The following is a 55,512-nucleotide window of genomic DNA, read 5'->3' as shown; positions in this document are numbered from 1 at the left end:
TTGATAACACCAACTTTCTTTAAAAAAATCAGTGAATTATATGCATGAAACGTGCTTAAAAAAAGTTTCCCATAAGAAAAAGGTTTAATGAAGACAAACTAATAAATGCATTAAATATTTCTTTAATTTTTCAATTAAAAAAAAAATGTAACTTTACAGGTCATGTATGTGACAAGTAGTCATGTATGTGACATCGTTCAATTTCACATAACTGCATTTTGAAATATTACAGTATTGCGACCGTTAATTATAGGTGTTGGCAATACTCTAATTATGTCATCCCGCTGAATAACTCCTATATCATTCTCTTGATAAATGAAGTTGCATACGGATACCTGCTTTAGGAAAATAACATTGATTTCGGTGTTATCTAATGCAGACACCTGTGCTACATAAGGCTTCCAGGACTTTTTTCCAAACACTTTTACAAGTAAAAACTTGCCAAGTGAAATATATGCAGAAGTGTGATTTTGTGCAAGTAATGGAGTTCTTTTCAAACACTGTTCTGTATTTTTACAAAAGCATAGCTCTTGCACAGTTGTATCCAAATTTTGCTGACTTGTAAATAAACAAATGTGTTCATCCAAACATTTAATTATGTGGGCTTTTTTAATTCCTGGAACATCCTTAGCTAAATTCCAATCAATTTGAGTTTTATCTATATCCTTTTGCAGCATAGGAATGACAGTGATATTTTGTACTACTTTTGCAGCAACTGTAGCAAAATCAACTGCATTCTGTACTATAGCTATTCTTGCCTTTACTTCCGCATAGACTCGGGACTTTGCAGTACCTCCTATCCCATCAACAACTCCCTTTCCATGGGAAGTTGCTGAATATTTCCATTCGAAACTAGAAAAATGCTTTTGTGTTTTGAATAAAATAAAGAGGAAGTAACAAATAAATTTGTTTTTAAACTCGCTGGATGGTCCATCGCTCCAAATTATTAATTTTGGTTTATTTGCCTGAAATTTAATAATTTCCAAAAGCTTCAAAATGAAAGCAGACACAGATAGCTTAGATTTATCTTTAGTATCACTTACAATAAGATAACTCTGTGTTTTATGATTCTTTTCAAATAATGCAGCTGTAAACAAAGTTACGTTTTCCCGGCTCCATAGTGCAGACTGTATTTCACTTTGCCACTCACATGAATAACTCATAGCAAAATCTACTTGCAATACAACAGTATTGCTTTGCTTTATATCAGATTGAAAGGCAGCAGCTTGGATTCGTTTAATTTTTACATGCTGCTTAAAACTTTGAAAATTTTCTAAAACATTATCAGTTAATTCAGCTATGCAACCTTCATTGGTTTCTTTATAGAAGCGCTTATTTTCTGACTTAACCCATTGGTGCCATTGTACATTAGAAGCATTATTTAATCCTTTTTTGCCAATAAAATCTAAAAGCAATTTTCCAGCATTACATTTATCACATTTTGTTTCCCAACACTTTGATTCCAAGTCTGAATTGCACAGCACTTCTTTCCAAAAATCATTGTTATAATCAATATTTAATCCTTTTAACAAAAGAATGAAATTCTCATGACTCTTGCATTTACACTGATCACTAGGTGTGTCTTTAAGAAGAAGAACATTTTTAGGTCTTAAACTGCAAAATTTTGAATATCCAATATTAATGCTTGGATTTTCTTCCTTAAACAAAGCATGTGCTTCTTTCATATACATTGTAAGAAAATGTTTACGAACACGTTTTTTAATGCCATTTTCCCAAATTATCATTTCATCATGCATTCCTGGAGCAGTGTAGACTATGTCTGCTCGGCACAAGAAGTCTGCCACAAGTTCTTTGTTTTGATTATTATCACTGATATTGGACTCTCTTTCCTTTTGCAGTTTTAAACCTACCTTTTCCACTAAATTGCTGACTACAGCCATTCGTTTTCGAGGTGAGGTTGGTAAGGCTTTCAAAGTTTTTTTAACTGCTTTGCCAAGTGTCTGGGGAACTGTATAAGGAGAACATTCTGGGGTAGTCGCAATAGAAGAATTCAAACTTGAAATTTTTGTAGAATTACTTATCTTTTTGGCTGCTCTGCATTTCCTCTGCCTTTCTCTAGCTGCTTGCTTTTGTTTCTTTTTCTCCTTTTTTGTCATAGTTGCTGCTTTTAAATCTCTTATTTTTTTCTGCCTTAGCTTTTCTTTCTCTTTAAAATCAGGATCATTTCTTTTTTTCTCATAATATCTCTTTTGTTTAGTAGCATTTTTTATTCTTTGTTCATCATCCATATTTTAAGCTTAAAATAGCAAAATAAGACTAAGATGCTTAAAGATAGCAAAATCTGACTTGCAGCATACTTCAAACACAGTGTGCTGTGAACCTTTGCTTAAAAACAAACATTAGGTTATAGCTGGAGAAGTAAAGGAATGTACTGCCATCTGGTGAGATGAATTTAAAATAACTGCTTTGGATTTTATAATTCAATGTCACATACATAACTGCTTGAAGTCACATACCTGACCATTGAAAATTATAAATTAATTATAATATTTTTTAAATTTTTAAATGCAGTTTCATCAAATAGTATGATTATATTTAGAAAATAAAAATTTAGAACTTTCTATTAATTTAATGATGCAAAAAATAAAAAAAAAGTTTTAATGGTCATGTATGTGACACTCCACAATCTTCATTAGCTTTGATTGTTAAAACAAAGCCAAAATAGACATTAATTTGTAATTTTTTGATATAGTATTACTAAAAACATATTAACAATTGAAAATTAAAATTCTATAGGCACCTTATGAAAGGTGAAATAATTATAGAAACCTTTAAAAAATATAATAATGAAACAGGCCATTTACAAATTCTCAGCCAAGGTTTTAAAAAATGCAATTTTTGATGAGATCTAATATTTTTACACAAAAATCAAGTCAACAACAAGCAAAATCAGATATTTTTCATTAAAATTATGTGTTATAACCATGATAATAGATTAAAAAAAAATTTGCCCCTTGGTTTCAAAATCCATGGAATGGGCCTTTATAAGAAAAAGACAGTAACACTTTTGTAAAAGTAACTTATTTGGTGAATGAATTCATTTTAATAAAATATAAAGTATGAAAATATCAATAATCTTTTGATTTTATATCATGATTTGGTACAAAAACAAAACAAGCCAAGAATTTTGAATCTTATTGCTAACTGAGTAAATATAAATTATTTTCAATGGCATCTCAAGTAGACGCTGCACAGAAGGCTGCCAATAATGGCACCAGTAGTGAATGACATCAGGCATGTATTTATTCCTTTGGAAACTACATGAAAAAAATCCATGAAATTGAACAATTTTTATATCTTCCTGTGTCCTGTCAATTTGAATTGCTTTTTACTACAAGAAATTAACATTTACATATTTCATAATTATTTGTGTGTCCAATAAACAGAAACAAAAATTGATTCATGGTTATTCAAAATTTATCTACTGTATTCTGTTAGAAATAACGAAACAAGAAAAATATTTATGTATTAACCGTATTTACTTACAGTTAAAAAATAATACAAGGTATATCCGTTAAAGTGTGGGAATGAATAAACATATATTATTATTTCCAATTGTATTTAATTTGAATTTCCATTTTGAATTAGTCACCTTAGGCGACCAGCTGGTTCGCCTGGAGTATTGGTTATATTTGATTTCATATAAATAATTTAGATATAACTTCATGTCGATGTTTCTGCTCTGTTGTCTGCCATTAAAACAATGTTATTTTAATCGACTTAAGATTTATTTATTGTGTACATAGTCCTTTCTAATGGATGCAGTTCCATAACATTATAATGCTATTAAAACAATAAATGCACCTTCATCTGTCTTCTTTTTTTATGTGTTTTGTAAACTATGCAGATGTACTTTATTTGTTTTGTAAACTATGCAGATGTTAAACAAAGTCCTTTTTCTTTAGATTTCAATAACAGAAGAAAATCAAGGGGTTAAATATTTGACGAAACAATAAAAATGGTTTGAATTTCACAGCAACAATGTAATCTACTATTCACATTCCTACCCTCCAAAGTATACATGTGCCAAGTTTGGTAGTTCAGAGTCAAACAGAGGTACACTACAATGGAAGAAACAACATAGATACATAACAACATGGAAAATATTTTAATTGGGAATTAAGAAACAACGTATATCAAAAAGTGTTACATTATGAAGCAGAGATAAAGCATTTATCTCGGGGAAAGCCTGTCTAATATGGAGTGAGACCACCGTGCACTGCTATACAGGCTTCACAACGAGCTTCCATACTGTTTATGAGGGTGTCTATAAATGCTTGGGGTAACAAAACTCATTCTTCCAAAAGCGCGGCTTTTAACTCTTGGAGAGTATTAGGGGGGGGGGGGGTACGCTGTGCAAGGGCTCTTCCGAGACCATCCCAAACATGTTCAATAGGATTGTGATCCGGAGACCTCGAGGGCCGGTCCATACGTCGAATATCCGCTTCCTCAGGAAAATCATCAATGATCTGGGCTCTATGTGGACGCGAGTTATCGTCCATAAATATGAAGTCTCGGCTAAAAGCACTCCGGAACAAACTAACACAGGCTTCAAGGATCTCATCTCTACAGAGATGAGCATTGACAGTACCCGCATTGAAGACGTGCAGTGGTGTACGACTGCCCAACATTATGCCACCCCAGACAAGGATTCCTCTGCCATTAAATCTGTCGATTTCTTTTACGTAGGAGCAGTGATAGCGAGGTCCTCGCTCTCTCCAGATGAAGATTCGATGAGTATCACTCTGTGTGGTAAATCTCGACTAATCACTGAAAAGAATAAGCCCCCATTCTTGCTGTGCCCAATACTGCTGTGTTAGGCACCGCAAGAACCGGACTTTTCTGTTGGACGCAGTGAAAGGGACGCACTCAACTGGTCGCCGGGCATAAAGGCCCTCTCTGCTGGACGTCTGTATACTGTATGTCTGGAAATTCTTATTCCAGACGCAGCAGCAAGGTCAAGAGCAAGTTGAGGAGCTGTTGTTAGCCTATGCCGTCGTGCGCTTACTGCCAAATAGCGATCCTGTGTAGGCGTCTCTGTTCTGTGACGGCCTTGGCCGGCCTTCCTAGTTACAGTACCACTTGTTTGGAATTGATTCCACAACCTGGATACCACTTTCGGTACCACTTGTAATCACCGAGCCCCCTTTGCTTGAGACTGCCCAGCTTCAAGCCTGCCGACTACTCTCCATCTCAATGAATCGTCTAAACCATTATGAGAACTCACTCTCACTGGAAACAGGTAAATTTTTTTGTTTTAATGCAATATTTACAAAATTGCAGACAAAAATCTCAGATGCCTAAACGGTCTAATTTCAGTAGTTCCTTAAAAACTAATGCTAAACAACATTTTTTCCCACAACAAAGATTAATTTCGTGTTGCCGGTCCTTCATAATATATAAAATATAATTTGTTTAAATTTTACTGGTAGCCATATAGAATTACTTTGAAAAACATTTTTGTGACCTTAATTTTGGACATATATATATATATATACACGTACATATGAATAGCTGATTAAACTGGAGTTTTTCCTTCCTATAAGTTCTTACAATTTTACTTCCTAATGCAAAAGAATAAGAATTCAAATGAATGTTTCATAACAATTATACAGTTAATATTTTATGAAAACGTAGCATAAAAATATTTTCATCCTGATTAATATCTGATGTATGAACTAGTAAATAAATATAAAAATTAGTAACAATAAGATGAAGCTAATCTAACTATTTCTAAACTGAAAAATATGTTATACATATTACTAATTACTCCATGCACATACTACTAGTATGTATATTATTAAATTTACAAAAAACGTGCGAGCATAATTTTCATCTGCAATAAGTTCTTAGTAGTTGCTTAGCATAATATTATTTTGAGAATTTTTAATCAAATTCTCCATGCCATTAAATTTTCAAAGAATATTTTATGGCATGTGATGAAACCATCGTTTCAAAAGTAGAACGAAAAAAAAAAAAAAAAATACTTCACCTTTATTACAAAACTAACTTCAGCCCTTCCAAAGATGAAAGGGTTTCTTTTTCAAATAAATCCCTCTAAAGAACTACAGGCACATATCTTCAGACCACATACTAGCTCGAGACAAGATTTGTCCACGTCGTTGAAGTAATTTCAATGTCTTTCTGAAGCAAGTAATATTGGAAAAAAAAAAAAAAGATTTTTTTTCTTTTTGGTCTAGAAATGATGAGGGTTTTTAAAAAATTTACTTGAAAAGAAACAAATATGCTTTAAAATACTTAGTTTTTTTTCCAGTATGGAAGGCAGGGCCGCCGCGTGGGGATGGCAAAATTGTTCACAGCACAAGAGCGCCTGGGCCAGGGGGGCGCCACAATTTATAGTACTTATAGTTTTTTAATTTAATGTTACTTAAAATAAAGTTGTTAATTATACGCTTGCAATTTTGCATGTTTTATATTTTCTAAACAATAAAATGAGATTTTATTTTATATTTTAATATTATTTTACTTTTGTTTTCCTTTCTGCGGGTTGTTTCCTTTTGTGTAAAACAAAATTTGATTGCCGATACAAACAATAAAAACACGTTCCGTGTGGAGTTCGCGCTACCACACGGAACGTGTTAAAAATCTAAGAATTTGAAACATGTAACAACAGAAATTGGGAATGTTTTGTATCGGGATATATTTATATTTTACGTGCTGTGAAGCTGTTGCGGCTCAACGTCGCTGTTTAGTTTGCTTTTTTTTATGATGGTGGAGGCGCAACCATGCGTTGTGTGCTCTTCAATTAACAGGGAATACCTTTATTTTTAATCATATGCGTAGTCTCTGCTCATAAAGTGAGTACATTCTGTGAATTGCTTCGGATGCAAAGTACTGTTATTAATTGTTTTCAAATCGTTTTTTGTTTATATTTGCTCCAAAAAATAGGATTATTATTAAGAGGTAAATGAACAATCTAAATATATTATTAGTATTATTTTCATAGCAGTAAAAATTCATAAAAAGAAACAATTCATTAAGAAAAACTTTTATCTTTGAAATTAACAAAATAATTCGAGAAGCAACTTTTTATTTATCTCTATAAAACCCAGATAAATCTTATCCTTAATTGGGCAGAATTTGATTTATCTATTTCTGATATTCAATTACAATTTCCAAATAATCGGAAAAAAATCTAAAAAAATTACTAATAATTATAGCTTTTTTTCATTAAACGTTTATAATGTACCTGAGATGTTTTCAATATTTCAATTGCTTATAACAAATGCTTTTTAGTAATTTGTATTAATATTGGTTTAATTTACTTAAATATTTTGAATCAGCAGAAAGAAGAAAAAATTTCACATTCAATTTTCAAAAATAAATTTTCCGCAAAAAAAAAAAAAAAAAAATGCTTATAAAATTTTAGTTAAATTAGTTTCGTTATCTGAATCTTTATTTAGTAGCAAAGGACATAAATGGGCTTTCGACTTTCAAATAGTATGTTGAGAGAAAATCATATGATGCAGCACATATAATTTGCAGCAGTGCAACAGAACCCCATAAAGGAACGCCAAATTTCCATTTGAACAAGGGCGCCTAATACCCACGCGGTGGCCCTGATGGAAGGCATAGATTTGTTTATTTCCTGTCATTAATTTTTACCACAGAAGGAAGACCAACCAAAAGTCTTGTTGAAACAAATACTTTCGAGGAAGAATTGCATCGGTTTTTCAGTTAAAATTCTTACCAAAGAGACAAAACCAACCAATAATCTTTGAAGATTGCATTTCTCTATTTGAGATTTGTGAAGTTTGAAAGATCAGTTAGAAACAATTGAAGTTCTGATTGGTAATAACTATCGCCTAGGTAGATAAAAACCAATTTTGGCAAAATTTGAAAGTTATTAACCGATTCTGTGACAGACAAATTCTTGAAATATAGAAATTTGCAGTCTCCTTTGGAGAATTTTTTGAAAACTGCTTATTGAGTAAATAATTCAGTAGTCAAGATTTAAATTATTCTTACAGCGTTTCGTCTTCACTTAAATATATTAACCATAGATAAATTTCAGAAGACAAATTTTTGTTCAAGTTATTTTTGTCTTATCTATAGTTGTTCTTATATGACAGAGAAGTATTTCAAATATAACTGGAACTATTAACCAAATTAAATTTAACTAAAGACGAAGAGGATTTTTTTATCACTTATCGGGATAGTTAAATGTTTATTAATTATTTAGTGGTTTTCGTAATTGTAAGCCACATCTCTCAAGCAATTTCTGACGAATACGATGCTAAAATAATCATTTTAGATATACGAATAAGAGATTGGAATTTTTAATTCTTGGCCACATTTTGGGGCAATTTAATCAAAATGGCATGATAGCTTGTGCCCTTTCACTTTACTAAGAGGCATTTGAGACTTAGAAGACTTTGGACTCAAAAATTTATATATGACTTAACACAACTTTCAATTTGAAGGTAGTACTTTTTAATATTTATGTAGAGGATAGATTCAGTAAGAAGATTTTAATTTTGTTCTCGTTCATCAAGGTTCTGTTTGAAGAAATATTAATTTCAATTAGTTTATATTGGAAAACTTTTTAATAGGTGTAATGGTTTCATAACACCTATGCTATCGGGCAAGCTAATAATCTTGCCAGTCCGCCTTTGAGGTTCATGTGCACAATAAATAGAACATATATAAGATTAATAAAATGACTTTATACAGTTTGATGCCAAAAAAGCCATGTTGGAGCACTCATGAGCAACAACCTATGCATAGATTAAATTAAAGTTAAGCATAATGGATATTGTCAAAAATGGTAAACTATTTAAAGCATATTTTGAACTTACCAACAATAAATTTCAATAGCAGAAAGAAAGCTAGACCTAGATAGACAAGCTCTAAATAAATAAAAGGAGAGGAATTTAAAATTTAAATTTAATTGTGACATATTTGCATTATGGTTTTGTTTTTGTTTTCCGACTTTTGGTCTACTGTTTATGCAAATGATTTTGTGAAGATATGTCATATTTAGGGATGACGAATATTTTCAGAGCAGTTATTACGTAACCAATATCAAAAAGTCACAAATACAAGTGATCAATACTTTTCAAAGAGAGGTGTGATTCAAATCCTTGATACGATCTTACTGATGATATTTCGATTACAGGTTTTGGATCCCGATAGAAAGTAACAATTGATACGATATCACTGAAATTTAGCAATCGATACGATCTGTCCAATGGAAGCTCTCGAAAGAAATCTGTGATTGGATTGAAAAGTGAACGGACCGGTTATTGGAATTATCGTATCGTATCATTGAATTGCATATCACTGAAATTTATCGGAGCGGTGATTTCACCGGAAAGTGCGATGTCACCGCTCCACTTTACGGGAGTGACCGATATTCGTATTTGATAAAGCACTATTCCGTACAGATCATTTTTAATTGCTCGTGACATGATTGACTTTGATTACATGTACTCTGTTGACTGCTGGCGCCATCTATTGGTAGAATATAGGACTAAAGTAAACATTTTAAAGAAATGACATATATTTTTAACTCATCTTTTCCAGAAAAGGGAATAAATTAACAATCCTCTAATAAATAAATTAAATAAATCGTTTTGAGAAAAAAAAATTAAGAAGTAAGCTGAAACAGATAAATTAATTCAATCACACGTTAATTAAATTAGTAAATTAAGTATTAATTACAATTAATACATTTTATATTTAATATTAAGTAATAATTTTTAATTAATAATATGATTGAAATAACAGATATTTGGAACGCATATTTAAAAATAACTATAGCAATATTATTTGTTATTCAAAAAATCGTGGATTATGCATCGCTAGTCATATTTCATCATTCAACAAGAAAACTTCATTGGCTGCTCTGAATTTTCTCCTAAGAACAAATTTATTTAAACTATCTTTGTTCAAAGAACTATGGGGGTGATGTGTTGTGTATGGTTTACGGATCCATCTTGATGAGACGATTGCACTGGCAAAGCCTATTTTATTTTGCAGCATAAGATAATAAAAATCAATCTTCGACTTCAACTTTAACTACAAATGGTTTTGTTTTCATAATTGTAATTATTTATTCATGTCAAATGTGAATAAATAAATCTGGCTCTAGAAAAAATTCTGTTTAGAAATTTTAATTAATTTAGGGTTAAAATGGTTCACGTAAGTAGCATATTTGTGATTGGAATAATTCAATATGTTTCTATTGTAGGTTAGTGACTTTTTTTATGTTATTACAGAGCTCTGGTGATTCATCCTCATTTACTGAAATAAATTTGACAGAATTGCAAAGGAAGAAAGCTCCCAAGCGATTAGTTTATTTTAGTGACGGAATATTGGAAGAATACAGTACCGATGAAGATGAAGTTGATGATTCAGCTAAAGATACTCAACCTTTAATAGATCCTGTAAGACTCAAATATCATTTAATTGTAATGCGAAAGTATTCAATTTTGGGGTGCTTTCGATTGATTTTTTCCCATTCATGTTTTGTTTTTGATATGATTGCGAAAATTGATTTACAGTAACACAGATATCAATTCTCCCGAATGTGTTCCTTTGAACTTGCTAAGTGAATAAAATTAAATAAAATATTATATAAAAATAATAGGGGACAAGCGACATGTTTCATTAAATCATAGAATTTTGTATTCTGTGATTAGGAAGTACATTATATATGTATATAATCATTATTAGATAATATGATATTTCTTTGTTTGAGATCATAGAGTACCTGATAAAAGGAATTTGGATGAAATGCTGGTTTTCTTTAATGTCATTTGGCAAAATTTTGAAAAAATAGTAATCTGTAATAAAGTATTTAATTTTTTTCTTATATTATCATTAAATTGTATGATATTGATGATTTGAGAAAAAAAAAAAGCATCTTTTTAGGAACATCATAAAATGGTGCCAAATAAATAAATTGTTGTGCATGTTAAAATACTAAATACAATAAACATAGGCTTGCTAATACCATATGCTTATGTCATTTTTAAAAACTTGTAACTTTTATTATTTTTATTTTAATGATAATCATTTTATTTTCTGTATGAAGTTTTTTTTTTTTTTAAACTCATGCTTTTTTCTAAAATAAATATTTTTGTATGAAATTTGAATATTTAAAATAATATAGACATTGGATATAGTAAACAAATATCTTGAAATGTTAGGGCTCTTTTTAAAAGCAAGATATTTTGTTAATCAATGTCTTTATAAAATGCTGTATTTTATTTAAAATGTTTTAAGATAGGTGAAGAAATTGGTGATTTGTTAAAATTGTTTTTTTAAATTGTTGAATGGATATTAGGAAATATATTATGTCATTAACTGTTTAAAGATCGATTTTTCTGTAAACATACTGTTTTTTTTTTTTTAAATGAAGCATATTGTTAGAAATAACTGTAATTCTATTAATATATTATTCATTATATAAAATGGTTAGAAAAAATAATTCTGTATGGGAATTTTTGAAAAGAAATGCATTAAATGTCAACTAACATTGCTTGAAATAATTCAAAATACAGTAACAATTATTTTCTGTGTTAAATCATATTAAATATCTTTAATGTATATAACATATGTATGCTTTTGGCTTAAAAAAAATAGTATTTGGCATGTAATACAGGAAATCAAATGATACGAATTCCTTATATTTGGCATGTTATAGACCTTTGGACCATAGGAACTCTGATTTTCCAGGATTTCTATTGTATTTGAGCATTAAACATGAGCATGTTTCTAATATTTTATTAATTTCTTTTAGAAAACTTTACCATGGATTCCATATTTTGGTTACATGTTCTGGTGGATGGGCTCGCAAGCTCTTGCAGGTACAGTTTCAAATTGAAATAAATTTGGTTTCTGTATGAGAATTTTTAAAGAATTATAAAAATAAGAATTATTTTTTGAACTAATATTATAAAAGATTTAGAATTTGATATAATATGCTGGTAAACCTGTTAGTGTGTGTGTGTGTGTGTGCTTTAATATGATCTTTAATTATTTTATAAAAAATATCTGTAGTGTTTTAAGACTTCATTATATGTAATATACTTAACTTTTTATAAAGAATATAAGTTTTTTTTTCTTTTTATGTTTATTTTTTGATTACAAGTTTGTGAATTCTTTTTCAGTGTGTGATTTCTTAGGAGAAAATTTAGCATGGTTTCTTGGAATCACATCACCAAAGTTTCAATATGAAATAGACCAGTGTGAAAAGATTATAAAGGAGGTGAATGCATATTTAATGTATAAATAATTTTAATATAATGATTTAAATGTATATATATTCTCACGAGTAAATTATCATTTATTTAATGCATATTTGTAGTTTAACTGTTCAGAAATTTGTATAGATAAATTAATTTCATATATATTTTGATATCTTAAAAATTTAGATTTTTAAAAATTATATTCTAAAAAATATTTTTATGAAAAATATCCCAAATCCATCCAGTGGGTGTTTGTGAAATGTTCAACAGGCTTAGTAAGGGGTAATTACACTTTATTCTATATAAAAACACAATTAACTAAACAGAAACAAAGCATACACAAAGCTGTAGATAGCAGCATACTAGCTGTATCCCAAAAAACCATAACAGGGCTCAGAGAGAACTTGCTGGAGATTAATTCTCCAAGAGAGGCTTCACTTGACTATCATCTACTCCTTGAGCTCACTTCAATTGACTACTCTCATCTTCGTAACGTTGCTTTTATAGCCCCCAAGAGAGAACTTTCAAGTGTTCTAGAATAAATGTTGCAATACGAGTCCTTATGAGTGTATTGCCAAGATTTTTGAGTAATTTGGGTCTCAAATTTTTATCGCTAGGTTGCCAAGGCCAGGAATTATGGACAAGGTCTTTCTCAATATTCAAAGGTCCTGTTGCAGCTTTGGGCACAGATTTCTCCAGTTCCTTCAATTATATATTCAGACTTCATTATGATCCTTTAAATATTAAGAAGTCTCAAGGAGCCAAGTATCATTTTATGATTAAACTTTCTGGAGTAAATGCTTGCCAAGATGGTCAATCTGTCCAATTTATTTTCTCTAAAATTGGATTGATATCTGATTCCTGTTTTGGATTTTTCTTGAGTATTAAGGATACACTACTGTTCCATTATGGTTTCATGGAAATTACTTTGGCTATTCTGGGTTCTTTCTTCATATCCTCCAGGTATTTTTCATGTTTTTAAATTTGCTTACAGAATCAGTATGATCTTTCATAACTGGTTGATTAACCATAAGCCACTGGTCCTGGCAAATAAAAAAAGTTTAATAGCTTTTTCATTTTTATGTTCGTTAAAGTTTCTTTAACATTTATTTATAAGCAAGATACTGAAATCTTTTGAATTTGACCTGCTATCAAGTGTTTTGTTGCTTCAGTTTGTTTTAACATTTGTTATGTACAAATTTTATGTAAATATTAAATTAAAAATAATATATAGTTTAAGAAGCCTGGGAGAAGAGAACCGAGTCCAAAGCATACTGCATCTAAGAATCCCTACAAAATTTATTCCTCTGTATTTGAACTCATTAGCTGAGGCAATCAATTGCTTATTTTTGGAATAGGACAAATAGAATTTAAAACCAATTTTGTCATTTTTCTGAATTTTTGAGAAAGAATTTGAGCCCCTGTAATTGATGCAACTATTTACCTCTGATTTGGATTCAGAGGTAATTATATATTCTGATTATGTCAAGAATACCTGCATCTAGTAAGTTTCAGAAAATATTTTAAATTTTGAAATACTTTCAATATTTTATGTATAATGTTTTTTTTTGGCATGGAAATAACTAATTTGAAGTTATAAATCAATGAAGCTGTTTTTCTACTTAAATAGTAACAAGTCATTTCTATTTTAAGATGCTTAGTTATAAATTCAATTTCTCTTTCATTGAATTTTTAAAATCTTTACAGTTATAAAATGTTTACTCATTTCTAAAAATTGTATTAGAAAAAAAATATATATCTTGTTCTTTGAATCCATATTCAAGCAACAGTATGTTATTTATGACAAAAAATAATTTCACTATTTTAAAGTTTTACTTCAGCATTCTTAATTCAGGCAATAAATAAATATCTCTCTAATTTGTTTTATTAACTGTTTTGTTTGATTTATGTATTACTTGTCTCTCTAGAACCAATTTTTAATTGTATATATATTAATTTATGATGCATGAGGGACTTTTTTTTTTCAACTTCTGGTCAACCTACTAAACAAACAGAAAAATAGTAGAAAATGCAAATGCATGGTGGACAACTGTGCATATCTGTAAACATAGCATCTGCTATTGCCCATGTTAGTGCACCAGTTTGAACTGAGCTCTCGATAGAATGGTTGGTAGAATTGATGCTCTCCTATGTGTGAGTTATTTAGCATTATTTGTTTTCTTTAAGTACAAAAAATAATGCAGCAGAAATTCACTAAAGAATGAGTAAACACTGAACATTTTGAATCAAATCTCCCTAACTACAGGGGATCTTCAAAGCAACGTGAAAGCCCATGTCACATTACTGGTGGCAACATTTTTTAAAGAAGGGATTGTATATTTTTTCACTGATATGATAAGTACCTAAATCTTCACAACATTGTTGTAAAGTTATCATGTTTTCACATAACTTTTGGTAATAAATTAATTTTGCTCTTTTTTTTTATGGTTTATAAGAGTTTGAAAAAGCATGGCTCTTGTAATATAAAAATAAAAATACATGTCTTTTGAGAAACTTTTATTCTCTATTTTGATCATTTTTTTCTTTAGGAGGAAGAACTGCAGAAACACATCAAGGCTGAAAATGCTGGATGGAATACCAATGATGAAACTACAGAAACCTCTCCTAATGCAATAGCCATGCAACCTTTGGCAAAGTCTTCTGTTAAAGAACCAGTTTCGCTAGAAGTTGAAACACCTATTCAGGTTTAAAGTTGCTAACTGAAGGCTTGGTGAAAACTTTAATGAACATTTATCCATCTGCAGAACTCTGTAAAGCTTGCAGAAGTTTTCAGTATTCTAGTCATCCCAATCTCTCTCTCTCTTTCTCTCTCTCTTTTTTTTTTTTTTTTTTTTTTTTAGATTTTCTGCTTGCAGTTTTAAATTTTGTACAATCTCTAGACAGCATTTCAAGAAATTTTATAAAGCATTTTTGAAAATCTTGTTTTGAAATATACTTGCTGTTGTGAGATCCTGTGCACAGTATTATTCCTTCAGTTTTCTAAAAGAGTTATTCTAAGGAACTCAAAACATTGTCTTTGATTTTCTCGAAGTATTGCAGAATACTTTATCATTTACATATGTACTTAATCATTTATTGGATGCTTGGAACTGTAATAAGAATTTCTTTAGTGTAACTATGATTTTTGTTTAATTTCTTTTAAATATTGCATTTTACCATGCATTGATATTTGTTATTTTGTACTAAATATTTCATAAATTGCGCAGATATATTTTTTACATGGTTCTTATTTACAAAATCTAAATTACAATTTTTTTATTTCTAAGTAAACATTTTTCTCATTTTAGAAATTGACAGTTTACTATTTTTTGTTTTGTTTAAAGTTTGAAATATAAATAATAATTTTTTAAGACTATATATGAAATATCAAGAGGTTTTTGCTGTTTTTCATAATAAAAATACTGAATGGTTGTTAAATTTACAGTCATTTGCACAATTATATTTAAATAAATATTGTACATCTTTTAAACTGCCTTTGGAACAACAATCAGAATGTTTATAGTTTAAGGGATAGAATTATGTGTATGTAATTAGGTTGAACATAAATAGATAGCGAGAAAATAAATTTGAAATGAAACATTATATACAATTTCTTTTGTATAATTTTATATAATCCTATGTTTTTGAGAATATTTACATTGTGTTTCTTATCTTTATATTGTCTTTAAAAAGTGCAATATCTCTCTATGATATGTTTTTATAATAAATTTAGACAAATCAATTAAACAAATAATTTGTTTAAAAAGCGTATTTATTTAAAATAACTGAATTTGTAAATTCTCTTTGAATGTATTATGTCATAGTTCAAGTAGGAATTTTAAAAAGGAAAATTTATAATAGCTTCTGCTTATATGCATTTAATACTCTCAAATATTTAGCAAATAATACTTTGTCAAAAATATTTTGACTTTGAAAAATATTTTTCTATTTAATGCTATAAGTTGATATATAAACAGTAAACCAGTATTAAAAAGCAGAAACAGAATGTGAAATTTGCAAAACAGTGGATTAATTACTTATCAGGGGACGAAACAAATATGGATCATCATGGAATTATAGCATCATTATCTGCTATTTTTAAAATTTATTTTTATTGAATTTGTTCTTATTCATATAATATTTCTGTGAAAGAAGCTGATTTTGGAGATCTAAATTTTATTTATAATTCTCTCTCATGTAAATTTTTTTTTATTGAACTAAATATTATTATTTAATAAATTTAACAAACTATACTTAAAATGTTAACTTGTTAAAAAAATTGGAAAGTAATTTTTTCTCTTATAACAGGATGAAAACACTGAAGCATATAAATAATTTTCTTTTTGATTGGTTTATTTCAACTTTTAATTCTTTCAGTTCTCTCACTAAATATATTTCTCTCTCTAATTTTCTATAATGCAGTTATTTTATACTTTCACAGATAAACCATTAGATTATATAATTTTCAGTCTGAAATAACATTAAAAATTCCATTAAACTGTAAGAATTAAAGTGAGTGATTTTTTTTTATTATTATAATTGTCACTTTAAAAAACATTTTTTCAGCAGACAGATTACTTTTTTAAAGCTTGTTGTAAACGAAGTGCCTGGTCAGATCTTTCACTTTTTCAGAAAATATGTTGCTGTGTAATAATAAATTTTAAAAAATTGAGAATTTATTTTATAATAATAAAATAGCATTGTATGTTTTCTATTTATAAATGCTAATAAAATGTGTTCATTATTTCCACTATTTGGTTGTTTCCTCAAGTATTTAATTCTTTATATTTATCTAATTATGCTATTTTATATATAGTAATTATTTATAATTTTTTCAGTAAATGTATTATTTGATATCCAGCTGCACAACTGGATACAACAAGATGTATAATTGTGGATCAAGGATATTGTACAATATGTGCTGGAAACTCAGCTGCTTATTTGATACTTTCAACTATATAATACATTCATAGTTATTGTCACTAAACATGCTGCATCATCTATCTCATTTTTACAGGAAAAGTGAAATATATGTGAATTTTTTTTTAATTCCTTCTTATAATATATATATATATATATATATATATATATATATATTATTGACATCTTGTTTTATATATTTGAAATTCTGCAGAAAATCTTAAGAGCTGATGAATCTGTTTTGTCCTATCCAACTACCTCATGATAGGCTTTCATTTACTCTGATATACATAGTGAATTGGTTAAGTTTCTTCTTTACAGATTTGAAAACTGTGCTTACATTGCATAACCTCAGGTATTATAGGGATATCCGTGACTTTTACTTGATGGAGCTTTGTACAGTACCCATGGCCATGTGACTTTAGTAACACGGCAACGGGAATAGGACAACAATTTGAGACTTCATTTCGATTCTGAACTTTTATTTTTTCAATGTTTTGTACTTGAATTTATTTGCACTCGTTTCTTCTCTTCTGCCTTGGCAGCTGCCTTTTTGTCTCTTGACAGTTCTTTTCTCTTCTTTCTTTGGAGGAGGATGAAAGAAACAACTCGGATCGCTCCTTCTATAAATTCGCATAGGGCCAACAAAGAGATTCCGAGCCAGATACCTACGTAGCCACCTATGTGACTAAACATCTCAAGAGGCTATAAATGAAAATAAAAAAATGGTGGTTTAATATTAATGTGTAATATGCACATAGTTTATTTACTCTGTCCTTCTAAAATATTCAAGAATTATCAAAATGTTATGGCTAATGAAACCAAGTAAAACTTCTCTGGATGAATTTGAACTAAAGACAAACCATTTGTAATCCAAAATGAGCATATTTGGATTTACAAACATTTCACTGAATAAATACAAGTTGTGCAATGTGTAAATCCTAAATTAATGTTGCTCAAACACCTTTCAACATTGCACACTTATTATGTTTGTATCGGTCCTCTACGAGCTTCCACTGTCAAGCGATTGTTTGAGTAAATCACCTGATGGTGGAAGAAATGGTAGTGGCACTATTTTGTTTCAGTTTTCAATTCAATAAATGAAACGTAGACTCAAATGTTTGGTTAAAGTTCGACGCAGGATATGACGTTGGTTTTACTGGATTGTGATTTACTGCCATTGTTGGTGTTGTCGTAGGTTAAATGCATATTTTGTTTGTGTATTTTTTAAACACACTTTCCATTTTATTTCTCTTCTGTAATCAATACATGTTTGTAAACATAATTTAGAAGGATGCGTTGCCGAAAAAAAGAAACTATTGAAACTTTTGTTTATTTCACTACGGGAGGCATACTATGTATAAAGAAGCGATAATAAATAGACGTCTGTTTATATCGCGATCTAAGAGCAAAATGGCAAATTTTTCCCTCCAATTATTTTATTACTTTTTGCCATCGGATTCTAAAACCCATTGCGCTTTTGTGCATGCGTTTTGCGCATAATTCGGCAAAATAGGGCCGAGAGGAAAGAGAAAAAAAAGGAAGTTTTTACATTTAACAATAAAATAAATTCCGGAAATACCGCACATCCTTTCGTGTGTCACCCCTTAGTGAGATAGAATTGCCGAAAAGTGGTTGTCTAAGAATACTGAAACGAGCAGTATGCGATTTTGATAGGAATTTTTTTGACGCATATCGATTTTGGCAAGAGAATCTTCGGTATCTTAAAAAGAATGTTGTAAGCGTTAGGAATTTTTATCCCTTCGTTGAGAGCGTGAAAATGGATAGTTGTCAGTTTTCTGGAGCGTGTGTTATAAATAATTAAATAAAAATGATTGAAGTGGATCACGAACTAAAAGAACCTTTTAGAATGAAATTAACTTGGACTAATTTAAGGTAAAATCTAGGAAATTAATAAGAATTTAAATTAAGAAATATCACTACACATACATATTCACAATAATTGTTAAAAATTGTTCTTGTAATTTGTTGTTACATTAATTGTAAAAAATAAAAATAATCATCGAAGGGAACAAACAGTTCTTTCTAAAGAAATTTATTTTGCTTCTACGATGTAATTTACTACATTTTGAAAAAATAAAAAATAAATTGTATTATTTAAAACTAAAATTACTGCATCGTTAGTGTTAAAAATGAAAAGAAAAAAAATATTAATTTGGATTATAATCTCGAAATAACTTTTTTCACTTCCGCTTTTATTTCACAATATGCATGCTTTTCAATTTGCACGTTCAGTAATTTGAGAAAAAACTAATAAAATTAAATTCAAGATTTTGGATATTTCGGCATGATGAAATTTAAAAAAAAAAAAAAATGCACTCAATATAAATGATTTAACGGCTCCAAAAGTCAATATTCTGGAGGAACAAGTTGGTCCAAAAGGCGGCCAGTTTTACGAAAGTACGAAAGAAAAAAATTGGACATCATACCTGATATTTCGGTGAATGTTTCAGTGTTGTATCCTCCATGGTAATAAAGTAAGCCCTGACATGAGCCAGATTGTTCCTGGGAAGAATGGAATTGAGAATCAGCATATATATTTCAAAATGATATCTTTTGTTGAAAAAAATAAAGGTGTATGATGATTGGTAAAAATTGGCGCTTTTTACAATAAGATGTTGAATTTTGAGTGATTCTAAACTCTGCTAATTACGTTTATAATAATATCTAAAGGTACAGTTGTTTACATAGGCATAATAGTCTAGTCGAATTTTTAAGAAAAACAGCAAAATACGAATATATATATATATATATATATATATATATATACATATATACAGCAATTTTATCGACTGAAGTTGTTTAGCTGGCTATCCAAAACAGATCCCTAAAATTACACTCTAATAGAGATGCATAATCCACGATTTTTTGAATAACAAATAATATTGCTATTGTTATTTTTAAATATGCGTTCCAAATATCTGTTATTTCAATCATATTATTAATTTAAAATTATTACTTAATATTAAATATAAAATTTATTAATTGTAATTAATACTTAATTTACTAATTTAATTAACGTGTGATTGAATTAATTTATCTGTTTCAGCTTACTTCTTAAATTTTTTTTTCTCAAAACTATTTATTTAATTTATTTATTAGAGTGAACCATTTTCTGGAAAAGATGAGTTAAAAATATATGTCATTTCTTTAAAATGTTTACTTTAGTCCTATATTCTACCAATAGATGGCGCCAGCAGTAAACAGAGTACATGTAATCAAAGTCAATCATGTCACGAGCAATTAAAAATGATCTGTATGGAATAGTGCATCATCAAATACGAATATCGGGCACTCCCGTAAAGTGGAGCGGTGACTTCGCACTTTCCAGTGAAGCCTCGCACTTTCCAGTGAAATCACCGCTCCGATAAATTTCAGTGATATGCTATTCAATGATACGATACGATAATTCCAATAACCGGTCCGTTCACTTTTCAATCCAATCACAGATTTCTTTCGAGAGCTTCCATTGGACAGATTGTATCGATTGTAACTTTCCCGTGACTGGACTTTCGACTGGACTTTAAAAGCACGAAAATAACTTGAAAAAAAACATATTAATTTGATTTATCTCTGTATAAAGCGTTTCAATGGATGCAATATAAAGTCGAATTTGTTAATAATCATAATAAATAGCCCGAATTGTTTGCATACTTGCTTTAATACAAAATCTGCTCAAAGCTTCCCTCCTTTTTTTTTTGTAGTTGGATAGTACAAAAAAAAAGTTTAAATCGATCAGTTTTATAAATCGAAAATAAGAAGTTAAGGGAAATGAAAGTGCTGAATGAAATATAGGCACTTTTGTGTATGGAGCGAAGTTTTTGAGCGATTAATATCGCTACTTGGAAATAAAACTAAACCACTCAGAATGCTTTATCAATATTGTTCAAATAAGGTTAAAGATAATATAATAAAAATAATATGGTATCTTTTTTATGTTATTATATATTAAGCATTAATATAATATATCACGTTATATATTGTAATAATACTTTAAAAATATTCTTTTATATAGGTGTATATATATTTTAAGTAAGTTTTTATATCCTTGCCTTCTGAAAAAACTATTGTAGTGGGCTATTTATTTTTATTTTCGTTAACTTTATTTCACCAAATTATTAAATAATTTATTTCTGAAATATTATTGTGAATACAAAATTATATTGAAAAATGAAAAACAGAAACTTCAACTTTTACCTATTTAAATTTCGGCAAATTAAGATATTTTATTTTAGAATTCAAATTATTCAAATGCTAAATAACTCAAATTATTTTAAGGAATTCAATACAAAGTGTTCAATATTCTTGTAATAGAATTCATTCTGTGTTCTATACTATTCTTTAAAAATAATTTTACATTTTCATATCAGCTTAACTCTTTAAAATTTGCCATAAATTATCTTAATACCTTCTGACTTGATTTAAAATGTCAAACATTTCATGTTACACATTCTTTTTTTTCTTCAATTCATTAAAAGTTATAAAAGTCCCCAAATTAAAATATTTTGATTTAAATCGAGAATTGACTCATTGATCATTTATTTTTAACAGTTTTTTTTTTTACACTTTTTCAGAGAATGTTCTAATCACAAAAAATCAGTTGCGATTGGCGTAATTAAAAATTGAGGAATCCTATGTAACATAAACATTTTAAAATACAACTACTTTTTAAAAATACTACACGCACACAAAAAAGTGTATTTGGCGTTTCTCCAAAATTAACCTCATAATTTTAAATATCTTGTTGTGTAACAGATTGCATTTTGTTCAGCTTTACATGGGAAAGGACACACACACATCAGTTTAAAAGAATGAATTTGAAACCTATGAAATTTTGAATGACAGGATTCCAAAGCCATGTCCAATTAATAATTATAAAATGAACAGAATCTATATTTACGTTATTTCATAAAACGGTCTTCTTTTCCACTTTCCGAGTTCCTCCTCTTCGGACACCTGAAAGTAGGGAATGACAAGAAATTCTCCTTCATCGATCAAACAACATCATTACATATTTTACAATATTATACATCATTAAGAATATCGAACTGCGTTCTTGTCATAATAGGAAATCTTTATGCTTTAAATAACAATTCGAGTGCAGGTATAAATATTATGAAATGTAAATTGGTTAGATAATTGAATTGACGCTAAAAGCTTGTAGTGGTAACATCATAAGCCAGATAACAACTTCCGGAGAAGAGTGTACACTTTTGTCTAGTGGCTTTGTTACTCGGCTATGAACCCTAACTTTGCGAGTTCGAACCTCAACCTGCACATTGGTGACCCGGACGTGATCTGAACACGCAAGCTCTAAATGGATTTCAGCTGTTAGATTTAAGTTTCATCTATACTAATAGCAAATAAGAATGTGTCTGTCCAGACCATTGAGCTGATAGCTACAAAAATATCTTCGGGGATAGGAACGTACGAAGTTTTTAAAATTTTCATTAGAACTTTAATTAATTAAAAACAGAGATTGAAATTTGGAATTTTTCCTGCAATAGCTGACGAAAATATTGCATTGCTCAAAAGTAATTTTTATATTACTTTAAAAATTTTAAAAATATCTTTTCAATGATTTCAACTGAATTGAGAGCATTTTTTTAAAATATATTTTTCTGTATCATTTTTGATATTCTTGTGAGGAAATTTAAACATTGTTTCGTCTAATATTGAATTCCTTCCATTGTTACATGTAAAGAAAAGTTTTTATTTAATATATAGGTAATTTTCATGAAATGTAAAAAAGGTTTGTTACATTTTAAAACATTAAGACGTCATGGATTTGATCTCATTAGAATAATTTATGCATACAATATATAAAACATATCAAAGAATATCAAAACAACAGAGTTGTAGCGTCTTTCTCACAATTATAAATATTCCTTTGTGGGAATCATGAGCCTCAAATTATATTTAAATATATAATTGAAATTATGCGTGTCGAATCAGTTGGTTGCCAAAAGTGGCTAGTTTTGAATTAATATTAGAGTTATTAGGAATAGACCTTGCAAATATAAGCCAGCATCCGACTTCTCCAATAAGCTCGCTGTACCAAAGAGAATTTGGGGGATGTGCAGTATCAGTTTTTAAAGTGTACCAGATAGACATTAAAAAATGATATCCAATCCCCTAATCTCCAAGCTGATCACCAAGGTTTTCAAAGATAGCACTTTTGACAGCGAGTGATACCATTTTATAAGGAAGAACGTTTCCTAAATTTAACAGTCTAACCACAAATTTTCTGGCTCAGCATGATCAGTTTTAGTTCTTGCGCCATATAAATTCAAATTCAGTTCTAATTCACAACCACACATTTTAAAAATCAATAGAAAAAAAAATGGATTAACACAAATAGTTATGCAAGGCATTACCGTAACTCAAATATTCAAACAACAGACAGCGTTCCGCTTCGAGTAAAGCTCTATTGGCATGCGATCAAAGCTCTACTGGCTTATTATTAAAACAAATTATTCATTAAGGTACTTAATATAAAATTACAAAAAGGCATTATTTGAATAAAATACTCAACAATGATATAATGATTCTTGACAATATTCTACGGCCTCCAGAATATCGAACAATATCGTGTATTGTACTAAATCTTGCGTTAATAGGGGAGATTTTCTCAAGGCTATCTTTTCTCTGGGGTTACATGAAGCTTTTTGTCCATTTGTAGTTCCATGCATTCTGAGGATGATATTAATAACAAGATTTCTGTGGCCACAGCTATCATTCTGTATTGGACGATGTTTTTGCCAATGTAAAACAATTGCTTCATCCGTAGTCCACTTCAGTGTTGGCTGTCACGCTGTTCTGAAGCGTCTATAAGATTTTCCATGAAAGGTGTTTTTTAAAATCATCGGCTTTATTTCATTCCCACCATTCTCTCTTTGCCGTTTTTATATTTCATCATTTAAAGGTATAACAATTACTTTATCAGAACGCTTCACTGCTTGAATTACAATACATGGCTTGTTGACATGCTTGCTTGTGTGCATCACTCTTTAATGTTTTGAATAACATCTTTGGCGGTATGGGATGCGCGGGGATAGAACCTGGGACCTTGTGGTTAGCAGTCCAGTAACTTAACCAGGATACAAAAGGGTACGCTCGTGTAGCGTAGTTGTTAACTGGATTATATGCTATTCACCACACATCTTTCCAACGGTAAGCTATCATTTGGATAACATTTTTATTGTTTCAGATTTAATTTTTTCCCCCGTAAAATATGTGTTCTACAATAAAAAAATGATAGCTGTATTTTTGCCATCTTTTTCTAAGGCTTGCTTTCCGTAATAATTATCAAAAATAATTCGATTTCTAATTGAAATTAGAGTCATAAAAGTCGTTATAATAGAAAAGAAGATAACCGCAAATAGCATACTTTCGCTCTCCGTGGCCACGTCGAAGAATCCATGGTAGTTTCATAATTTGATTGCCTAGAAAATGAAAGCATAAACAATGCTGTAAAAATAAGAATAAATTGTTTAAACAAAAAATCTGTCCAAAGAAATCTAAACGTTTAAATAAGAAATGCAAATAACAAATTGCTAGTAAGGAATAAGATACTTTACTTTCTCCTTCATTACTTCAAAAATCTTAATTAATATACAAGTATTGTCACAAAAGCTATTGTAGTTAAAAAACAAAAGTATTTTTTTTTTTTTTTGATAATGAGCTACAAATAGGTACACAATTATTTCTCATATAAGCTAATATTTCTTTATTTCGAGTTAACTTAATGTTAAAATCTTCATCTAAGATTTTATCACCATTTTTAATCATATTTGTTTATTTTAAGAGGTGATGATAGGCAAATGCAATTTCTTCTTCCTAAATATTTGTTTCTGTAGACGAAAAAAGCGAATTCAAAATTTCCGTGCTATCTGTTAAAGTTGTTTTATTATCTATGATTATGCTACATTCTTCAGCTTCATAATTTGATTTCATAGAAAAAAACTCAGCGCTTCTTGTTACGAATTAGTTATTGCTCACAATTCAATCTCATATGAATCATTTATTACTGTGTACACATTGCGAATATGATGTGTTAAAATGACTTACAGCTGCTGTTTTAAGTGTTGTATTATTGCAGTTGTAATATTCATAAAATAACATTTACTGCTTCATTTTAATACATACTTGCAAGGGACTCTGCATAAAGATCTACAGAACTCTTTAGTTTCGTTGGACACCCTTTCTGCGCACTCTATTTTTTCTGAAATTAAAAAAAAATTATGTAATTAGTAGAAATGAATTGCAGATTACATTTTTTAACACAAATTTTGAGAGCCACTCAATTTTCATATGAAGACAATTGTCACATTCTGCATATTTACCTGATAATTCTAAACACCTACTATGGAGTAATATCCATATGGCCATCGAATTGAAATTTGTATCGGCGATTCATTATTTATGAGCCAGTATCAAAATTCTTCAAGAATAATAATTTCCCTTCCAATTCTCTATTTTCAATATTTATTACATTCTCTACAATATTTATTACAATTCTCTATTTTCAATATTTATTTATTACATTCTATCTAGAATTGGTTAAGAGAACTTCCAAAAGCATAAACTTTCGTGATGTCATTTCTGACTCAGATATTATTGCTTCTCTTTTTTAATATTCTCAAAATTAAAAATTTAAATTAAACCAATTATAAAAGCATTTTAACGTTACAGAAATACGATTAATCAGGCTTCAGAAACGGAACCTGAACTTTTTGGGAGCAACGTAGTTAAAAAAGCGTTTGCTATGCAGACTTTAATCTATCTTATAAGACAGAAAGCTAGACCTGACATTTGCATACATGGAAGTTTTTCTGAAACATCAAAGATTTAGAAATAAGTTGATCCCAAAGCGATATTTTATCATATCCTTTTCAAGTATGAGTTTAATAAATGCCTTTCCATTTCTATGAAGAAACCAAGGCCTGTATATTGTATGCTAAATATAATCTACATGCAGATATACATTTTTAATGTCGAAGCATTCTGAGCTGTATATATTGGAAACCATTCATTCGGAAACTATAAAATTTCAAATGAAGAGATGCAAAAGATGAGCTGAAAAAGGTCATTAAAATTTCTACCGAAGGTTGTATTTCTGATTATTACAGAAAAAAAAAATCGATTCTTGAAGACATATAGTGTTTATTGAGTTGACCATTATTGTCAAGAACTCTTTGAAATTCAAAATTAATTTTCAGCAGTTAATTCAACAAATTTCCGGAAATATTACGGACAGGACGAGGGTGGATGTAGAACACTAACATGGACGCACGCACGCAGAAACACACACACACACACACACACACACACACACACACACACACACGCACACACACACACACACACACACACACACACACACACACACACGCACACACACACACATGCACACACACTTTTATCTTCTTTATTATAAGTATAAATAAATATAGATTATCTATAAAATATTTATAATTTTTTCGACGTTATGACCTCGCATATGTGCAAAACATTGTTTTTTCCAATACATTGTGCTTTTAGATTAGATATGCCATAAAATATTTTTAAAGAATCATGTTCTCAATTAGAAGTTTTATTTGCACAAACGATCTATGAATATGTGGAGTGGGGAATAATAGAACGCACATTTCGCATACTTTGTAGTGCCTCAGTTCGAATTGCAATCGAAACGTTTCATTTTAAATTTTTCATTATTTCTGAAATTTTTTATATTATTGTAAATGCAATTACCACAAAATAAATAACATATCGAAATATTTTCACACAAATAACTGAAATTTTACTAAAAATTATTTATATAATATTCACATTTTTTCGATATCAGGACCTCGCAGGACCATTCGCAAAACATCCTTTTCTCAATACATTGTGCTTTTAGAATATATACACCATCAAATATTAAAGGGAATCATATTCGCAAATTAGCACAGGCTCTTTGAATATATGTGGCCTAGTGGTATAGTCGCACGCGTATTTCGCATGATACGGAGGGATTTTACAAACACACCTACATATGATTGATTATAACATTAAAAAAAAAAGATGCAATACTTTTTTTTTGAGAAGCAGCAAGTAATAATTGTTGAGCTAAATGTTATCAATATTTGAACTGATGTCAGCATTTTGGCCTGTTTCTTGGCTTATTGTGTTTTTCATTATGTAAAGTTAAATGAAGGAATTCATGAAGAAGTCTGAAATATTTATACTAATTGTATATCCTTTTCATATGCAATTAGTATAAATAGTTTTTTACTAATTGTAATATCGAAAAATGATGATTAAGGTTTTACCTGGATCAAAGGATTCTTGTTTCCAAGGCAAGGCATCGAAAAAGAGACTTAGCTCCACGGTGACGTAATTGCATTGCTTCAACTGCAAGCTTTGAGAACATTCAGCCGTGCACATCTGCAAAATTCACACATTTATAAAAAAAATCATTTCATATTCCGAATATTCAAATAATTAATTGAGGAGAAATCATGAATGTTTCTTAAAATGCATTATGCAATTCTTTAATAGTGTGGTGTTATTGACAAGTTATGGTATTTAAGAATTAGAAAAAGACTTTAAAGATAAATTCTCTAGGACATTGGCTTCCATTTTTTTTTTTAACAATGCGACACATTTTTTAGCATACTGAATCTAAATCTACAGCATACTGAATCCAAATCTATAGCATACTGAATTTTTTTTTCAAAGACGCATTATTTTTGATTTTTAAATGCAACTTTTGGGAATGTTTTTACAATGAAGCTAACTATATTCAATAGCGCCATCCGGCAAACTGAATGTAATAAAATACGTTTCCAAATAAAAAAAAAAAAAGATTTCGATTGTGCCTTTAAATGTATGCATTTTCATACTTACTCTGGTGCTCAGAGTTTTATCATGCAATCTGTCCCAGGGCAGGTTTTCATAGTTCGTACAATTAGAACTATAAGGTGCTGGCAGCATTTCGACAGTATTCTGTAAAAAAAATATAAATGTTTATAGAAAATTTAATAATAATAAGATTGATCAACAGTTATTATATTTTGTCGATTAATTTCAAAACAAATTAATTTCAAACAAGGTGGTCACAACGTTGTTTTCCCTAATTGCAATAAATAAATAAATTAATTAATGAAAAAGGAAAATAAATAAATAAATTAGTATATGGCTCTTTCAATATATTGCAAAGATGTTTATGAAGTTTTCAATAAAACCACCTATGTTAGTAAATTTCAGTCGGAGCACGAGAAATGGTAAAGTGGTATTCCAGACAATACTTGACAGCTGAATACTTGGTAATACTTGACAGCTGAAATATTGCCAAGTATTGTCCAATATTTCAGCTGTCACTTTAGATACAGCATGTATGATCTTAACCTTGAATGTAGCAACACATTGAACTAGCGTTGCAAATACTTTGTTTTTTAGATATACCCCCCCCCCCAAAAATGAACTGTAATGGTCCGTTTGAATTCATGGAATCAAAGAACAAAATGAGCTTTTCCCTTCATTTACGCCATTTTGAAACAATCGAAAATAAAATCACTATACCTTCAACAGTTGTGTTAACTGTTGAACTGAAAAAATTAAGAACACGGCGATTCCATCGTAAAAATTTTACAGTTTTATATTTAATGGTTCTTTCCTAATTATTATTTTTTTATAAGCAGAGAAAGATTTTATGACTACATCATATTTCTGTACCTTCTTCTTTCAAAACATACTATCTTTTTTCGCTACTTTTGCTTATATAATTTTGCAGTAAATTCAATTCAGCCCCCTATTCCACCAGTGGCAGTCTGCCAAAGGTCTTAATGCTCTGTTGCAAGTAGACTCTGTGGATTCGCCAGATATTTGCTAAATTTAAAATTCCATGTAGCAAGGATAAAGCATCTACATTAAAGATTATTATTTATCAAAGGCAGACCATCTCAAAATAAATCAAAGCCTTCCAATAAATTAGTTTGAAAACAGAATATTGATGGATTGAACCATTCAATTAAAATCTGTGAAAATCAAACAGCAAATTAGAGTTCAGGTTTTGTTGCTTTTTATGGATTAGAAAATTTTAAATTTCGCTATCTTTTAACGATTTTCGATTCTTTATTTTTAAAATAAACAGGAAATCCTTAGAATCAATATTCCCAGTTCCAACCACTAGTCCAATTTTGACGATTTTTATTTCATATTAAAATTTATGACTCTATATACATTATCAATGGTTGTTTGCACTCCTTTCACCATCTGTTTTCAATCTAAGTTTTGAAAATATTATTTTACTACATATTCTCTATGACAAAAAATTTGACAGAGATACAGCTACTGTGCCGATTTCGAAATTTTTTATTTAACGTGAAAATTCTTTATCTGTAGATACGTCATGGTGATCACCTGCTAGCCCTCTCAGTCTTAAAGTTTTCAAAAATATCGCTTAACAGAATTGGATGAGTTTGGTCAATTTGCAGTTTTGCTAATCAATCGAACGTTTTATGTTCATTGTTTTAGTTTAACCCTTTAAAGGGCCATTTTTTTCTAGTCATATTATATTTAAATATTTTTATGCTTGACATTAGAATAAGAAAAGGGATTTATTTAGCTTATTAGATAAATTTAATTTGATTCATTAATTAATTTGGTTAATTAATAATTAAGTAACAAATCAAGACACGTCTTTTTGTGTAAAATAAAGAACTGAAGTATCCTAGTTTTTGTTTTACTAAAATAATTTGTTAGAACTTGTGCCAAACTACATAATTTCATACAAAGATTGATAAATTTGGTGGGAAGCATACTTCCCACGGCCCTAGAAAGGGTTAAACTAGTACTTTGTTTTGATAAGATGTAGTTCATCAAAGCTGTTTGACATAAGCAGATTAAAACCATTAATATGACTAGATAACAGTTTATTGACAAAAGCGGTTAGTTTTTATTTAAAGAGCAATAAAATTTTGCTAATAACAATATTGCATTCTCAAAAGAATAGAACCAAACATATGGATAAAATTAAAAACGAATTTAATACAGTATTTTTCATAAAAGAGGAACAGATTTTGACAGATTTGTATTAGCGTTACATGATAAAAGTTACCGTAATCAAAACCACAGTGATATAGATTAAATGAAAACGAAATCGAGATGAAAAATAAAATTGATTTTGCCAGATAATTCGTTTTTTCGACGATGAGTGCGAGATCGTAAAAACAAAAAATTTACAGAAATGTCTGAAAAAAGAGACAATGAAATTAGAAATTTGCTTCAAACTATGCTATAAGCTTTCTACTCATATAAAAAAAATTCATGATTCTTGCCGCATTACTTCTCGTTTAACTTTATGCTAAATCAAAATTGGAAAGACTTGCCAATAACAGACCGGCTAAAAAGGAAAAATATTTCCCACCCATTTTCTGCCACAGATGTGTGAAAAAAACTTTGAGATCACCAGAAAAAAAAATTAGATTAAAAATTGGGACAAAAAGATAGCTCAATATCATTTAAAAAAAAATGAGAAAGAACTATTCCGATTTCCAAACAAGAAAATATTAAAAAAAGATAGCAAAATTAGAATTTTGGAAATTTAGTTTTAATTCCAGAGGAAGCAGATATTATAAGTATTCTATACACCCAGTTAATTATATTAGAAATCCAAAATAATTTTCAGAAAAACGGAAATTATTTATTCTACCCGATAGTGCATTGATTTTTTTTCTGCCATTATAAAAAAGTGATATCACGATATCAAATACATGCGAAAAATCATTAAAATTAATTCAAAATAAATTAATACAAGATAATCCTTAAAATTCAAGGCACATTTAGTTGCCATTAAATTTAATGATTGTAAGCTCAGTAGATTCGCTTGAACAGTGCGCAACGTGAAGACATTTCATTTTATAATTACAGAGAAAAAAAGTTAAATTTAACTAAATTTAAATAATAATAAGATCATTAACTTAATGCTGAAATTCCAGCTTACAATATTTGCGTATCGAAACATATTCGAGATTTTAAAATGTGTATTTCAATAACATTACCTTTTTCAGCCCGAAGTTATACGAATTGCCTGGTTTCACTTCCGTTCCATCTGAGAAAGGATCCGGATACACTTCCGGACTATGAAAGGTGACTAGAACAGCTGCATCTCTGTCCGGTTCAAGATATTCGTTCGTCTCCACGTTCACTACAAGGACCAGATCTAAAATAAATAAATGCATTAGTACTTATAAAATTTCGGATGGAATGTAACAAAGTTTCCTTTTGATCCGAAGAAATGACATTTTTTTAAAGCCGCTGCAGTACGCACTGATTTTTAAAATCCAGCATTCAAATCCAAATTGATCAAACATTGAATCAAATAATTCGTTAGCTTTTTTGCTATTCGGTTTGATGAATATTTGATTCCGTTAAGTTTCACCCAACAATTCATAATTTAGTAGTTTCAGTTGATATCGGAAGAAGTTGTTTCCGCAGTGATGGCATTGTCCAGTTTTAACATGTTAATTCACAAAGTGAGGCATAAAAATGTTTTTTTATCTGATTAATGACGGCAAGATGATACACGCCGTGTAGCCGTATATCCGTACAAACGAATACTTTGCTGCGAATGTTCGGATGTAAAAGACCGATAACCACTGAAACATCTTCAATGCGAATTCGACACTTGGAAGCTTGTAGACCGAAATCCCTTCCCAAGATGCTACAAACTGTCAAACGTTCAATGAGTGAAAATTATTAATCAGGATCAGAATAAAAATTTATTCCTTCCGATAATTATTTACATAATCGATTTCTACAACATATGTAAACTTTGAATTCATTGTTTCTAAATTAAAGTGTATTAATCTTGTTAGACTCCCCCTCCCCTCTCTCTTACACACACATAGATTCTGGGACAGTAATCAAAATAGTAGAAAAAACTGATGCAAATCATTTTTTTTTTTTTTTGCAATTCATCTTCAACACAAGAATTGATATTTCAGCATAATAACTATTCTTAATAATAATTAAAGTTATATTTATTTGTTTGAGATATGCACAATACAGAGATTGATTCTATTTATAGATTAATCAAAAACACAAACGGATCACAAGCCATAAAGCAAATAAAAACGCACATAAAAAAGGAACAGAAAAGAATGAAGAATTATAAAGTCCTACGCCATATACATACACATAAATAAAAATGCAAACAGCTAGCAAGGATAAAAAAGTACACATAACAATAAACACATAAGTATACATAACACATAAAAAAGTACACATAAAGAATTTGTACACATAACAATATGTAAATATACCAATATGTATAATTAAAAATAATATGTAGTCAAGAATTTAAAAAAATCAAGTCAATAAAAAAGAAGTAAGGTTAAGTAGATAAAAGTTGAAAATAAATCACTTTAAAACTGCTTGGAGTCATTTGTAGAATACCATTCAATATAAGCTTGTAAATTTCATTCAGTATGAACCCATCAATAGGAGCTAAAATTATATCAATATGATATAGATGACGCATTAGAAACAAGTAGCCTTAACGTTCTTGCTAAATTTACGCTTCTCTTACTAATTCGAGTTTACGTGGCAGCAAATTATGAAGAACTTTGTCATTTTAAATGACGGCCAGACAGCGAAGATGATGATGTCGTATATGTTGTCGTATAAGAAAATAGTACTAATGGCATAATATAACTTTCCCTTCCATTCATCATTAATAGATTAACAAGGGTAAATGGCGCTGTATATTTGACTTTAAAAAGGGCTATAAATGTACAAATGTTTCGCCTGTATAACATTCTCTAAGAATACACGCTCCCCAGTCACTAAGCAAAAAAGTATAAGAATCGCTTACTGTAGTTCCGTATTGTTTCTGTTTTGGCTTCTATAATACGAAAGAGAACCCTTTATAGAAAAGTTAATATATTTTTCTTTCAGAATTTGAAAGTACGGTTTGTTAAAATTCAAAACAGAAGATGGTATTAAATTAATTATACGAATATAAAAAAAACAACAGAAAACTTAATTTCAACTATAAATACGAATTGAAATTAAATTATTTCATAAAACATAAAGGAAAAAATACACAACTGCTTTGATCAGTAAAATATTTTTTTTCTTTTATGAGCAGCAATTGCGCTATATGAGAATGAGAGAAAAAATTTAATGTCGTCAAGAAATTGATCTAAAGGTATCTCACCACTCATCTTCTGCCATACATCTGCTTCCGTGGAATGAAGCTCTTCTTCACCACCTTCTGCAAGAGGGGAGAATGTGTAACAGTTCCCTAGATCAGGATCGTAGAATTCTTTAAAACGTCTAAGGAGAATAAAAAGAGAGATTAATTGAAATAATTTACTTCGCAAATTGAAGATTTTTTTTCTTCAATAAACATGAAGATTACTGAATGATCATATAGACAAAACACTAATAGAGTATTAAAACTGAAATAAAGCTCAATCAAGATATTGTTATGAATCTGTAATACAATTTTCGTGCTACTTTACTCTTATCGTCAGGAAGAAAAATTTACAGAGATTCTTAATGAATATTGAATAGATGATTTTGTGATACCTAACCTTAGCAACAAAAATGAACGTTCTGCAAAATGCAAGAATTATGGTCTTATATCTCTTAGAGGAGAACCGAGATCGATAGAATCTTCTGGAGAGTTCCATGTGATTCTGTAAGAAAGTTATAAATATTTTCGGAGGAGCTCAAAGGAATGACTCACTGTCTAGGAATTGAGTTCGTAGAGCGAGCTGGAAGCTGTGGATGTTGACTGCTTTTTAATTAACGATTTGCTGCCTGTGTGCATATTATTAATTTCTACAAGTTCTTTGTGCATAGATTGATTGTATTTTTGTTCTCTGTGTTTCGTATTTTTCTGAATATTCTTGAAATAAAGAATTATCTCCCATTATCCAGTTTGTTGCAATATGTACCCACCGAACTATTTTGTTAAAAATAGGTTGATCGTCATCACCATATTTCAAATTGTTTGGTGAATTACTGCTACTCTCTCCAACACTGTAAATAAAATTGCATTACTTTGCCGATTTTAACTTTTTTTAAAATCTAAAAAAAAGAAAAGCTATTGTAGTTAAAAAAATGATTTCAAGACTTATATGAATTGCGATGATCTTCCTGCTTTTGAAATTTTTATGTTTGTGCATCTATTGTATATTTGGTAACTAAAAAACAAACAAACATGATAATTAAAAAAAAACGCTGTGAGTTAAATTAATAGAATTTGGCATATATTTTTTAACTAAAAATACAGATCTACATAAGCATTTGGAACAAGTATCAATGGAAGTATACTTTGCTATTTTCTATTTTAGTTCGTATAAAATAACTGTAATAAACTGATTAATCAAATAATTTTTAATCTAGAAATTTTTAAAATCTTTATTACATAATACCTGAAGCACGCTTCTCCTCTAATGCTGGGCTTGCCGGTGAAGGAGCAACTGACAAGAAGATCTTCGATTGCATGTCCCAGAGAATGCCTGAGATCTGAGCGACCCTCTCGAAGAATAGCCAGCTGAAAATCGAACAACTCTTTCTCCGTCAGAGACTGTACAAGAGAAATATAAATACAATAATATTTATTAAATGCTATGTTATTATGTGCAAAAGAGAATTTCAATGGAGATATTCTTGGATAATGATATTGGTATTCATTCCGTTGGATAATTCTAGGAGAGTATTCCAAAGTGAAATCGCCGTTGTAAATCTTAGAGCCGAAATTATATTCTGCAAGCTGTGTTACTTTTAAAAATAGAACTCGAAATGACATGAAATAAATGTATTTCAATAGAAATGCTAATTCTAAAAAAAATATTTTTTCTTACATTTTAAGATGCAAAACATTAATATATTGAAATGACTTATTATGTTTGTGGTTAGAGATGAATTTGTAATGTGCTTCAATTCATATTATGAAAAAAACATCTATTAATCTTAAATTTTGGTATAAATTAAAAAAATTATTAAAAAATAGTGAACAATTAATGAAAATTCAGCAACATTATTTACAATCACAATGTGTTAAAAAGAGACGATTTTACTACAGCATAGCATACATACATGAGCAATCACCTGATAGCTTTTAGGAAATCCAAAATTTAGTATTCGAAGCATTATTTTTAATTAATTTAAAAACAATATCATTTATTAGGGAATATTGAAAAATTTCATGCTATATCGCAAGAATTTTTTGTACAGCGAATTAGAAGACAACTGGAATGGTCTCCCCCAAATTTTCTCGCATATTCCCTAATAAAAAATTATTACCTAAAGAACGCTTTACATGGCATTGGCGTACAATAGTTACTAAATATTAAACTTTGGCGTGAATTTTGGATTTTTGCTGAATTTATCCTGTTATCTTTGAGGAATTTTTTTTAGCAATTAATCCCTGGCATGCGGTTAATAGAATCCGAAAATCGAATTTATGTTTTAGGCGCGTTTTCCCAATCAACTGGAACAAAAATTTGACACAAATCTTTCTTGCAGCCACAAAATTGCAATATCGTATTTGATGTATTTAAGTCATTGTACTTTTTTTTTATCGCATTTACATATTTCTGAAAGTACAGACCGACATATGGTCAACATCTTGTTCGACACTATACATGATAAATCTGCGATCAAATGTTATCCATTTAGCTCTCTTTATTTTGTAGTTATAGTGTCATATTCAAATAGCCGGATAGATAGAATGATTTTCAACGGATTTTACTAACATTTTGATAGAAATCTGCTAATTTAATGAAAAGAATGCATACCAAATTTCATCCATCTAGCTCCAAGCATTTTTGAGTTATCTTTGTCATTGATAGATAGACATAATGACAAATTAATGTATTTTTCGAACTCAGAAAGGCCTAAAACGTGGAATTTCGTCAAAATCTTGAGTTTGAGTTTTTTGACGATTGCTATACTTTCTCTATACTTCATATACGAGGATGTAAAAATGGGATACCTCTGTAATTTTCGATTTAGAATCATATCTTTTCCAAATGGGTGTCTATGGGAATGATTTAAGGAGATTTATTTCAATCGACAGATTAATTAACCGAGCTAACGAACAATTAATTAGCTACAATCTCGGAAAATTTCCCACTTTGGAAGCAAAAGTTTTTCAATAATTAGATTCAGCGTGACTTTTTTTTATAAATTTGCATCAAATTTTTCTCCAAAATTAGCAATAGCTGTCGATATCTAAATAATTTTGTTCAGATATGATTCATGCTTTTTTTTTATTGCAAGCATGATTTTTTCAATTTTTAAATGAAATATTCTCTTAAAATAACAATAAATATTCTGTTTAAAAATTTAGGCTTTTCCCTAATTTTTCAAATTAAGCTTCTTTAGTTATTCCCGCCCAAAAAGTTAACAGTCATCAATTTTTATTGCAAATGAAATAAGTTGTTTAATTTCTTTTTAAACGCACTAAGTTGATTGGTGAGGTACGAATACTGTGATAATATTTTAAACCAAAACTTCATATTTTAACTTCACAACTTTTTAATTTTTTTATCGGAAACGATTATGAATCGGATAGAAAATTTATCAAGTTGAATGTTTTTTTTTTGTTATAATTAAGATATTACACATTCGGTTTTTGCTTATAATTCGACAATATTTTAATTAAATCAGTTTTATAAGAATATTAAATATTAAAGACTTTTATAACAAAATCATTATAATAGAATATTAGATTAGGGAAATAAAAGTTGATTTTTGGAGGGAAATTTTGACGAAATTGCATGCTTGGGATTTTTGTTATGATGAAGCAATATTTGGAGTAAACATTTTCTTTTATTTTTCCTTAGATAAAGTATACAAGGCAAAGTATAGCAGTCGTAAAGAAAAAAAAATAATTTTCAAGATTTTGATGAATTGAATTTCTAAATCTCAGAATTCTTTGAGCCCGAAAAACATTTTTAGAATCATACATGTGAGTATTAAAAACACCTTGAAGTAGATAATTAAAATTTATCAAATACATCAAATTTATAAATATCTATCAAATTTTGACTAAATTCCATTCGCAGAAACTTGTTATTCTGTATGTTCTAGAAAAACCACATGACAACTACAAACTTAAGAAACCAGATGAATAAAATTTGATAATTTAAAAAAAAAATTCTTTGTAGCTACCTAAGAATAAACTGCATGCCACATATGGTAACTCAAGATCAGTCTGTTTGCCCTGTAAAGTGTTTTTTTTATCATGTATGTGCATGTAGTAAATAAATTTATAAACATTATCATGTTAAAAAAAATATTTTTTATTTTTTTTATTTAGGGTGTGCTTTTGAAATGTTTTGATTAAATATTTTTTGAGTACAAACCAATTTCTTTCTCAAATAACCCTCCAGCTGCATATCCCGCGATTTCCACGGGTTGGCAATCAGTCCATTTTCTTTTGCATCCCACGTTTTTCACAGTTTAGAGTGTTTATTTTTTACGATTACAGATTTTTACTATATTATATTATATTATATTATATTATATTATTATTGTATAATATATAGTATCAGTTCATTTTCTTTGAAAAATACTTGAACTTATTTGCAAACATCGCATCTAAATAGTGATTATAAAGAATTACGCAGCCAGAGGGATAATCTAGTAATTTAAAATGCACAGAATAGAAAAAGAAAAGCGAATAAACTATTAATATAGATGTAACTGCAATAAAAGTCAACGACTCTTAAACTGCACCTGTTTTGTGAAACATTGGTAAAAGTCCAGAATTATTTTAATTGTTTAATAAACATTTCAACAAAATCCAGCTTCGCCAACTTTTTACTATTTTACTCCGATTAAAATAAAGTCTCCAACATCTGAATTTACTTTTATCATGTATCGCTTAAAATTAATCAATAATGTGGTAAATGATGTTCCAAATCAACTGTTAAATTATTATTAAGACATTCAACCAAATTAATTAGCCAATTTATGTTTAATGAACGGATCAAAATAATTTTATTCTAATTTAAAATTATCCTGCTTCTTTATCACATCACGGAAACATTATTTAAAAGAAAAATAATAAATAAAGTTATTTTATCTTGCATTTAAATTCTAATAAATTGTATGAAACCTCCGAGCATGAAATGAATGATATAAATATTTGAGAATGAATGAATGATAGAAATGAATGCTGAGCCTTCATACAATTTCTTCTTATTTCATTAATATATTATTTAAATATTTTATAGAAGCAATGGCAACAATAAGAAATATATTTGAAAAGAATTTTGGAAATGGCTTCTAAAACAGTTCTTTCAATGATAAAAAATTGTTGAATAATATTACACTATTGAACTGAAAGACAATATTTATTTACTTTTCGAACACTTAATAAAAATTTCAATTATTAACTGACAGATCTACCATATCTTTGAGATAGAGAGGAAATTTCAATTTCTGTAAAATAAGTCTTAATATTTAATAATAAGTTTAAGAAAATCAGAGCAATCATTTGTAGAAAGGTTCTGGTGTGAATCAATTTCCAAAGTATAGAAAATGAAATATTTATTTCAAAACTTACATCCATTGTTGACAGATTCCGCGGACAAAACTCTCGAAATTTGCTGCAAAATTTCGATTTCTTGAATCTGTTGGATTGAAAATTTAAATTAAAAAATAATTATAAAATACCAAACATATATCTCTGACCAAAAGTTTTAGCTCTAAATTTAATCCAAAGTTTTTGAAAAGTTTAAAATACTTTGAAAATGTTTTCTTAAATGAGATGACAAGATATGAAATATGTCAATTTACAGAATTTTAAAAAGATGTAGAGTTTCCAAACATTATAAGATATGACTATCTGCATGATTCATATATATTTAGGCACTGTGCAAAAATATAAGATTTTTAAGGAATGATAAACGCTTTTAATAAAACCATATTTACCATAAAAATATTCATCACATGTTTTTCATTGAAAAGACATGCACGAAGTGCAAAAGGGCTAGGAGGAAAAGTACAGAAATTTTCCAACAGAAAATTAAAAGAAAAATAATGAATTATAAAAGGTGTCCGCTCATATTGTTATGAAAGAACTAATTTCTAGTGATAGACATATAGTCTCAATTGAAAAAAAAAGCTTTAAATGATAAGAAAAATAATTTTATATTGTTTGAATCAATAAATATATTTCTCAAAAATTTACGAAACTTAACGACAATCTGTTGTTGGTAGGTGAACTTCAAATTCATCCAAAAAGGAAATTCACAACTTTTTAAGTTGCCAGTGAAATTTCTTTAAATTTCAACGTCAATTGTATTTAAAACTGTATCTGAGGAATAATAGATAAAAAATAATAAAAGCTTTAATAATAAAGCTTGGGAATAACTAGTTATATCATGACAGAAAGCAAAGTTGTATGAAGAGCGTATACAAACGCTCAAAGTTCGTTGCAATAAATGTTTAAAAGCTAAGACATTGCATAGGATATAGAATTAATTCAGAAAAAAATAAATGTTAGCTTTTTTCCTTTATAATGCAGAACAAAACCTACTTAGAAAGTAAGACTGACATATCAATGAAGTTTATGACTTTTGATACTAACTATAATTATCACCTATATAAGTTAAACGATTGCTTAGAAATTGTTGGCCTTTTAGCTTGGGCAAACGAAAATTTTAATGAAGCATTCTCAAACTCTCACCTGTTCGCATTGCAGAGCGTGACAGCGGGGAACATGAGTGAACCTGCATTCTGAATGTCTATTTGTACTATGGATTGATATTCTCTGTACTGTACCAGGAAGGCGCCAAACTGATAAAAGAATCCCACCAGCGACACGGTGAAAATGAAGGCCCAGAAAATTCTCCGCCTCCTGGTTTTGGCGAGAGCAATGTGATTCACGCCACTCACAGATGAGCTTCCAAAAACTTTCCTGCAATATTCCCACGCTGTCTTGTCCTCATCTGAATCTGAGTCTCCATCCTTCTGAAGCCTTGATTGGAGGTGAGCTCTTGATCCTTTACGTCGTATCTTTCTTTCAGGGAACCACACCCGCCCATGTGTAGGGCACACTCTCACAGTGTAAGCCATCAAGCGAGGCATAAATAGATGTATCACAACATTGTTTAAATTGCCTGGTGAAAAATATACAGCATTTTTTAATTAATGCTTTATTATAGGGCAATTTATAAGGATTTGTTATATGATCTAATGCTATTTCTTTGATATTAACGAAAAGAATTTTTCACTGCCCAAAATGGAAGACTAATCTCCCTGAATAAGTCAGAAACGTCTTTTGCGTGGATATTGGTTTTTGTTTTTTTGTGTAAAATGAATATACGTAGTTCTGGTAAAAACATTTAACGCAAAAATTTCAGAAACCTCCACGTTGTAGACTTGAGATTGAAAGATGCCTTTTTGGAAACATGGGTCTGCATTTGTCTGGCTATTTTCTGTTATTCAACTGGTAAGATTAACCTTGATGTTATAGGAATCAGATATATAAAGTGACGTTATATCTAGTTACCTAATTATATTAATACGATAATTACAAAATGCAGTGAGCTGGAAGGTTGAAATTTGGTATGCGGGTTTTTGCAACAATTGTAGATATTTCAAGTTTTGGACAAAATTAATAAAAAAACCGCTGATTCTTCGTGATGTGATTCGTGAAAGATTAACCGAAAAATTCAACTATAAAAGAACTTGATCGTTACATTAAAATAGCGGATCTCTTTTAAGTTTTGGATAATACATCTTCGGGTAATCTTTCCGAGTGCACCTGAACATAATTCATAATCGCAATACATTAAAATGGTAGATCTATATCAAAATTCAAATGATACTGGCCAACAAAGAAAAAGGGCCGATTTGGGAAACATATGAACTCTTTTAATTCTTTTTTTAGCTGAACTCTTTTTAATTTGATTAGGGTATTTATAAAATTTTGCATTAATTTTACACGGTGCTTAATTTAACATTTATATTTGCCTACTTTGTGGTAAAAAAAGAGAAAAAAATTCAAGTATTTGTTTTTAAAATATAATGATATAAAAAAGTTCGATAAAGAACATATTTCTCTTTAATAATATGAATTCTTGAAATAGTTTTTCCATACCGCCAATTAAATTGTCATATGGAAAGCAAACCATCTTTCTCACCATAAATGGGCATTAAGATTCAGAATATTTAACGAATACAAGCTATGTACAAACTGCAAAATATGTTAAAAACTAATCTTTAAAACGATACTATCCTCGCAATTTTTGTTTCATTTCCACTACCACAATTCAGTTTTTGCAAGAAATTAAATAATGGATGTTTTTGGAACATATTTTCTCTTTTCTTTCTTTTTATTTAAACACAGGTTAACTTTCTTTACTAATATAAATATGCCTATAATTATAAATAGAAATCAGAAAAATCAAATGCAAAACGTGCCAAGGTTAGTACAAACCCTCTCAAACAACACATTTATAATAAAAAGGATATATCAAGTTGGGAATGAACAAAAAGAAATACATACTTGTTAGAAATTTTCCATCTCTTTTGAAAAGGAATTCTTTTAAAATTTTGAATAACATATATATAATTGATCACAGCAACTTTTTAACAAAATGCATACGATTTCCTTTTCTCATTTCACACATTTGAAAATGTAGAGAATTTTAAATACGAAAAAAAGCCTAGAATGGAAATAATTCACCAGAAAATACTTCATTATAGTATTAGTTTTAAATTATTTAAAAAACAATATTCTCTTATTTTATAATTTTATTTCACCTTCATCTGCTTCTGATAAACACTTGCCATGCAATGATTGAAAGTATAGTAGGCTTTTCTTAACAAGAGATACGACACAATCTCTACTTTTAATTTTATTAAAAAATGTTCTTATTTCATCTTGATGTTACTTTTTATTTGATGCTTAATAATATAAAATATAATTATAAATATAAGTTTCTTATGATTATTAATTTTTTTTCTGAATGAAGGTAAGATAAGGTATATAAAAGAATAAAAAATATATTTTCTCAAATAATTTACATAAAAAAGTAGAATTATCAGTCGCTAATGAAAAGTTAATATTTGTTCTGAAACCAAAGGAAGTTTATAAATTTAGATCGAATCAAAATTCTTCTGGATGTTATCGATTTTCAATCTAAATGTAAGTTTAACATTGAAGATATTTTTATTAATTGCTTTTCTTTATTAGTATTTTTAACTATTTTAAAGTATACAGAATAAATTAAATATTTTAGAACAATTGATTCATTCATAAGCAACAAAAATACTTAACAAATTCTAAGATATGTTTTGTTTTCAAGTTATTCCATGAAATTTAATAGCCACGTTATAATTTATATGAATCGAATTTGTTTTTTTCATCATATAAAATGTTACAAACAAATGTTACAACATACTAAAAAGAAACTGATTGAACTATGTGAAATGGTTTCAATATATTATACTTACTTTCTATATAGTAAAGGACACATTAATCCACATTATATGCATACATAGCCGAAGGTTTTGAAAACCCCTTTTTCTTTTCGGAAGAAAAGAACTCAGCAATAAGTCATTTTGTCCATGTTATTTGTATCCATAGAAACAACCCTATTAAACGAATTTAGAACAGTTATAAGTTGTATTAATAATGCAATTATACGTTTATTGGACAACTCACTTACTCTACTGATGTAAAAGTATGACGTAACACCCTTCCCCCTCTACCCAAGGCTTTCTTTCAAAGCTTTACGAAGGCAAAAAGGCCGCTGCTTTAAGATATTTTCAGATTTTAAGCGAATTTCTGTATAAACCCCTTTACGTCATCGCTGTCTTTTTACTTGATGCGATGTATTGCTAAAACAAGCGAAGCTATTTTTAAAACTTTCGGGATGGTTGGATGAATTCATTTGCCAGAGCATGTGTTTGCAATTAATTCGGAATGATGACTTTTGGTATCTCGAGGAGAAAGGGAGGAGAACTAGATCCAGACGATAAATAAGAAAAATTAACTTAATTTTAAATGAAATGAAGCTACACATATTGTTAAAAAAGAGTGAATTGGGTTTTTATTCAAGTTTTAATGTACCAAAGTGCATGGTTGGTGGTGACTATAAAAATTTGTGGACGAAAAAGGGATTATAAAGTTTAATGGCTAGACTGGAATGTTTTCCAAATTCACTGAGAGGGTTATATTTAGGGTTCACTTCAGAGGTATAAATTTTAAAATTTATAATTCACAAACGAATGATATGAAATTATTCAGTTTGCGTAAAAAAAATGTAAATAAAAACCAAAATTTTTCCTATCATCAAGAAATCAGAATTTATTGGTAGTTTAGTTTATTATTTAAATATTCAGATTGCACTACAATTGATGGTGCGTCGCATTATATCATATAAAATAAATGTTGGGTTTGACAGTGTCCAAATACTCATTAATCTACTTCCTTTTGAGGATCTCAAGAATCAAATAAGACGACATAGTTTTTGCCAAGCAGTAAACAAAATTAATCTTTGTTCATAAGTACTATTGAAAATGGTGCATATTGTTACTCTTAATCTGACATCAGAGCATCAAAAATGAGAACTAATGGTCCAAAGTAAATTGGCAAACGTCGGTCTGAAATCTATTGTTAAAATATTTCTACCGAAACAAGAAGAAATTTCGTTGCAGCGATAAAAGAATTCCATTATATGAAGAAGATACGAAAAAATCCAATGTCTCTGTGTGTCCTGTTGTAGAAATTCGAAATAATCAGGCAATTACAGATAGATGATCAAAACAAATACTATCTTATAGCATCGAAAATGTAGCTATCTTGGTCGTTGAAGTCAATAATCAGTCGCCGTATGATAGTGTGAGTGTGCCATTTTTTTCCTGTATATAGAATATGCCGTATTACACTATACGAAAAATCTTAGGGTGGATTTCTCATTTTTATCTCTATAGAATCAAGTCTGTGCACCCATCGCATGACATGGATTCAGAAGTTCGAAACACTTTTGCAATTTAGCTCTTCTTTGGAATAAAGGTTGACCTTACTTTCGGTAACTGACGGAGTGACGAAGCCCAATTTTGCCCCAGTAGTCAAATTGAAACTTAAAATTACCGAAGCTGGACAGCAGAAAACTCTCATGTTCTCCAGATACAAATCTTGCAACCTGAAAAAGAACAGTGCTTTCGATTTGATTTTTGCTGCTACCTTTAATGATGGATCGAATTTTATCAAAGAGATAACTGCCAATGGAATCCAAACCTGCTTCACCACAAGACAATGATATGATAAAAGAATTTTGTAATCTTACAACTTCAACAGCGTGAATATCACCAGGGCATCATTTTCAGGCAGAATGTGATCGCCACTTAAAGTTATTGCAAAAACAGCCTTTCATAGACGCATGGGTGGTTAGCCGTCATTTCCCAGTAACCTAGCCTTTTCGTTTACCAATGCAACTTTTGATTGTGGGTTTTCCTGAAGGACAATATCTACCGTCAAAGGCCAGTATCTGTGCTAGATATGAACAATAATTCTTTGGCATCATATTCTTAATATTACGACAAACCTATTCCGATTATCTGTGGGAAATACTGTTCTGTGATCAGAACACATTGCGGACCATGAAAAGGGACATATTGAGCAGTTTTAAAACTATTGTTAATATTATTTAACATTTCTAAAGTATATTAAATGTTTTTGTGCGTATTACTGATTATCTATCGGTGGATTTGTGCACTAATTTTTTTATTTAATAAATATCAATCTCATCATTCGAATTACTTGTAGTTCTCACTTTATCTCATTTGATCAATAGAATGCATTTTAGAATCCTCTATGATGGAGAACTTATTTTTTTTTCAAAGCCCTGATTAGAAATTTTTTTTTTGGTTTCAGCAATGAAATTTTTATATTTTTTGAAGTTTTATCACTTATATTTTAAATTAAAGCACATATTTTTGGCGAGATGATAGAGCATTAGGGGAATGCATAATACGACGAACCGAATGATGTAAGATTTCTGTAAAAGTACGAGTTATGTGACTATCAAAATTTAGGACTTAAAAACATTTACTGAATAAACCATTATAAATGAAAACCAAGAAAATTTCAGAGACAGTTAATGAAATCGGACCAAATGTGGCTAGTATAAAAAAAAACAACCGTGTTACCCATGCATGAGGAAAATTAGTTTTTATTAACGTATTAATAATATCACCACATCAACAAAATCTCAAATTAAAAGTTGCCACTGCAAACTAAATCTAGAAAACTGTAATTTTCAGCACATGTTTGTATGAAATGTATTTTTTTTAGAAAAATAAATGCAAGAAAGAGTTTTCTGAGGCCTTTTTAAGTAATTCTAATTTAATAATTCCAAATTATTTACAGAAGCGTTGGCTTATTTACATAGGATATCCACTTTAATTGGCGCAAACCCTAATTTAAAAAGAAAAATTGTTCAAATTTCAAAATTTTACTACCAAATATGCCCAATTTACAACTCGGAATAAAATGAAAAATATCAATTATCATTTGACGTGAAATATTCAATGATATTATCGATTTACTACATAAAAAAAGTAGAATTTTCTTTACCGAAATTTATTAGAAAGAATATTGACTTTGTGTTTGATGCAGGTTAAAAGGTTTGGTTAAACTGGAATATTTATGCAATATAAATTAAAAATAAATTAATGCATGAATTCGAGTGTCTATTTAAGCCAAAAAATAGGAAAGAGTCAGAAAATATAATTTGTCTTCGAAGATGATTTAATTTCATACAAAGGTTAAGCGAAGATGATTGAATTTCATACAATTGTTATGTCATCATGCCATCGTTTTGCAAACACAAGTTAATAGTCTCAGTTTAAAATGTCACTTCTGAAGGATCCTATCCATCAAAACACTTTATGATCATGATCTAAAGAGATGGATGTAATGATGCGGTTACCGAGAAGTAAACATTGAATCTCATTTGCTAGTCATGCGCTTGTAGAAAAGGATAATTTCGAGGGAAGCTTTGAAACTTCGATTCTTTCAATATGAACCACTCAGTAGCAATTTATCTGGACTTATACATCTTTGTTCTTTCTTTATTGATGATTTATAATCGATAGTGATGCATTTTTTTTTTCAAATTCAGATGGATTCAGTTTCATACGATGTATTGTGAAAAGTGCTCCGTCGAGAGAAAGAAAACTTTGGGGGTAAGTTAAGAATTTCTCTGACAATCTTTAACTGTCTTGAAACTTCCATACTCATGTGCCATCGATTAAAGATTTTTTTTTTCAAAAAATCGTTTTTTTTTTTCTGTACAGGACGAAAAAGATTGAAAATCAACCTTGATCTTTTTCAGTGTTTCTATCCTCTTTGATTCTAAAAGAAATACATTTTAGCAATTGCATATTTTAAATTACAGAGAGTGAGAGCAGATTCTTTTTTTGATTAAAAGTATAAGGATGAAATAAAACTCTAAATTACTATATAAAGTTTTTCTTATTTCCTAGCTCTATTCTTAACTTTTTAAATCGTACAACAAGAAGAGCAGCTAATTCACAGAAGGAATGAAATTTTAACGATATAGTTTTGAAAGAAAAATCCTAACACTTTTTGAGATTTTATTCAAGTACAGTTTAGATGTTGTTACAGATGCTCGCTACACTATTTCGTGACAGAAAACATTGAAAGTTACGACAGCAGATGCTGTGTTTAGAGCTACATGACAAATTTAGACAACTTGTTGTAAGTGATTGGAATAGGGACTGGATTGTTTTTGAGCTACAAAGAGAGCATACAATGAAATTTTTAAATCTATTAGTCTAATTACAAATTCAATTCAAGGATGTATAATTTACAAATAAATAAATAAATAAAATAAAATAAACTTGTATCTAATAGTTTTTACGCAATATAATTTTTATAATTTGGTAAAAACTTTTTATTCAATTCTATTAAATACCTATTGAAACGATCAAATGATTGAATGTTTGCCCATCTTTCTATTCATGTGTACGTTAAAAAATTGTGAATGTGGAAATTGTTCGATTGTGAAATTCGATCTTGATAACCAAATAGTAGATTTGTCTCAAATTTGGGTGAAAGGGGGAGGGGGTGATCGAAAGGTGTACTTTCTTCACTATACCATGAAGGCATACTCAAAGCATTCGAACAATAAAAGAGTACAAAATAGTTTAGTTTAGTTATATTAATGTCCCGTTTTAAATAGGGCTATTTTGGGACTGGCCTCGCAATTTTGAGCCTCGGTCAGATGACGAGGACGACACCTGAGATGACATCCCTTTCCCCACACCACACCAGCGGGAGGACGTTTGGCCCGGTCGGTTTAACGTGCACCAGACCCTCTTACATGACGGTTATTCGGTGGAATCGGGTCACGAACCTGAAAACCTCCTGCAAAGCCGAGACCTTACCACCAAGCCATCGTGGCCTAAAAGAGTACAAAAGAGTAGAGGGGAGAATATTCCCCGTGCATTTTTTCAACGAGAGATAGAACTGTCACATAGATATGCATTCGTAAATGTTAGTAATGGTTTTGATGCAAAGAAAAACAACAGGAGAGGTTTTTGCATAATGCCTAATAAAGTTGTTGTCACCACTCCTTTCTACATAAAAAAGTAGATCTTTGACAAGATCTTAAACAGTTCAAGTGCTTATTTTATTACAAGAATTCCACATACGAGTGTTTTGTGCTTGGAAGCAAAAGTGAAGAAAACCGAGAATAAATTTTGGACGCCTTTTCACCTACCGATTGAAACCACATTTTAACACAGATCAACACAAACCAAATTCCATATAACATACAAAATTTCATTTATTATCTGTGTATTGATTTATGAGTACGAAAGAATAGACTGAACCATTTGACGGATTTGATTCGGAATTTGACAGGATTCTACATTTTAGATATTAATACTGTGCCAAATTTTGTCTTGTTTCATAATTCCCGTGTTCACTTACATACGGATGTATAGATAAACTTTCAGTGAATGGATTTCGTTCGGATATTTACTAGAAACCCAGAAATTTGGTGTAAAGAAGACATTCCTTATTTTATAAGTCTAGCTCCAAGAGCTTTTGAGTTATGTTCACAAACAAAGAGACATAGTTTTAGAAAGTGTTCTTTCGGATTAAATGAAATTTGAAATGTGGACATTCGCCAAAATCTCGGCTTTAGAATTTTCTGTAATTGCATAATTTTCGCACACTTCTTATTTAAGAAAATAAAATTGATTAAGAACAAGATCCGACATATTCAAATCACTGTTAAGTACAATTAATTTTTTACAGTATATTTTGCTAGTTTTTACTATTTTATATTTAATATTTCTAAAATCTGTACAGAAAATGAAAAAACGACAAGAGTTTTTTTTATTTGATTTCATAAAAAACTGTCATTCTAAATATTTTTTATCGTTTCTAATTTTGTTAGATTTTGTTTTTATTTTCTTGTATACAAATAGAAAATGTTGTAATCCTCTAAAAATTCGAACTCAAGATATTGACGAATTTCTACGTTTCATACATCCCTGAATTTGAAAAGCTAATTCCTGAGTAGATAAGATTCTTGGTTAGATTATATAAAAGCTAATGGCATAAGAACTATCTTTGTCTAAACTATATCAAACACACGGAGGAGAAACTAGGACATTTTCAAAAATAAAAAAGTAAGCAAGTGAAACTTCTGATATTCCTTGTATACAAAAAGTGAATGATTAAAGAGTTTGCTAAAATTCTTCAAGAATAACTTAATTTTTCATAAGTCAATTTTGCCTTTGTTTTCATTGATATATTATTTTGCAGGGGCCAAATCCAATATGATTTCAGTTTATAGTTTGGATTAAAAATACTTATTGGCTGAAAGAGAATTTCAAATAATTGAAAATAATTTTTGGTCTTCTAGAATTTGAATGAAGTTTCTCTCTGCTTTTAATCATTATTTTCTGTCTATCGAAGAATGTAAGGTGCTGAATGGACATCGATGATGCGCCTTCTCTTTTTTTCAGGTGATTCCATCTTTACTTCGATCCAGATTTTGGAAACTGTTTCTCTTTTTCAGCTAGAGGAAAGTACGGAGAATACCTTGCAGCGTCTGAAGCAGATTTTTGGCAAGATGAAATTGGTTGGGAATTTCATTATTCTTTGCTATTTTAACAGAATTCGATTGAGAAAAAAATATTTGTTTTAAAATATTAAGATAATCAAATGGTATATTCACACCACAGTGTACATACTAATATCTTTATTCATGAAATTTATACTAAAAAAAATGAAAGCTGAAGTTAAGGAAGTCTTATCTTCATACAACAAAAACGCCAATTATAACGATAATCTAGTGCCCCGAAGCCTGCATTTCATTGTTTCCAATTAAAGTGTTCCTGCATATTCAGAGTCCTTTTATATGAACTTTTTGTCATTTTAAAACTTCCTTTCGCAGTCTGTAATAGTTTTCGAACTGAATCTGTAATTTTAAAGATTCTTCACACAAATAACCTGCACTGTCTCGAACGAGAAATAATGTTCATTTTACTAGACATTATTTTTCAAAATTTACCGTTTTAGTTTTCTTAATAAAGTTTTTTTTAATTCCCTCGACTAGAAAAAAAAGGAAGTGTGCGTATATGCATGTGCGAACTCTCTTCAGACAAATCTATCTCAGTTACGGTCATGAAAGTCGTATCGCTGACTCAATGCACTTCGAAGCCCGAATTTTAAAAATTATATTTATTTTTATAATTTAAATTTATTTTAAAAATTTCTTATTAAATGTTTCGATAATTTTCCGTTCATATTATTTACTCGTGGTATCATTTTTAAAATGGAAAAAAAATTATGCACCGTCAAAGAAAGCAGCAGTTATTTTGCATCTATGATGTAATTTACCGATATTTAACAAATCATTTTTTAAAGTAAGTTTTAGCGAAAAAATTTTTAAATTAAAATTCCTACCTATGACATTTTAGTGCTGTCATCATTTTCAACATTTTTCTTTAATCTGAAATAAGAATAATTAAAATATGTTTAATGATTAATTTTCTTTCCTTATAAGTGAATGACGTTCTACTTTTTCGCTCATTTGGCAAGCAGATAGTTTAGGAAATCAAAAATCATGAAAACAATTTCAATTCTAAGAGCATCATTTGCAAGATCATTTTCTAATTTACATTAGTTTCTCGTTCTTTTTTTTATAGCCTTTTCACTTTCAGTTATTAGGTTTCATTTTTATCATCCGTAGTTTGCCAGGAGCAAATAAAGAAAAATAAACGCGCAATATCAGTAAACATCTGTAATGATATTTTAAAATCTAATTTAAATCCTAATTAATTTCCAAAGTTTTATCTTAATTTAGCCTCCATTAACTTAATTCTAAAATGTTCTCTTATTTCCTCATCCAATTACAATTTTTTATTTGATTAATGCACACGACCTTTAAAATTGCTGAAATTGACAAGTTCCCACACTCTGTAATAATGCTTAAATCGGCGGTTTCCACACTCCGAGTGAAGGGATAAACACCTGTCTATCTAAACAAATTCTTTTAAAAGATACCTATAATTCCCTTACTTAAATCGACGTGTGGCAAAAGAAATCCCTATCAGAATCTCACAGTATATAATCATGAGGATAATTATTTCTGGCCCTTTTTGCTCTTTTCTCTTTTTGCTTTTGTGTTTGATGTAGATTAACGTACCTCGGCGCTTCTTGCTTGTATATATATATATATATATATATATATATATATATATATATATATATATATATATATATATATATATATATATATATATATATATATATATATATGTGTGTGTGTGTGTGTGTGTGCTAACACCGAATGCTTTTGGCTGGAAACGGTGGAATCCCTCCGCCATACTGTTTACTTTAACTTATTTGTGTGTGTGTGTGTGTGTGTGTGTGTGTGTGTGTGTGTGTGTGTGTGTGTGTGTGTGTGTGTGTGTGTGTGTGTGTGTGTGTGTGTGTGTGTGTGTGTGTGTGTGTGTGTGTGTGTGTGTATGTATACATATATATAATCCTTCCCATATCTTTTTATTAAGTCATTATGTCACAGGCAACACTTTTAGGGTTTTAGTAATTTTTAAATTATGATTTTCCAGATTTGATCTTGTCGCTGGACGTCGAGATTCAAGAATTCAACGAGAAGAGAAGAGAGCCAGGTCTGGTGTTGACTGTCCACGCGAGCAACGTATTACCCGACGTTCATAAAGATGGAATACAAGTAGAACCCAGTTTCAACTACGATTTTGCTGTACAGGAGGTAAGGTCTGATGTACAACAGCAAAGTAACAAAATATTGACGGAGTTCATTCATACTCATCTGAGTACATCGTGCCAGTTTAATTACTGCGCATTATCAAAGCGAAAATAATAGACGTGACGTCCTTACAATGAACTAATGAACAGCTAGATGCTAAAAAACTGCATACTTGAATCCTTAAACATATTGTTGTAATACCTATTACAATAAGATGCCTTACAGTTGCTTCTAAGCAAATGCGTTTTCATCTGTTGGTCAGATTATTTAGTTTAGTGATTTGGCATAAAAAGATTTCAGAGGGAAAGGATATGCATCTCAAAGCGATTATTTTTGAGTTTTTGTTCGATCATTCTTGGTAATATAATTAATTTTTCAAAATTTCAAAACAAAATTAATTTTTGTGTCATCTTAAAATTTAAAAAAATTATCTTTTGAATAATAAAAATTTAGATGCCGCAAAATGTTTCCTTATTTTTTACAATTGCTTTTTAATTTAGAGCATTATTTAGAACAGTATTATTATTTTTGCAATCAAATTCATTACTTTTGGTATTTCTAGAAAAACTTGAACATTTCCCTCTTTGTAGAGAGCTGTGAAAAGAAGATTTTGTCTATTTTTTCCTTTCTTTGGCAGTATTGTAGAAGAATGTTTATGTCATTTCTCCATCTATTTTGTGAAATCTCATGAAATTTTATACTTAATATTTCGAAAGATTATTTTTTTTAATATTTCAATATTTTGATCTGCCTGATTTTGTCCAATTAATATGCTATGGAATGTGTTCATAAAATGCAAGCGATATGAACCACACTATTTTAATTATTATTATTGTTGTTATCATTACTGAAATCAATAGCAAATTTTGCATGAGAAAATTATAAGTGAAGCCGCAGTACTACTTAAGACAATATGAAACTAGACGTTGCATGGTTAAAGAAACAATTTTCTTTCCACTGCGACTTGATTTCATGATTTCATGCAAACATTAAATGATATAAAGGTGCGCAAATTATTTTCGCATAATTTTCGATTATTCAGAAGAAACCAACATCTTGCTTCATTTTTTATTATTTGAATTTATAATTAAAACTTCAAAAAAAAATGGCCACTAGGTAATGCATTCTTATCTTCCAAAGTACACTCATGTCCAAAATTATGGTCACAAAAATGTTTTTCAAAATAATTCTAAATGGCTATCAGTAAAATTTAAACAAATTATATTTTATATATTGTGAAGGGCCGGTAACACGATATTAACCTTTGTTGTGGGAAAAAATGTTGTTTAGCATTAGTTTTGGGGGAACTACTGAAATTAGACCGTTTAGACATCTGGGAGTTTTGCCTGCAATTTTGTGAATATTGCATTAAAACATAAAAATTTACTTGTTTCCCGTGAGAATGAGTTCTCATAATCATTTAGACGATGCCTTGAGATGGAGAACCGTTGGTAGGCTTGAAGCTAGGCAGTCTCAAGCGGAGGTGGCTCGATGGTTACTAGTGGCACCGAAAGTGGTATCCAGTTGGGGAATCAATTCCAAACAAGTGGTACTATAACCAGGAAAGCCGGCCAAGGGCGGCGTCACAGAGCATAGACGCCTGCACAGGATCGCTATTTGGCATTAAACGCACGACGGCATAGGCTGACAACGGCTCCTCAACTTTCTCGTGACCTTGCTGATGCGTCACGAATAATAATTTCCAGACAAAAAGTATACAGACGTCTAGCAGAGAGAGCTCTTTATGCCCAGAGACCAGTTGTGTGCGTCCATTTGACTGCATCCAACAGAAAAGCCCGGCTGTTGTGGTGCCTAACATATCAGTCTTGGGCACAGCAAGAATGGGGGCGTGTTCTTTTCAGTGATGAGTCGCGATTTACCACACAGAGTGACACTCGTCGAATCTTCATCTGGAGAGATCGAGGAACTCACTATCATCCCTCCTACGTAAAAGAAATCGACAGATTTGGTGGCAGAGGAATCCTTATCTGCGGTGGCATAATGTTGGGCAGTCGTACACCACTGCACGTCTTCGATGCGTGTACTGTCAATGCACATCGCTATAGGGATGAGACCCTTGAAGCCTATGTGAGCTTGTTCCGGGGTGCTTTTGGCCCAGACTGCATGTTTATGGATGAAAACGCGCTTCCACACAGAGCCCAGATCGTTGATGATTTTCTTGAGGCAGAGGATATTTGGCGTATGGACCGGCCCTCGAGGATTCCTGATCACAATCCTATTGAACATGTTTGGGATGGTCTCGGAAGAGCCATTGCACAGCGTAACCCCCCTCCTAATACCCTCCAAGAGTTAAAAGCCGCGCTTTTGAAAGAATGGGCTTTGTTGCTCCAAGCATTTATTGACACCCTCATAAACAGTACGAAAGCTCGTTGTGAAGCCTGTATAGCAGTGCACGGTGGTCACATTCCATATTAGACAGGCTTTTCCCGAGATAAATGCTTTATCTCTGATTCTTAATGTAACACTTTTTGATATACCCTGTTTCTTAATTCCCAATTAAAATCTTTTCCATGTTGTTATGTGTCTATGTTCTTTCTTCCATCGAAGTGTACCTATGTGTCAAATTTCATGGCAACACAGTGAATAGTTTTTCATTTTTCACAGATTTTATGTTTGTGACCTTAATTTTGGACATGAGTGTATTTTTGTATTCATTTTAGAAGCCCTAGCTTAAAATAAGCCTTGTAGAGCTTTTACTTATACTCACACATAATCTTTTACTGTTATCTTGGTAAAGATAAATTTATTTAAAAGTTTTTAAAAAATGGAAGAGCCGTGATTTCTTCATAATATCAATTTAGAAAACCAATTCAAGCAATCCATCATTGAAAATTGATTAAAATAAATATCCTTTTTCACATCGTAAATTTGCTTTCATGACAAAGTAGAAAATTTTTCTTTTAGGAGAAAAGTAATGCTTCTACAATTTCTTACTCATTTAGAACAGGAATTCGTGTTAAGTTTTTCTTGAATAATGGTTTGTTTCTTAGGGTTTCTAAGGTAATGAAACGAAAACACTGTTGAAGCACTCTTATCATCACATATCGTTTGGATCACTGTGGATATTTTTTCGCAGGTGATTTTAGAACAAATATTGATGAGTTGGATCTCTTAATTAAGTAGTATGAAAACCATGGTTAGCCTTATTTTAACATAATATAGGCTGGATATTATTTGCAAGTCACATTAGAAGTGATGATGCGACATGCTTGATGAAAAAAAAAAGAATTCGAAACTCTCTACAGGTTAGATATTTGGATCTACAACTATCAAATTTTTTACATGATTACTTCTTACGTAAGAATTTCTCACTATGGAAGAGTTTAGTTGGGAAATTTAGTTAGTTAGTTAGATTTTTAGTTGGGAAAATTAATTATACTTTAACGCTTTTCTCAAGATTATGCAGCATATTATTGTTCAAAAACTATTTTTACACCAATTTAGAATAAAAAAATATTTTATACCGACACAAATCTTTCTCAATTTTTATAGATATTTTTTTCAATTCCTACTATTAGCTCACTCTCTTTCTATATATATATCTTGTTCAAATTTTCAATCGTTAATAATATACTTTTTATTCATCCACTCAAGTTCAAATGCATTTTTTAAAACTTGTAGTAGATGTCACGATGTTTATACAGTTTTTTTCAAATATTAATTAATTAATTAAATTTGTCCAGTAATTTCTATTTGGTCAACAAAATCGCCAAATGTTCACCAAGTTTGTCGCCAAACTCTATTTTGCCACTTAATATTGTAATTCTTTCATATGTATATACATATTTATATTAATTGTAATTATTTAATAAACAATAACAAAAATAATTTTTTTTGTTGACTTAAGTAGGAATTGATTAAAATTTTTTTAAAAATATATTATTTGTTAAATATATTTAACAACAATACTTTTTATTATTTTTGCTTAGGTATTTTTAATGACTTTGGTTTGCAAAGACGATTGTAAATTCCTTTTTTTACACATGTATTATCATAGATATGAAATAGAGTAAATTTTA

At 29.7% G+C, this 55,512-nt stretch overlaps 2 protein-coding genes across 2 annotated transcripts; one reads left to right on the top strand and one right to left on the bottom strand.

The window, feature by feature from the left end:
• Positions 1-10,037: 10,037 nt before the first annotated feature.
• LOC129962126 (protein FAM177A1-like) lies at positions 10,038-16,981 on the top strand. The gene is made up of 5 exons (XM_056075864.1): positions 10,038-10,185; positions 10,263-10,430; positions 11,789-11,855; positions 12,159-12,256; positions 14,786-16,981. Exons 1-5 carry the CDS (start codon positions 10,177-10,179, stop codon positions 14,945-14,947), a joined length of 504 nt encoding a protein of 167 aa, XP_055931839.1. The 5' UTR covers positions 10,038-10,176; the 3' UTR covers positions 14,948-16,981.
• A 664-nt stretch (positions 16,982-17,645) lies between these two features.
• On the bottom strand, positions 17,646-42,890 carry LOC129962129 (acid-sensing ion channel 1B-like). Its single transcript, XM_056075868.1, has 13 exons — positions 42,651-42,890; positions 39,877-40,309; positions 38,752-38,818; positions 34,607-34,761; positions 33,382-33,500; positions 31,223-31,383; positions 28,068-28,166; positions 27,491-27,605; positions 25,326-25,401; positions 24,568-24,622; positions 22,078-22,133; positions 19,607-19,682; positions 17,646-17,861 (listed from the first exon to the last, which is right to left on the bottom strand). The coding sequence occupies exons 2-13, from the start codon at positions 40,275-40,277 to the stop codon at positions 17,646-17,648; spliced, it is 1,596 nt and encodes a 531-aa protein (XP_055931843.1). The 5' UTR covers positions 40,278-40,309; positions 42,651-42,890.
• Between the last annotated feature and the right edge of the window lie 12,622 nt (positions 42,891-55,512).

This window comes from Argiope bruennichi, chromosome 2 (assembly GCF_947563725.1).
Source record: "Argiope bruennichi chromosome 2, qqArgBrue1.1, whole genome shotgun sequence".
Classification (NCBI taxonomy): Eukaryota; Metazoa; Arthropoda; class Arachnida; order Araneae; family Araneidae; genus Argiope; species Argiope bruennichi.
Note: the sequence above shows the minus strand (reverse complement) of the source record. Positions and strands in the feature narration are given on the sequence as shown.

Coding starts and splice junctions, on each gene's coding strand:
- LOC129962126 (XM_056075864.1), top strand. Junction 10,431..11,788: donor CTCAACCTTTAATAGATCCT/GTAAGACTCAAA, acceptor AATTTCTTTTAG/AAAACTTTACCATGGATTCC. Junction 12,257..14,785: donor GTGAAAAGATTATAAAGGAG/GTGAATGCATAT, acceptor TTTTTTCTTTAG/GAGGAAGAACTGCAGAAACA.
- LOC129962129 (XM_056075868.1), bottom strand. CDS start 40,277: ATGCCTCGCTTGATGGCTTACACTGTGAGAGTGTGCCCTACACATGGG. Junction 33,501..34,606: donor AGAGGAGAAGCGTGCTTCAG/GTATTATGTAAT, acceptor TATTCTCCTTAG/ACGTTTTAAAGAATTCTACG. Junction 24,623..25,325: donor TTATGCAGAGTCCCTTGCAA/GTATGTATTAAA, acceptor TTCATTTTCTAG/GCAATCAAATTATGAAACTA.